The 72,089-nt window shown below is 36.9% G+C and overlaps 1 long non-coding RNA gene across 1 annotated transcript; it reads right to left on the bottom strand.

Moving 5' to 3' along the window:
* Positions 1-30,286: 30,286 nt before the first annotated feature.
* Positions 30,287-32,421, bottom strand: LOC108319564 (uncharacterized). The gene is made up of 3 exons (XR_008249172.1): positions 32,108-32,421; positions 31,923-32,021; positions 30,287-30,575 (listed from the first exon to the last, which is right to left on the bottom strand). It is a non-coding gene; the product is annotated as an uncharacterized LOC108319564 (long non-coding RNA).
* Between the last annotated feature and the right edge of the window lie 39,668 nt (positions 32,422-72,089).

Raw genomic sequence — 72,089 nt, 5'->3', positions numbered from 1 at the left:
TAATGTTAACCACTGAGCCAGATCTATTTCTTTGGAAGTGTCCTCCAGGTATACACAACACTCTCTCCACATCCTCAAAATCAGCACCTTCCTCCATGCAAAGAGCAAACTGACATTGCTCACCAGCCCACACAGTATCCAGGAAGTTGTTGATCGAATCAGGATCATACCTGATAGCATGGCCTCTGACATAGCCCAAATAATTCTCAGCTGGATAATCACCAATCTTCTTTGCATTGGTGTAAAATTCCTTCACCACAGCTATGTTGGCAGGTGCAGGATAAGTGGCTAGCTTTCCCCAATCATTCCCTAACACTTGCTCTCCAAATTGAGGAGCAAAGTTAGGTATCATTCCAACCTTTCTCTCCATCAGAAGTCTCCTGTCCTGAACCACCCTAAAGTGCTTCTCATGTTTCCTAGAGAGGAACCTGCCAGAATGGGGTTGCTCTGGTTCCTTTTCCTTTCTCTTGGTTGCCATGGTTTTCAATCTTTTTCCTGATGAAGATGCCATTCCTACATTCAAAACACAAACAAAACCACAGAACATGATGTTAATCATTAGTGAAACACAGAACACAACTCCTTTCGAAGCTAAACCACCGCTGAGGGCCAGAATTTCCCCTCAGCGCCACCAGTACCAAATTCCAACTCGCAAAATTTCATAAAAACCAAATCTGGCAGAGTGCCGCTCAGCGGCAGATTACCCCTCAGCGGTAACTCTGCAGATTTTTGAAAAACCTATTTTAAAGCTGTCCTAACTCCACCCAAATGCAATTTTTAGTTTTCCAGTTCATGATCATGCAGTTTAATCGGTTCAAAAATCAAATATATCATCAAATCATGCATAGAAATCAAAACCCCTAAATATTCATGCTTTGACAATCACATTCAAATTCAAGAACCCTAGAATGAACAAAATGCTTTTTACTTACTTGGGTGGAGATGCTAGATGCAATGAGAATGCTTCCAAGCTAGAATGCTCTCTTCCAACCCCAAACTTTGATGGCACACTAGTGAAAAAGTGAATGGAAGAGATTTTTTTCTTAAGAGGTAAGAGTGAAAAGATGTGGAAAACCTAAGAGAAGATGTGTGGAAGTGTTTGTGCAGAGAAAAGCCAGAAAGTATAAGACTTTGCGCAGCTTAGGGTTTAAAAATACCCTAATGGGCTCGGGTCCCGCTAAGGGGAACTAAAGCCCATCTGCGAGAGTACCGCTCAGCGGCACTTTCGTGATGTGCTCCTCTCCTTCTTTTCTTAACCTACGTGTCTTCCCTACATGCCCCTCATGGGTTCCCTGCAATTCAATGTTAAAAATGCTTATGCAAATCCTAACTAAAATAAACAAACAGAAACAATCAATCAACTGGGTTGCCTCCCAGGTAGCGCTTGTTTAACGTCACGAGCCTGACCCAAAATCCACCAACACCCATCAGTAGGTGTAACAAACTTACCAACACCCATCAGTAGGTGTTACAAACTGAGTATCCTTCAGTAGATACTTAACCACCTAGCATCCTTCAGTAGATGCTATATCCCACAAAATGTTTACAAAAATAATGTCTACAAAGTAAAAGTTACAAAATCAAAATCCAAATCAAAAGTTTGTAAATCACTGGGTTGCCTCCCAGCAAGCGCTCTTTTAACGTCATTAGCTTGACCCAATAAAGTTCAAGTTCCATCTTCTTTATAGTTGATGTAATCATTCCACCAACTTCTCAACTGCTTCCTTTGGACTGTCTTGGTTCTTCTAGAATATAGAGACTCTATCTCTATCATCTCCTTCTCTTTAAAGCCCTTCACAACCCACAACTTGTTCTTGATTTTTACTGGTGTGCCAAGTTGGAGTCTTCTTTTCTTCCAGTCTCTAGGAATTTCTTCTCCTCTTCCAATCTCCTCTTCCTTGGGTACCTGAAACAATAAACAATGGTTACCTGAAACCTCAAGATCTTCATCTTTATGTCTAGTTATGGGTGCATCTCGAAATGCAGCTTTATAACTAGCCTCTTCCTCCTTTGCTTGCGTCTCATCTTTGAAGACATCCACCACCACTCTCTCCTCTCTGTCCTGAAGCACTACTATACCTTCATGTTCATCTATGATGGCCCTGGCCGTTTTCATAAACGGTCTTCCAAGTATGATAGGTATCTTCTCGGTCTCCATTTTCATCACCACAAAGTCTGCTAAAAACTGAAGTTTGCCAACACAAACTATAATGTCCTCTGCAATCCCACATGGCTCCTTTGAAGATCCATCGGCCATTACTAGATTAACCTTTACAGGTTTCACTTTGACATTGCCAATTTGCTCCAGTAAAGAATAAGGTATCAAGTTAACACTTGACCCTAAATCATGGAGAGCTTTCTTTACCTTTTTCTTCCCTATAGTACAAGGGATAGAAAAACTACCTGGATCTGGTGCTTTAGGAGGGAATGACTCTTTCTTAACAGTTATACACTTTTCTTCCTCAACTTCTCTACGTCTCTTCTTTGTAGAGGTTCCTTCATCTGATTTTGTGTAAACTGCAATTTTCTGTAGAATTTGTTCCCAAGGTGCGTCATTATCCACCATTCTGAATAACTCTGTGAAGTCCATTTGTTTCTCTTGATTTGTTGGAAAAGGAAAAGTGTTTTTTCTTTCTACTTCTCTTCTTTCTTCTGTTTCTCCTTCTTCTAACTCAATTCTCTCTTCATTCACACTCCTTACCACTTTGCACTCTTCTCTGGGGTTAACCTCAGTATTAGCCCCAAAATTTCTGTTTGGCCTCTCTTCCAATTGCTTGGTAATCTGACCCATTTGAATCTCCCAATTCTTTATAGCAGCTTCAGTGCTCTTTTGAGAAGATTCTGTTTTCTGTATGAATTGCTGAAGAGTTTCTTCCAACCTTGTTTGTCTTTCATTAAGCATAGATAACTGTTGCCACAAGGTTGGTTGCTGCTGCTGCTTGTTATATTGATTAGCTTGCCCAGTTTGTCCTTGGCTAATGCTTGGATGTGGTTTCCACCCTTGATTATAATTCCCTTGACGGTATGGAAATTGATTAGCCATGAAATTAACATCCTCCACGGCTTCCACTGGAAAAGCACACTGACCATTGACATGATCACCTCCACATAATTCGCACAACTGGGTTTGTACCTGTGCAGCAGATTTCAGCTCTTTAGGTAATTGAGCCAAAGTTTTAGTCAGAGTCTCCAGCTGTTGAGTTAGAATTTTGTTCTGAGCTAGCAAGGCATCATGTGTTTGTAATTGAAGAACTCCTTTTTGTTGCATAGGAGCTCCTCTCTCACTGTGCAGCTCATTGTCACTAGTAGCCATGTTTTCTATAATTTCAGTTGCTTCCTCTGGAGTCTTCCATTTAATATTGCCTCCTGCTGAGGCGTCCAGCATCATCTTGGTTTGTGAACCAAGCCCTCCAAGGAAAGTTAAGACTACTTCTTGATCTTCAAAACCATGCGTGGGAGTTTTACGTAACAAGCTTTTATACCTGTCCCATGCATGCCCCAGTGATTCTTCCATGCCCTGCTTGAATGAAGAAATCTCTTGCTTGCCTTTAGTCACCTTAGATTGTGGGAAGTACTTGTTTAAAAATTTTGTGACCACTGCTTCCCACTCTGTGAAACTTTCTTCTGGAAAAGAATTCAACCAAAGCTTAGCGTTGCCTCCCAATGAGAAAGGAAACAAGCTAAGTTTGATAGCTTCGTCTGGCACCCCATTAATCTTGACCGTGTTGCAGATCTCATTAAAGGTAGTAAGGTGCTCATATGGGCTTTCGTGAGATAACCCATTAAATTGATTACTCTTCACCAGTTGAATTAATGCTGGCTTGACCTCCATGTTGGCTGCATTGACTCTAGGTCTAGCTATGCTGTTAAAGTGTTGAGGTCCAGCAATATTAGTGTAATCTGCAAGAGTTCTTCTAGCATTGTTATTCTCCATACTTCCTGTGCTATGAACAGAACCTTGTGGTGATGTTTGTAGGAGAGTTTCTGGAGAAGGGAAAAGTTCTCTGGACGTTCTGATTCTTCTCCTCCTTCTACTCTCTTCTAGACCTTCAAGAAGTGGTTCTGTTGTTTTCTTACTCCTAGTTCGAATTGCTTCCTGCATACACAAGAAAACAAAACCCTAGAAAAGATTTGTTAGCACAAAAAGATATAGAAGCAGATATATATTCAGAAGATAAAAAGATTTAGAAGATAGAATAAAATAAGATAGAATAAAATAAAACCTAATCTAAAAAAAATAAAATAAAACCTAATCTAAAAGATAAAATAAAATAAAATAAAAACAGAAAAATAAAAACAGAAATTCAAAAAGTCAAAGATAATCAATTATCACACAAATTAACCAGTTAAACCACGAGTCCCCGACAACGGCGCCAAAAACTTGATGGACAAATTTGTAAGCACCAAAATATGATGTCACAAACTTGTTTCACAATCGGCAAGTATGACCGAATCGTTCAAGTAATAAACTTGGTAAGACCAAGTATCGTTCTTCCCAAAGGACTCACGGCCTAGTTTAGTTGTGTGGTTTCTTGATTAACTAAGACTTACAAACGAAATATTTGGATTTTAATATGCAAGACAAAAAAATAAACATGTATGCATGAAGTTTGATCAATGGCAAAGACAAAAGATAAACACTTTCAATGAAATATATGAATAAATATGTTGTTGGGGGTCAATTTCATCTCATCCACTCTCATACATTTTAGGAATTCAACATTCAAATCATCATTGTTAATGCCACTCTCTAAAGTACCATTCTAGATGGCTTCTCCCTAATCACGAGTTCATACAATTCCTAGCATTCCTAATGATTAGTTCATAAGTGCAGGAGCTTAACGACAACCAATATAACATTGGGAGAAATTCCCCGGATCTAGACTTCCCCGTACGTGTCCGTATCGACAAAACCAATAATCATGCAATAGAATGAGTTAAACAATGCAAGCATTGAGCAAAGAGGAAAAACCCTAACTAATGATGAAAGAAAGCATAAGTCTTAGATTAAGATGCAAGCATAAATTCCATATATGAGAGCTTCAAGAGATTACATTGATTCCCCAACAAACATACAGAGTTTAGTTCACCATATTCATGGTGAACCTAGATGAATTACAATGAAAGTATGAAAGAATAAACCCAATAAAGGTGAAGAGGTAGCCTGAGCATCCAAGATCCTCCTTCAAAGGGGTGGAAGAGAGAGTGTTTGCCTCGTTTCTGCCAAAAGATACCTAACCCTAGGAAACCCTAAAGCTTAAATATCATTCGTAAATTACAAAAAGTCAAGCCCAAGCCCATTAAAATGCCGCTCAGCGGTAAAAGACCGCTCAGCGGTGATTGCGCGTCTCGTTTTCTCCCCTCAACGGCCATTTTGCCCCTCAGCGGACCTCCCGCAACCTCTTGAGTGCCGCTCAGCGGTAAAATGCCGCTGAGCGGTGACTTCGACTTCTTCTTTTTCACTCTTTGATTCCTTTTCTGATTCCCTCTATCTCATTCTTCACTTCTTTCACTAAATTCACCTTAAAACCTGCACAAAAACACTGAAATCAAGCATAAACCTGTCCAGCTCTCTTATTTCTGAAAATATGAATAAAAGTATGATTTCAAGCTAGTTTCTAAGTCTAAAGGTTGCTTTTAGTATCAATTTTAAGTATGAAAATAACAGTTTTTCAACTGTTATCAACCTCGGATTGAGTTTATTTGTTCCAAGCTTGGTACATACAATCTGTATGCTCCAGCTTGAGGGGGAGTGTTAGAATAATTATTAAGTCTACCTATGATTAGTATAGCAAGGCCTAAAGTAGGTAGTTGTGTGTTGGGTTATCTATAATGATTATTCCAAACAGTCTAGGAAAATCTCTTCATATTCCATCTATCTATTGTATCAGATTTTTATCTATATAAATAATAGAATTGAAACGGGTCTTCTAAGCCCTTTGGAACTATTTTTCTCTCTCTTAGATCTCAAGTCTAGCTAAGTTTGGTGGTGAAAGTTGGCTAAGTTGGTGCTTGGTGCCAAGTTTTGGGAAGTTTCAAAACTCTTGGTTTTTAGGGTTTGATGGCTTGAATTTACTCTTTATATAAAACAATTAGTTCTGGAAAAATCTTGGTGCAAGAAATTTTTCATTTTGGTTGGTTTTGAAGCTAGCCATGTTTGGTCGTGAAAATTGGCTAAGTTGGTGCATGGTGCCAACATTTGGGAAATTTTCAAAGTCTTGGTTTTTGGGATTTCATGGTTGGAATCCACTCTTTGTATCACCAAAAGGCTAATGTCAAAATCTTGGTGTAAGAAATTTTTCATTTTGATTGGTTTTGAAGCTAGCCATCTTTCGTGGTGAAAGTTAGCTAAGTTGGTGCATGGTTCCAAGATTTGAGAAATTTTCAAAGTCTTTTTTTTAGATGTCATGGTTGGAATGCACTCTTGATATCACCACATGGCTACTGTAAAATTGTTGGTGCAAGAAATTTTTCATATTGGTTGGTTTTGAAGCTAGCCAAGTTTGGTGGTGAAAGTTGGCTAAGTTGGTGTTTGGTGCCAAGTTTTGAGAAATTTTCAAAGTCTTGGTTTTTGGGGTTTGATGGTTGGAATTCACTCTTTATATCACCAAAAGGCTACTGTAAAAATCTCGGTGCAAGATATTTTTCATTTTGGTTGATTTTGAAGCTAGCCAATTTGCTGGTGAAAGTTGGCTAATTTAGTGCTTGGTGCCAAGTTTTGGGAAATTTTCAAAGTCTTGGTTTTGGGGTTTGATTGTTGGAATGCACTCTTTATATCAAAAAAAGGCTACTACAAAAACTGTGGTGCAAGAACTTTTTCATTTTGGTTGGTTTTGAAGCTTGCCAAGTTTGGTGGTGAAAGTTGGCTAAGTTGGTGCATGATGCAAAGATTTGGGAAATTTTTAGAGTCTTGGTTTTTGAGATGTAATGGTTGGAATGCACTCTTTATGTAACCAAATGGGTATTGTATAAATCTTGGTGCATGCAATTTTTCATTTTGATTGGATTTGAAGCTTGCTTTGGTGGTGAAAGCTGGCTAAGTTGGTGCATGGTGCCAAGTTTTGGGAAATTTTCAAAGTGCTGGTTTTTTGAGTTTGATTGTTGGAATGCCCTCTTTCTATTACCAAAAGGCTGCTGTAAAAATCTTAGTGCAAGAAATTTTTCATTTTTGTTGGTTTTGACGCTAGCCAAGTTTGGGTGTAAAAGTTGGCTAAGTTGGTGCTTGGTGCCAAGTTTTGGGAAATTTTCAAAGTCTTTGTTTTTTCAGTTTGATGCTTGGAATGCACTCTTTATATCACCAAAAGGCTACTATAAAAATCTTGGTTCAAGAAATTTTTCATTTTGGTTCTTTTTGAAGCTAGCCAAGTTTGGTGGTGAAAGTTGGCTAAGTTGGTGATTGGTACCAAGATTTGTGAAATTTTCATAGTCTTGGTTTTTGGGGTTTGATAGTTTGAATGAATTCTTTATATCATCAAAAGCCTACTTTCAAAATCTTGGTGCAAGAAATTTTTCATTTTGGTTCGTTTTGAAGCTAGCCAAGTTTGGTGGTGAAAGTTGGCTAACTTGGTGCATGGTGCTAAGATTTGGGAAATTTCAAAGTCTTTGTTTTTGAGATGTCATGGTTGGAATGCACTCTTGATATCACCAAATGGCTACTGTAAAAATGTTGGTGCAAAAAAAATTTTCATTTTGGTTGGTTTTGAAGCTAGCCAATTTTGGTGGTGAAAGTTGGCTATGTTGGTGCTTCGTGCCAAGTTTTGGGAAATTTTCAAAGTCTTGGTTTTTGGGGTTTGATGGTTGGAATGCACTCCTTATATCACCAAAAGGCTACTGTAAAAGTCTTGGTGCAAGAAATTTTTCATTCTTGCTCATTTTGAAGCTAGCCAAGTTTGGTGGTGAAAGTTGGCTAATTTTCAATGTGTTGGCTTTTGGGGTTTGATAGTTGAAATCACTAAAAGGGTACTGTCAAAATCTTGGTGCAATAAATTTTTCATTTTGGTTGGTTTTGAAGCTAGCCAAGTTTTGTGGTGAACGTTGGCTAAGTTTGTGAATGGTACCAAGATTTGGGAAATTTTCAAAGTCTTGGTTTTTTGGGATATATAGTTGGAATGAACTCGTTATATCCCCAAAAGGCTGCATTCAAAATCTGGGTGCAAGAAGTTTTTCATTTTGGTTTGTTTTGAAGCTAGCCATGTTTGGTGGTTAAACTTGGTTAAGTTGGTGCATAGTGCCAAGATTTGGGAAATTTTCAAAGTCTTTTTTTTTAGATGTCATGGTTGGAATGCACTCTTGATATCACAAAATGGCTACTAAAAAAATGTTGGTGCAATAAATTTTTCATTTTGGTTGGATTTGAAGCTAGCCAAGTTTGGTGGTGAAACTTGGCTAAGTTAGTGCTTGGTGCTATGTTTTGGGAAATTTTCAAAGTCTTGGTTTTTAGGGATTGATGGTTGGAATGCACTCTTTATATCACCAAAAGGCTACTGTAAAAATCTTGGTGCATGAAGGTTTTCATTATGGTTGGTATTAAAGCTATCAAAGTTTGGTGGTGAAAGTTGGCTAAGTTGGTGCTTGGTGCCAAGTTTTGGGAAATTTTCAAAGTCTTGGTTTTTTGGGTTCGATGGTTGGAATGCACTCTTTATATCACGAAAAGGCAACTGTGAAAATCTTGGTGCAAGAAATTTTTCATTTTGGTTGGTTTTGAAACTAGCCAAGTTTGGTGGTGAAAGTTGGCTAAGTTGATGCATGTTGCCAAGATTCTGGAAATTTGCAAAGTCTTTGTTTTTGAGATGTAATGGGTTGAATGCAGTCTTTATGTCACCAAATAGGTACTGTAAAGATCTTGGTGCAAGAAATTTTTCATTTTGATTTGTTTTGAAGCTTTCCAAGTTTTGTGGTGAAACTTGGCTAAGTTGATGCTTGGTGCTAAGTTTCGGGAAATTTTCAAAGTCTTGGTTTTTGGGGTATGATGGTTGGAATGCACTCTTTATATCTCCACAAGGCTACTGTAAAAATTGTGGTGCAAGAAATTTTTCATTTTGGTTGGCTTTGAAGCTAGCCAAGTTTGGTGGTGAAAGTTGGCTAAGTTGGTACTTGGGGCCAAGTTTTGGGAAATTTTGAAAGTCTTTGTTTTTGGGGTTTGATGGCTGGAATGTGCTCTTTATATCACCAAAAGGCTACTATAAAAATCTTGGTGCAAGAAATTTTTCATTTTGGTTGGTTTTCAAGCTAGCCTTGTTTGGTGGTGAAAAATGGCTAAGTTGGTCTTTGGTGCCATGTTTTGGGACATTTTCAAAGTCTTTGTTTTTTGGGTTTGATGGTTTGAATGCACTCTTTATATTACAAAGAGAGTACTGTCAAAATATTGATGCAAGAAAATTTTTCATTTTGGTTGGTTTTGAAGCTAGCCAAGTTTGGTGGTGGAAGTTGGATAAGCAGGTGCTTGATGCCTTGTTTTGGGAAATTTTCAAAGTCTTGGTTGTTGGGGTTTGGTGGTTGGTCTTTACTCTTTATATCACCAAATGGCTACTGTAAAAATATTGGTGGAAGAAATTTTTCGTTTTGGTTGGTTTTGAAGGTAGCCATGTTTGGTGGTGAAAGTTGGCTAGGTTGGTGCATGGTACCATGATTTGGGAAATTTTCAAAGTCTTGGTTTTTCAGATGTTATGGTTGGAACGCGCTCTTGATATCTCCAAATGGCTACTGTAAAAATTTTCAAAGTCTTTGTTTTCCTTCTTCGCATACACTCTTAAACACTTTCTCAAGAGTTCTCTTGACTTTTCCCTTCTTCCCCATTCATAAAACCTTTCTTTCATTCATTTTTGCATCAAGTTTCCATTCAAGTTTGGGGTTTGGTGAGAGCATTGCTATTAGGGTCCGAATTCTTCAAATTCATAGAGCATTCTTCACTATTATGCTTGCCGGTTTTGCTGCATAGGTTGCATTAAAGGGTTTTTGATTTCTCTCAGCGTGAGAGGAATGGTTTTAGGGTGTTGTTTGTGGTTTACTAATACTTAATGATGGGTCTTGTGGTTTTGTGAATTGAGTTTGATGTAGGGATGGCCTCCTCAACGGGCAAGAGATTCAAGACTACAATATTCAAAAGGAAGGAGAAGGAAGCAAATCAACCCTATTCCAGCAAGTTCCTTTCCTGTAAGCATGAGCAACCCTTCCTCATTGTCCAAGATAGCATGGCAACAGGAGCAGGCACAAGCTAGAAGAGCTGGAGCAATTGAAACTCCAGTTATAGAGGAAGATGATGAGGATGATGATTTGGAAGATGTTGAAGAAGGAGAGGAGGAAGACTCTGATGATAGCATGAGCTGATGAGGAGGTGAGATAACATCTACTGATGAATGCTATCAGCACTAGAGCAGGATTTTTCTTATCTTTTGAATTTATTTGCTTTTGTTTTTAGTATAGGATTTGATGTACTCTGCTTAAAACTTTATCTGCGTGCAATGGTTTGTTGATGCTATGATGTTTGTGATGAGTATTGCTTCGTGATGTTGATTATATTGATTAATGATGAGATTATGCATGATGCTGATACACAGGAGGTTGCTCAAAATATTTTGAAACAGATGCATGATGAATTGTGATTGTGATTATGATACTGAGCAAGATGTTTATCTAAATGTTGGAATTTGATTTAGCCTGTGTGAGGATTGAACTCCAGAGTTTTTGTGAGTAAGTGCTATTACGTTGAAAGCATGAATGACTTTGCCCAAGTTTTCTATGATTGAATCACTTGCTTGTATGTGTCATATGATCAAGGCCATTTGTTGTTAACCTTTTTTGGCCAAAATGCATGAATTTAGCCTACTAAAAGAAAGCACTATGTGTTCTATCCTTTGAACCTTTAGCCTTGAACATGATTTGAAAACCCTTTCTGAAAATCTTTACCTTGAGTTGAGTTGAGAATATTTTGTGGTATTGATAAAGGTTCAAGTTTGGGGTTGTTGGGAAGTCTAGAAAGGGAAAATAACAAGCATTGAGCTAAGAGCTAATCACGTGAAAAGCAAAATAAAAACGAAAGAAAAGAAAAGCTCAATGCAAGGGAAAGTTGGGAATAAGTAAGAATGGTTGTGTTTAAATGATGAAAGTATGAATGACTTTCTTAACTCAAGGATTTTGTGATCCAGAAAAACCAATTTTTCTTCTTAGCCCAGCCATATTACAAGGCATAGAAAAGCCCTTGTGATCATAATTGCTTGTGAGTATATTTTATGGTTAAATGAAAGGCAAAGTTATATCATGTGACATTATGATAGTGGAGTGAATGAGTAACCTCTTATACACTTGTGTGTTGGAGTGAAACGCTTTATCTGGTGAGCAAAGATTCATGATTACATCTTTGCTTGGTTAATTGATCATTCATGAGCATAACATTTGTTGAATATTCTATGATTATCTGAGCACCACAATGAGCTTAATTGAATCAAGGCATATATTCATCTTGACTGATATTCTTTATGATAAGCTGATTTGAGCAATTACTTCTCTTAAAAGAAAATGTTTTGAAATGTGTTGAACCATTGCATTGTTTGGTTGAGAGCTAAGTTACATCTTGTTTGCTTGAGGACAAGCAAAGTTCTAAGTTTGGGGTTGTGATAACGGTTGAAAAACCATTATTTTTATACTTAAGTTTGATAATCAATCCACTCTTTTTGACTTAGAAGCTTGCTTGAACTCATGTTTTTGCATTAGTTTTGTGAATACGAGAGATAAAGGTGAATTTAATGGTTTTGTGCTAGATTCCCTTGATTTTGTAGGCTAATTGGATGATTTGAAATAAGAGTTAAAGTACCAACTGATTGGAATGTAGAAAAGTCAACCAGAAACTAGAAAAAGTCAACCAGTCAACCAGAAAAGTCTACTAGTCAACCAGAATGCAGAAAAGTCAACCAGAGTGTAGAAAAAGTTGCGTTGAGCGGTAATTACCGCTGAGCGCCACTTTTCAAGTGCCGAAATCATCGCTGAGGGGCAAAAACAACAGCTGAGGGGAAAAATTGAAGTGTTGCACTTGCCGTTGAGCGGTAAAAACCACTAAGCGGCATTCTTATGGCCTTGGGCTCACTTTTCTATAATATGTAGAAGTGTATATAAGGCTTTAGTCTTCCTAGGCTTAGTATCTTTTGTTGGAACGAAGTAGAAACACAGTTTTCACCCCTTGGGGGTAAAATTGGAGATGGTGACTACTTTCCTCTTCTCTTTCTCGGGTTTTTCTATCTCTTCCATTCTTTCATTCCATTGTTCATCTAGTTCTTCCATGACGATGGAGAACTAAACTTTTATTGTTGTTGGGGAGTCAATGTAATCCTTTAGAAACTCTCATGTATTGAATTTGTTCTTTAAGATCTTTTATAAGATACATGCTTTCTTTCATTAATTGTTAGGGTTTTTCCTATTTGCTCAAAGCATGCATTGTTTAACTCATTCGTTGTCATGATTATTGGTTTTGTCGATATGGACACATACGGGGAAATCTAGATCTAAGGAATCTCTCCCAACAGTAGTATAAACCTAGACATAGGAGTATGATGGTTAGTTGCCTTTAAGCTTCTGTTCACTATAATGCATGATTAATTGCTAGGGAGACAAGACATCGTAAACTAGGGATTATGATTAGGCTTTCTTCGCCGAGACATCGGGTTTAAGGTAATTTAGAAGTGGCATTAACATTAATGAAAAGAATGATTAATTCCTTAATACATGAGAGTGGATAGGATGAAATTGATAAACCCCAACAACATATTCATCCATATAATTCAAATCGCGTGTTTTGTTTCTTCTTGCCCATTTATCAATACATGCATACATATTTACTTTCTAGTAGTTTGCATTGAAATCTCAAGTATCTGTTTGTACAAATCTTAGCTAATCAATAAATCACATAATTGTCTAGGTCATCAGTCCTTTGGGAGAACGATACTTGGTCTTACCAGGTTCATTACTTGGTACGATTCGGTTACACATGCCGAGGGTTTAACAGTAACCTGAAAGCTAACTCCAGAGAAGAATGCAACGCTATTGTTACTAGAAGTGGCAAATTTTTAAATGAGAGGTTGAGTGAAAAAGAAAAGAAAGAGAGTGAGAGAAAAGAAAAAGAAAGGTTGAGTGAAAAAGAAAGAGATAAAAATGAGAGGGAAAAAGAAGAGGGAGAGAAAAAAGAAAGAGAGAGAGAAGAAAAAAAAAAGTGGAAGAAGACGAGAGAAAGAAAAAAGAATCTTATGAAAAACCCCTTCCTTATCCAAAGAATTATTCCAGGAAGGATAAAGAAAAACATTTTGAGTGTTTCATGGAAATCTTCTAGAAATTGGAGATTAATATTCCCTTCTCTGAGGCTCTGTAACAAATGCCTTCATATGCTAAATTTTTGAAGGAGCTCCTCACAAAGAAAAGGAAGTACATTGAAGAAGAAACTATTGAAGTTCAAGGAAACTATAGTGCTATCATACAAAATCTCTTACCTCCCAAGTATAAAGATCCAGGAAGTTTCACTATTCCTTGTAGTATAGGGAATATCTCTGTTGGGAAAACACTTATTGATCTGGGAGCTAGTATTAACCTCATGTCGTTCTCCATGTTTGAAAAGATTGAGGGATTGGAACTCAAGCCTACTAGGATGACTCTTCAACTTGCACACAAATCCTTGAAATATCCTTATGGGGTAGCTGAAGATGTGCTTGTGAAAGTAGATAAATTTCTTTTTCTTGTGGACTTTGTCATCATGGCGATGGCAGAGGACGTGAATGTACCTCTTATTCTTGGGAGACCTTTTATGAAGATAGCAAGAGTTTTGATTGATGTGGAAAATGGCAAACTGAAGGTGAAAGTGTAAGATGAAGAAGTAAATTTTGATGTCTTTAAAGTCATGTCTCACCCAAAAGATGATAAGGAATGTTTCATCTTGATTCTCTTGATGAAATTTGCATGATACAAGAAAACAACGCAAGTGATACTCTTTCTTTGGAGGAGATACTAGTTGACACCTGTGAAAAGCTGAATGAAAAAGAAGAGGAACTAATTGATGAGTGCTTGACTAATTTGGAAGAATTAAAAAAAGTTCCTTTGCAAAATACAGAAGAAAAAGCCAAGGAAAGCAAAATAGAGTTGAAGATGTTACCGCCACACTTGAAATATGTGTTTCTAGAAGAAGGTGGAAACAGACCAGTTATCATCAACAAGTCTCTCTCTCTCCCCCAAAGAAGAAGAAAAGTTGGTAGAAATACTCAAAGCCAACAAAGGAGCTATTGGATGGTCAATCTCAGATCTCGAAGGTATAAGTCCAACATATTGCAAGCACAAGATATCCTATTTTTGACAGTGCATGGGTAAGCCCAATACAGGTGGTAACAAAGAAAGGTAGGATGACAGTTATTTATAATGAAAAAAAGAAGCTCATACGCACAAGGACTGTTATAAGATGCAGGATGTGTATTGACTATAGGAAGTTGAACAATGCTACTAGAAAGGATCACTTTCCCCTTCCTTTTATGGACCAGATGCTGGAGTGATTGTTAGGTCAGGCTTTTTATTGCTTTCTGGATGGATATTCAGGTTACAATCAAAATGTGGTGGATCCAAAAGACAAAGAGAATACGGCTTTCACATGCCCATTTGAAGTTTTTTCCTACAGAAAAATGTCGTTTGGGTTATGTAATGCTGCAATAACTTTTCAGAGATGCATGCAAGCCATCTTCGCAGATTTAATAGAAAAATACATTGAGGTCTTCATGGATGATTTTTCAGTGTTTGGCAGTTCCTTTCATGACTGTTTGTCTAACCTGGATGTTGTACTTAAAAGATGCACCCAATCCAACCTTGTTCTAAATTGGGAAAAATTTCATTTTATGGTCATAGAAGGTATTGTCTTGGGTCATAAAATTTCTTCTAGGGGACTTGAGGTTGACAAAGCTAAAGTGGAAGTTATTGAAAAACTTCTGCCACCAACGAATGTGAAGGGAATCATAAGCTTTTTGGGTCATGGTGGTTTCTACAGAAGATTTATCAAAGATTTTTCAAAGATTGCCAAACCACTAAGTAACCTCCTTGTCAAGGACGCATCATTTGTGATGAATGATGAATGCCTTTCAGACATTTGATATTTTGAAGAAAAAATTAATTTCTGCCCCAGTAATTGTAGCTCTTGATTGGAACCAAGATTTTGAGCTAATGTGTGGTGCCAGTAATTATGCTATAGGAGTTGTCCTTGGCTAGAGAAGAGAAAAAGTATTTCACACTATTTATTATGCAAGAAAAGTTCTAAAAGAAACCGAGTTTAATTACGCCACCATAGAAAAAGAATTTATTGCTATTGTATATGCCTATGAGAAATTTAGACCATACCTCATTGGGTCTAAAGTGATTATCTACACAGATCATGCAGCTATAAAGTATTTGCTAACTAAGCCGGATTCCAAGCCGTGATTGATTAGATGGGTGCTTCTACTACAAGAGTTTGATGTGGAAATCTGTGACAAGAAAGGAAGTGAAAATTTAATTGTTGATCACTTATCTCGATTGGTTAACAATGAAGTTACAAGCAAGGAAACAAAAATCTGGGAATCTTTCTCGAATGAAACACTCATGTATATCCAACAAAGGTCGTGGTTTGCTGAAATGGCTAATTTCAAAGCTACAAGAGTAATCCTAGATTATCTCAACTAGCAACAACAAAGAAATTTTTTTTTACATGATGCTAAACAGTTTATTTGGGATGATCCTTACTTGTTCAAAATTGGGGCAAATAACCTTCTAAGGCGTTGTGTGACTAAGGAAGAGGTGGAAGGAATTTTATGGCACTGTCATGGCTCACCTTATGGAGGGCATTTTAGTGGAGAGAGAACAACTGCAAAAGTGCTCCAGTCAGGATTTTATTGGCCTACTTTGTTTAAAGATGCTCACAATCATGCCAAAAACTATGATAATCCAAACGACATGAGGTGCCACTACAAAGCATATTAGAAGTGGAAGTTTTTTATTGTTGGGGCATAGATTTTGTTGGACCTTTTCAACCCTCTTTCAATAATGAATATATCCTAGTAGTTGTGGATTATGAAAGCAAATGGGTGGAGGCCCTAGCCTGTCCCAAGAATCATTCCAAAACTGTCATCAAATTTCTGAAAAGCCAAATTTTCTCCCAGTTTGGAACACCCATAGTACTCATTAGTGATGGAGGATCTCATTTTTGTAATTTTCAGCTAGCAAGGGTACTTAAGCATTATGGTATGAGACACAAGGTAGCTACACCGTATCATCCACAAATAAACGGGCAAGCTGAGGTTTCCAACAGGGAGATAAAAAGAATTTTAGAAAAGACAGTGGCTTCATCAAGTAAAGATTGGTCTCGAAAGTTGGATGATGCCCTTGGGGCATACAAAACTGCAATGAAGACATCTATTGGATTACCTCCTTTTCAAATGGTTTATGGAAAGGCATGCCACCTTCCGGTGGAGATGGAACATAGGGCTCAGTGGGCTTTAAAATTCTTGAATTATGATCCTTGTGACACTGTAGAAAAGAGGAGAAGGCAAATTATTGAGCTTCAGGAGATGTGACTACATGCCTATGATTGTTTAAAGAATTACAAAGAAAAAGTGAAATTTTATCATGACAAGAAGCTTGTAAAGAAAGTCTTAAATCCAAGATAGCGGGTACTGACTTAAACTTTTCCCTAGAAAGTTGAAGTCCAAGTGGTATGGTCCATTTATGATCAAGAATGTTCTTCCACATGGAGCAGTTGGGTTAACAGATCCAGCATCTGAAGATCCACAAAGAAGTTGGGTTGTTAATGGACAACGTCTCAAGCACTATTTAGGTGGTGAGGTGGAACGCCTTTCCATAGTCATGGAGTTGGTTGATCCAGATTGAGCTCTTTGGGTCAAGCTAGTGACATTAAAGAAGCGCTTACTGGGAGACAACCCAACTTTCTAAACTTTTCCTTTTGATTATTTGTCTTTTTTTGTACTCTGCTTGAATGAATTATTCTACTTTGACTCAACTGTGATTTTTTGTGTGATGAGTAGTGCTTGGTGATATTTTGGTGTATAGATTGATGTTGAGATGATGCATGATGTGATAATATACTAGTGAAGGCTCACAATGTATGAAACAGGTGTTTGAGGTAAAATTTGATTGAGATACTGAACAGGGTGTTTTTCTGAATTTTGGAACTTGAGAGTTTACCTGTGTGAGTTTTGGGCTTTAAAGTTGTTGTAAATAATTACTATTACTTTGGAAGCATGAATAATTTTGCCCAAATTTTCTGTGATTAAACTACTTGCTTGCAGGTTTCATATGATAAAGGCCATCTTTTGTTTTCCCTTATTCTTTTAGCCTTCATAGATTCTTCCACTGAAAAGAAAACCATTTGTTTTGCCCTTTGAACCTTGAGCTTTATGCATGTTTTAAAAGCCCTATTTTAAATTCTATACCTTGAGTTGAGTTGAGAATATTTGTGAGGTATTGAAAAAGGTTCAAGTTTGGGGTTTCTAGTAAGCAACCCCACTTTTCGAGGCAATGAGCAATTGAAGAGCAAAAGAAATTGAAAAGCAAAAGCTAAAAGAAAAGAAAAAAAAAGAAAGCTCACTACAAGGGAAAAAGGTTGGCAAAGATCTTCTTGAAAAGAGAAACTATGTGTAATTGTTAATATCATAAATATCTCTCTTAACTCAAGGAATTTTGCTGACCAGAAAAACCAATCTCCTTCTTAGCCCAGCCAAGTTACAAGCCATGAAAAGCCCTTGTGATGAAAACTTGCTTGTGAGTGTGTTTGATTATGATTAAATGAAAGGCAAAGTTAATTTGTGTGACATTGTGATAGCAGAGTGGAAAACACCAACACTTCACTATACACCTTTGAGCTAAGTGATACTCTTTTAAGTGCTTGAGTGATACACTTTTGAGTGCTTGAGTGAAACACTTTCATTGGTGATGAGTAGTTCTTTGAATTTCTGATTGTATCTCTGCTTGGTTGATTAATCATTCTTAAGGATAACATTTGTTGAAGTACATGAGCATCACACTGATTTTAATTGATAAAAGCATTTGTACATCTTAACGGACATTTGTACGCTCAGTTGGTCAAAGTAATTTCTTGTCTGGAAGAAAAAGTTTTTGAAAAATGTTGTGTCATTGTAGTGATTGTTCTGAAAAGCTGAGTTACATTCTATTTTCCTTGAGGATAAGCAAAGTTCTAAGTTTGGGGTTGTGATAACGATTGAAAATACTGTTATTTGTGATGTGATTTTGATATTAAAAGAACCCTTTTTCACTTAGAAACTTGTTTGGACTCATGCTTTTTCATTACGTTGTGTGAATGAGAGAGTTGAGGTTGAATTTGATGATTTTATGACTAATTCCCTTTGTTTTGATAGAAAATGAGTCAATATAGGAAGCAGAGATGAAGTGCTAAGGTAATAGAGCTCAGAAAGGCCAAGGAAAGCACCAGAAAGGGGAACCGCACGAAGCTTGGGCATCCTACAAGAGGCTTGAGCGCAGAAAAATCGACGACCGCCGCTCGTTATCACTCAGTAACTGTATCGAATCGTATCAAGTAATAATAAAATGGTAAGACCAGGTATCGTTTCCCAAAGGACTCACGGCCTAGACAATTATGTGATTAATTGATTAAATTAGACTTGTGAAGAAATACTGAAAACAGTTGAAAAACTGTTATTTTCATGCTTAAATTTGATACTAAAAGCAACCTTTAACACTTAGAAACTAGCTTGAAATCATGCTTTTGGTTATATTTTTGGAAATAAGAGAGCTGGACAGGTTTATGCTTGATTTCAGTGTTTTATGTAGGTTTTAAGGTGAATTTGGTGAAAGAAGTGAAGAAGGATAGAAATGGAATCAGAAAAGACATCAAAAAGTGCAAAAGGAGAAGCCGCAACCACCGCTCAGCGGCAGTTTATCGCTGAGCGGCACTCAGAAACCCACGTTGGCTCCGTTGAGGGGTGCAAAGGCCGCTGAGGGGAGGAAACCAACTCACGCACTTACCGCTGAGCGGCACTATTTTGGGCTTGGGCCTAATTTTCTGTATTATTACGAACAATATATAAGCTTTAGGTTTTCCAAGGGTTTGTATCTTTGGCTGGGACGAAGCAAACACTCTGTTTTCCACCCCTTGAAGGAAGATCTTGGATGCTCAGGCTACCTCTTCTCCTTTCTAGGGTTTTATCTTCCATTCTTTCATTATTGTTCATCTAGTTTCACCATGAATATGGTGAACTAAACCTTGTATTGTTGTTGGGGAATCAATGTAGCCTTTTGAAACTCTCATATATGGAATTAATGTTTTAACATCTTACTTTAAGATACATGCTTTCTTTCATCATTAGTTAGGGTTTTTCCTCTTTGCTTAATGCTTGCTTTGTTTAACTCATTCATTGCTATGATCATTGATTTTGTCGATATGGGAACGTACGGGGAAGTCTAGATCCGGGGAATTTGTCCCAATAGCATATTGGTTGCCTTTAAGCTCCTGCACTTCAGAACTAATTACTAGGAATGCTAGGAATTGTATGAACTCGTAATTAAGGATAGGCCTTCTTGACAAGGTGATTTAGAGAGTGGCATTAACATTGATGAATTCCTAAAGTATATGAGAGTGGATAAGATGAAATTGATAACCCCAACAACATACTCATCCATATCATTCATTACGTGTTTGTTTTACTCTTTTTGCCATTGATCAAATTCATGCATACATGTTTAATTATTGTCTTTTGCATTTAAAAACCTACAATCAATCGGTCACAAGTCTTAAATAATCAACAAATCAGATAAATAACTAGGCTGTGAGTCATTTGGGAAAACGATACTTGGTCTTACCTAGTTTTATTACTTGATACGATTCGGTCACACTTGCCGATTGTTAAACAAGTTTGTGGCGCCGTTTTTCGGTGTTCATAAATTTGTCATCAAGTTTTTGGCGCCGTTGCCGGGGAGTCGTGGTTTAACTAGTTTATTTGTTTGATTATTTATTATCTTTGACTTGTTTTTGAATTTTGAAATTTGAATTTCTGTTTTTTATTTTCTGTTTTTATTTTTCTGTTTTTATTTTATTTTATTTTATTTTATTTTATTTTTCTATTTTTGTTTTATTTTATTTTATTTTTATTTTATTTTATTTTTTCTATTTTTTTTTTCTGTTTTCTGCTTTTATTTTTTCTGTTTTTATTTTATCTTCTTATCTTTGATCTTATATCTTCTTTTATATCTTTTTGTGCTAACAAATTCTTTTAGGGATTTGTTTTCTTGTGTATGCAAGAAGCAATCCGAACTAGGAGCAAGAAAACTGCAGAACCTCTTCTTGAAGGGTTAGACGAGAGTAGACGGAGGAGAAGAATCCGTACATCTAGAGAACTCTTTCCTTCTCCGGAAACTCTGTTACAACCATCACCACAAAGTTCTGACCATAGCATTGAGGAGATGGAGAACAATAATAACAGACGAACTCTTGCTGACTATACTAATGTAGCTGGACCTCAGCATTTTAACAGCATAGCAAGACCAAGAGTCAATGCGGCTAATATGGAGGTAAAACCAGCACTAATCCAACTGGTTAAGAGTAACCAGTTTAATGGGTTGTCTCACGAAAGCCCATATGAGCACCTCACTACATTTAACGAGATTTGCAACACAGTAAAGATAAATGGGGTGCTGGACGAAGCGATCAAACTTAGCTTGTTTCCATTCTCACTAGGAGGCAACGCTAAGATTTGGTTGAACTCTTTTTCAGAAGGAAGCTTTATAGAGTGGGAAGAGGTGGTAACAAAGTTCCTAAACAAATACTTTCCACAATCAAATGTAAATAAAGGAAAGCAAGAGATTACATCTTTCAGGCAAGGTATGGAGGAATCACTAGGACATGCATGGGACAGATATAAAAGCTTACTTAGAAAAACTCCCACACATGGTTTTGACGAAGGGGAAGTAGTCTTGGCTTTCCTTACAGGTCTTGGTTCCCAAACCAAGATGATGCTTGACGCCATAGCTGGAGGAAACATCAAATGGAAAACTCCAAAGGAAGCTACAAAAATCATTGATAATATGGCAACTAGTGATAATGATCTGCATAGTGAAAGAGGAGCTCCTACTCAACAAAAAGGAGTTCTACAGCTGCAATCCCATGACGCCTTGCTAGCACAAAATAAGATACTAACTCAACAACTGGAAACTCTTACCAAAGAACTTGCACAGTTGCCGAAAGAGTTAAAGAATGTTGCAGAGGTTCAATCACAGTTGTGTGAATTGTGTGGAGGTGACCATATAAATGGTCAACGTGCCTTTCCAGCAGAAGCTTTGGAGGATGTTAATTTCATGGCCAATCAGTTTTCGTACCGGCAGGGGAACTTCAATCATGGGTGGAAACCACACCCAAGCATTGGTCAAGGACAGAGTGGGCAGACTGGACAAACTGGACAATTTAACAAGCAACAGCAACAACCAACTTTATGGCAACAGATTTCTGCACTTAATGAAAGGTCCATAAGGATGGAAGAAACTCTTAATCAATTTATACAGAAAACTGAATCTTCTTAAAAGAGTACTGATGCTGCTATTAAGAATTTGGAGATTCAAATGGGTCAGATTACCAAGCAAGTGGAAGAAAGGCCTAATAGAAATTTTGGGGCTAATACTGAGGTTAAGCCCAGGGAAGAATGTAAAGTGGTGGAGAGTACAAATGATGAAATAGTTGAGTTAGATAAAGAGAAGGAAAAAGGAGAGGAAGAAAAAGAAAAGAGAGAAAAAGAGAAAGAAGAGAGAAAAGAGAAGAGAGAGAGAAAAGAGATAAAGAGTAATGATATGTTTCCTTTTCCAATAAATCATGAGAATCAATTTGATTTCACAGAATTATTCAGGATGGTGGACAATGATGCACCTTGGGAGGAGATACTACAGCAAATTGCAGTTTATACTAAACCCGAGGAAGAAATCTCTACAAAGAAAAGACGTAGAGATCATGATACAAAGAAGTATAAAGCTGTTAAAAAGGAGTCATTCCCTCCAAAAGCCAAAGATCCAGGAGGTTTTTCCATTCCATGCACAATAGGGAAGAAAAGGGTTAAAAAAGCTTTGCTTGATTTAGGATCAAGTGTTAACTTGATACTTTATTCTTTATTGGAGCAAATCGGTGATGTTGATGTGAAACCTATAAAGGTTGACTTAGTAATGGCAGATGGATCATCAAAGAAACCTTTTGGAATAGCTGAGGATATTATAGTTTGTGTAGGCAAACTACAATTCTTGGTAGACTTTGTGGTGATGGAGATGGAGACCGAAAAGATACCCATTATTCTCGGAAGACCGTTTATGAAAACGGCCAAAGCCATCATTGATGTGAACGAAGGTATAGTGGCACTCCAAGACCGAGAAGAAAGGGTTGTTGTAGATGTCTTCAAAGAAGAGAGACAAATGCAGGAGGAAGAAGCTAGTCATAAAACTGCATTTCAAGATGCACTCATAACTAGTCCTAAAGATGAAAAGCTCAAGGTTAAAGGTAAAGATTGTTTGTTGTTTCAGGTACATAATAAAGAAAAGATTGGTAGAGGAAGAAAAGTTCCTGAAGACTGGATGAAAGAACAACTCCAATTTGGTACACCTGTGAGATTCAAAAGCAAGTTGTGGGTTGTGAAAGGTTATAAAGAAAAGGAGATGATAGAGATAGAGTCTCCATATTCTAGAAGAATCAAAACAGTACACCGGAAGCAGTTGAGGAGTTGGTGGGATACAGACATCAACATTGAAGAAGGAACTTGAACTTTATTTTGGGTCAAGCTAATGACGTTAAAAGAGCGCTTGCTGGGAGGCAACCCAGTGATTTAAGAACTTTTAATTTTTGTTTTGGTGATGTAATTTTGAACTTTTGGGTATTTTTGTTATAAGTTTGTTACAGGGTTTACATTTACTGATGGATGTTAGGCGGAAGAGTATCTACTGAAGGATACTATGTTTGTATACACCTACTGATGGGTGTTGGTAAGGAAAATTTGCACCTACTGAAGGGTACTGGAGGATTTTGGGTCAGGCTCGTGACGTTAAACAAGCGCTACCTGGGAGGCAACCCAGTTGATTTGATTTTTTTGTATTTTTTGTTTTGATCCTGCTTTAGTTGCATAATAGGGTTGTGCATGAGTGATCTGAGAATTTTATTGCAGGGAGCAAGTCAGGGGCATGAGTAGAAGGCACCTAGGGTAAGCTAGGAAGAAGAAAAGCACAACACGAAAGTGCCGCTGAGCGGTGGTATCGTAAAAGGGGCTTAGGTTGCCCCTTAGCGGAACCCGAGCCCATTAGGGTATTTTTATACCCTAAGTCACACTTTGGCCTCTATTTTTAGATTCTTCTCTGCACACACTCCTACATACTTTTCCAAGGTTTTTTACAACTTTTCCCTCATCCCTTTTGAGAAAATTTCTTTTCCACTCACTTTCTCACTTGTTGTCCATTTAAGTTTGGGGTTGGGAGAGAGCATCATTGATGGGGATGAGTTTTTCAAAACACTAGAGCAGGGTTTGTTTTATAATTCATTGTTACTAGAATAGGGTTTGATGTACTCAATGGAAACTTTGTCTATTATGATGGTTTGCTTATGATTGTGAATGTTTGATAAGTAATGCTTGAATGATGCTTTGATATGGATTGATGTTGAGATGTGCATATTACATGCTTATACAGGTGGTTCACAAGCTTTGTGAACAAATGCAAGTTATTATGATTGTGATTTTGAAATTAAGCAGGATGTGTATGTCAAATGTGAATGAGCTTTTATGTGAGATTTTGAGCTCCAGAGTTATTACTTTGAAGTTATTACTTTGGAAGCATGAATATCTTTGCCCAGGTTTTCTATGATTGGATTACTTGCTTGTGTGCATTAGATGATCAAGGTCATTTGTTGGTAACCCTTATATTAGCCAAATTGCATGAAATAAGCCACAAAAGAGAACACTATGTGTTCTATCATTTGAACCCTTAGCCTTGAACATAAATTTAAAACCCTTGTTGAAAGCTTTACCTTGAGTTAAGTAGAAAATGTTTTGTGGTATTGACAAATGTTCAAGTTTGGGGTTGTTGGAAAATAAAAAGGGAAATTGAAAGCATTGAGCTAAGAGCTAAGAATTAAGTATGTGAAAAGAGAAAGAAAAGAAAAGAAAAGAAAAAGCAAAGCTCAATGCAAAGGAAAGTTGGGAAAAGTAAGAATGATTGTGTTTATATGATTATCTTAACTTAAGGGTTTTGTGATCTAGAAAAACCAATTTTCTTGTTAGCCCAGCCACATTATAAGCCATTGAAAGTCCTTGTGATGATGCATGCTTGTGAATTTATTTGATTGTGGTTAAATGAAAGGCAAAGTCAATTCATGTGACACTGTGATAGTAGAGTGAATGAGTGATTACCTCTTATACACTTGTGTTTGAGAGAAACACTTTACCTAGTGAGAAAATATTCCATGAGCACATGAACATCCATGCTTAGTTGATTGATCATTCATGAAAAATAGCATTTGTTGGATATTAAGTGATTTAGTGAACACTTAAAGAATGTGCATGTCTTGATTGAAATCTTTGTCATGAGTTTAATTGAGGTTTTTACTTATCTTGAAAAGAGGATTTTTGAATGAGTGAACCATTGTACAGATTGGTAGAAGATTGAGTCACATTTTGTTTGCTTGAGGACAAGCAAAGTTCTAAGTTTGGGGTTGTGATAACAGTTGAAAAACTGTTATTTTCATGCTTAAATTTGATACTAAAAGCAACCTTTAACACTTAGAAACTAGCTTGAAATCATGCTTTTGGTTATATTTTTGGAAATAAGAGAGCTGGACAGGTTTATGCTTGATTTTAGTGTTTTATGCAGGTTTTAAGGTGAATTTGGTGAAAGAAGTGAAGAAGGATAGAAATGGAATCAGAAAAGACATCAAAAAGTGCAAAAGGAGAAGCCGCAACCACCACTCAGCGGCAGTTTACCGTTGAGCGACACTCAGAAACCCACGTTGGCTCTGCTGAGGGGTGCAAAGACCGCTGAGGGGAGGAAACCAACTCACGCACTTACCGCTGAGCGGCACTATTTTGGGCTTGGGCCTAATTTTCTGTATTATTACGAATAGTATATAAGCTTTAGGTGTTCCTAGGGTTTGTATCTTTGGCTGGGACGAAGCAAACACTCTCTTTTCCACCCCTTGAAGGAAGATCTTGGATGCTCAGGCTACCTCTTCTCCTTTCTAGGGTTTTATCTTCCATTCTTTCGTTATTGTTCATCTAGTTTCACCATGAATATGGTGAACTAAACCTTGTATTGTTGTTGGGGAATCAATGTAGTCTTGTGAAACTCTCATATATGGAATTAATGTTTTAACATCTTACTTTAAGATACATGCTTTCTTTCATCATTAGTTAGGGTTTTTCCTCTTTGCTTAATGCTTGCTTTGTTTAACTCATTCATTGATATGATCATTGATTTTTTCGATATGGGAACGTACGGGGAAGTCTAGATCCGGGGAATTTCTCCCAATAGCATATTGGTTGCCTTTAAGCTCCTGCACTTCAGAACTCATTACTAGGAATGCTAGGAATTGTATGAACTCGTAATTAAGGATAGGCCTTCTTGATAAGGTGATTTAGAGAGTGGCATTAACATTGATGAAAAGATTGATGAATTCCTAAAGTATATGAGAGTGGATAAGATGAAATTGATAACCCCAACAACATACTCATCCATATCATTCATTACGTGTTTGTTTTGTTCTTTTTGCCATTGATCAAATTCATGCATACATGTTTAATTATTGTCTTTTGCATTTAAAAACCTACAATCAATCGTTCACAAGTCTTAAATAATCAACAAATCAGATAACTAACTAGGCCGTGAGTCCTTTGGGAAAACGATACTTGCTCTTACCTAGTTTTATTACTTGATACGATTCGGTCACACTTGCCGATTGTTAAACAAGTTTGTGGCGCCGTTTTTCGGTGTTCATAAATTTGTCATCAAATACATTGTTGTTGAATTGCGAAAATTAAATATGAATGCAAGGTTTTGATCAATGGAATTGAAAGATGCAAAAATGGTTGATGTAAAATATGGATGATTATGTTGTTGGGGTTTGCAATTTCATTCTATCCACTCTTATGTATTCAAGAATTCATCTTTCTTCATTAATGTTAATGTTACTTTCTAATTTATCTTAAACCCGATGTCTCGGTGAAGAAAGCCTAATCCTAATCACTAGTTTGCAATGTCTTGTCTCCCTAGCAATTATTCATGCATTATATTCACACAGTTCTAGATTTACCTATATGTGTCAATATAGATAACATCAATGATCATGCGATTGAATGAGTTAAACAAAGCATGCATAGAGTAAAGAGGAGACACCTTAACAATTAATGAAAGAAAACATATAAATTAAAGAACCAATTCAATACGTGAGAGTTTCAAAGGATTACATTGGTTCGCCAACAACAATGAAAGTTTAGTTCACCATAGGCATGGTGAAACTAGATAAAAAACGATGAAAGAATGAAAGATAGATGATGAGTCACAATTCTTCATTATACACTTAGCTTTTCCCACCATATTTTGTTAGTGAATTGTGTTTAATTCTCCATTTTTATGTCATTTTCACTATTTGGGCTTAATTTCAAGACTAATTCTTATTTTAATTAATTTGAATTATTTGGGCTTAATTATTTCAATTATAAATTGCAGGACAATCACCTATGAAAAGTTGAGAAAATGTTTGAACGTAATGCACAGAGTCGTACGGTTTGACACTGCCAGAACCGAACGGTTAGGGTCTGAATGACCAAACGGTCTGACCATAGTCTTGACCGAACGGTCTGTCAAAGATGTGACCGAATGGCCTGTCAGTTTGCACCAAACGAGTTGAGAGCCTTGCTGGAAGCCTTCACCGAACAGTCAGCTACTAGTTGAGCACTATTGAACAAAATGGCTGAGCATCATAGAACCGAACGGTATGTGGACGCATATATCGAACGGTTTGTGAAAGCTTACACTGAATGGCCGAACACTAATGAACCGAATGATAAAAGCCTATTGTCTGAGAGAGGATGACCGAACGGTCATGTGAAGACTGCATAGTACAAAGCGAGCCTATAGAGCATTGTTGAATGACTGAGCGGTCTAAGCCTTAAGCACCAAACGGTCAGATGCAGTAACCAAAGGAACAACAGCAGTGTTGGATGCACATTCTGGGACTTCAAGAGGATGAGCACGTCCATAGTGTAGCGTCTTGGAAGGTCATTGGGTCAAACTTTAGGACTTTGGGCCCAATTGTAGGTCATTTTGTAGGACAAGCCCATTAGGAGGGCATTTTTGGTCTTTCGGTTATATAAAAAGCCTAAAAGCAGAATTCTCTAGGAGTCTAGCAGCCACCACTACGTACCTGTTCTGAAGAAGGGGTTGCTGCATCCATGGGTTAGGAGGAGAGCTCCAAGAGGTTCCTTTTCGTTGTTTTCTTACTTGAACTGATAAAACATTTATATTTTCTTCATATTGGAATGCACATAGTTACTCATTAATTTATTTTCACCGTTCATCGCTCGTTCATCTTGTTCACCGTGCATCGTCACCTTCCTACATTTCTGGTTTGCGATTCTACTGTTCACGTTGCATTTCCAATGTTGTTTGATTCTCAGTTTGTTTTGGATGATGCTTTTACTTTTGCGAATCATTTTAATCCCATTCGGTGTATTTTGATTAACGTTTAGAATAGTTTTCTGCTTATCTATGCATATCGAAGTTAAAGTTTAGTTTCTGTCGCACTGCGTTCAAAGTTTGATGAATTCTGCATTTTCTAGTTTTGCTGCATTTAATACCGATTGATTATCTGTTTAGACTGTTCCGTTATGTAAGTGTTTGTCCATTTACTACCGTTTGGCTGATTCTTTATTTTCTGGTTTAGTCTTGGTCTTGGTTCCTTTAGCTTGATGACTGAATGCTCTTGTACCGTTCGGTCAAAGTTCTTACTGTAGACCGTTCGGTTTGTTCTGGTCATTGTTGATGCATCTGTTCGGCTGCCCTCTTTGTTGCTCAGTTTCAATTGGTTGCGTATTTCCCGTTCGGTTATTCTTGAAGTTTTAACTTGTTTCCATTTTTCTGCTTAATTATCGTTTAGCTGTTTTCTGTATGTGTTCGTTTCTTTTGTTAATAGTACCGTTCAGCTTATGCGTGTTGGTTTTCCCACTTCATTTTATTAGCTTGCTTTGAACCATTCGGTCCTCACACTTTATTCTTATTACCATTCGGTCAAGAACGTTCACTTTACACTTTTCCTCTGCTTTTCCGCTCTTGCACTGTTCAGCTTTATTTACTGCATGTCGCTCGATTTTGCATTTACATTGTTCGGTCTCTAACATGTTTCATTGTTAGAGACCGTTCGGCTTTCTCTGCATTCAGTTTAGTTTTCAATCTCATTTTCCATTGCATGTTGTCTTCATACCGTTCGGTCACCTAATACCGTTCGGCCTTTTCCTTTGTTGTTTAAGTTGCTTTTACCGTTCGGTTTCCAAATTTCCTGCGTTTCCATTTCCTTTCTTTTGGGATCGTTCGGTCTCCACTTTACAACCATTCGGTCTCACTTTAAGACTGTTCGGTCTTCATGATTCCCACTTATCTTTTAGCGTTTTTAATTAAGTCTCTTGTGTTTAATTTCATGTTTTAATTTAGTTCATTCCTAGTCACAAAAACACTTTCACCAACCCCCCCCCCCACTACGTGTTTGACCTGATTCTCGAACAACATTTGGTCCTTGAGAGACGACCTAGGAGTCACTTCCTAGCACTGTACTGCATTTTTAATGCACAAAAAATTTGATGGGCCACGACATCCGCATCAATAGAACCCTAGAAGTTGAAGAATAGAGCTTGAGTACCCAAAATCCTACTCCAAGGGGTGAAGAAAGTGTGATTTTGCCTCTTTCTGTCCAAAGATACTAACCCTAATTCTACTAAAACCTTATATAGCTTCCCAAAAATTACAGATAATTGGCCCAAGGCCCAATAAAATGGCGCTCAAAAGTAATTACCGCTCAGCGGTAAGTGCGATTCTTTTATTTTGATGCTCAACAGCAATTTTTGGCCCTTAGCGGTGACTGCAAGACTTCAGATTGCCGCTCAGCGGTAAAAGTGGCGTTGAGCGGTACTTGCCGCTCTTCTTTTGTGCACTTTTTCTTCCTTTTCTAAGTCCACCTCCTGGGTATTTCACTTCTTTCATTCAATTCATCGTAAAACCTACAAAAACAAGGAAAACCAAGCATAAAACCTATCCAACTCTCTTATTTCAAAACTTAATCAAAAACATGATTCCACGCTAATTTTTAAGACATAAAGGTTGTCTTTAAGGTCAAAATGAAGTATAAAAGTAACAGTTTTTCAACTGTTATCACAACCCCAAACTTAGAACTTTGCTTGTCCTCAAGAAAATAAGATGTAACTCAATCTTCGACCAATCCATACAATGGTTCACCACATTCAAAAGTCCTTCTTTCAAGACAAGTAATTACTCAAATCATCTCAACACAAAGAATTCAGTCAAGATGCACAAATGCTTTAGTGTTCACATAACCACATAGTATCCAACAAATGTTATTCTCATGAATGATCAATTAACTAAGCATAGATGTAATTATGTGCTCTTGGAATCTTTCCTCACAAGATAAATGGTTTCACTCAAACACACAAGTGTGTAAGAGGTCACTCCTTCACTCTACTATTACAATGTCACATGAATTAACTTTGCCTTTCATTTAACCATAATCAAACATATTCACAAGCAAGTATCATCACAAGTAGGGCTGGAAAATGGAACTGAACTGCACTGCACTACTAAAAACTGTATTGAACTAAAAACTAATTTGTTTAAACTGAACTGAACTGTAAAACAGTTCAAACAAACTGAACTGAACTATTTTTTGTTTTATCAAACTATACTGAACTGTACTGTACTAAATTGTACTAAACTACAATATAAACTGAACTGAACTACTAACTATACTAATTTTAAACTGAACTGAACTACTAACTATACTAATTTTAAACTGAACTAAACTACTAACTATATTAATTTTAAACTGAACTAAACTACTAACTATACTAATTTTAAACTGAATTGTACTAATTTAAAACACCCATGGACTTTGCAAATGCCGGCAGAATATCAGACACTCCATCAATCATCACTTCATCATGTGCACTATCAACATCATCGATTTCACTGTCTGACTTTATTGACAAGCAGAATGCTCCCGAAGCAACAATGAAGTTGCATCAACAAGTTGTGCCAAGTCTGCAAGTATAGAAATCTCAACATTAGCATCAGTTCACCAGCAAAATGACTCTTACAAATTGGTAAAATAATTATATGCTTACAAGGCTCAAGAGTTGCAAAACCATAATCTATGATGATATCAGCCAAACTAGTGCATGCTTGAGCAACCACTTCCTTGTCATCATCTTCAACCATAGACTTAATGTAAATAATCATCACATTGTCTGAAGAATCAAGCAGACTTGATATGCTGTCACACAACAGACATCTCCATACAACTGAAAGAGAAAACCATCATTTTGGTCTTTGAATTATAACACCTTAACTTAGCCTGGAATTAACAGAACTCAAAAAAGGCACTAAAATATGGAATGAACAGACTGTAACATGTTAATATAACCTGATTAACCTCAATAAAAGAACACAAGACACTCCAAATGTTAATATCTCCCATTTATTTCCCTTTAAACAAGTTCAAGTAAGTCTACTATGGTCAAAAGTTGCTTCTAAATAGGAATGATTTAAGACCCTAAAAGAGTTGAACATTTAAAACAGGAACAAGTTGGAGAAAAGCAAAATGATTGGAACATGAGAAAACTAGGTTCTAAACGTTGAGGGTTATAAATCCAAAAACAAGAAAGGAAGAATTAAAGCTCAAAAGCAAAAACTGCACAAAACGAAAACCTTTAACATCAATAGCAATCGTATCTGATATATTCATATGCACAAGAAATACTTTCGTCGAATGCATATCCATCATATCTCTTAGGGTAAAGGGAAGTGATTTTCTAAAATGGAGAAATCCTTATTTGAATCTGGATTAGCCGACAATTGCATACTGATTAATGAGATTATTTATCTGTTAGCTGCATGTACTATGGTTAGTTATATCCTTTTGGCTCTTTGATGCTCTCTAGCCTCCAATTCACTATAAAAGTGAGTGCTTGCAAACTTTTCTTTTCCATTCTCTTACAGAGATTAACTTAACCACTGTAGGGCATTTTACATGAGTACTAATTTCATCGCTGAAATTAATGGAGAGTGAAAACTCTTGGAAGCAGCCTTATCAATTGTTCAAATAAAGATATTCGAATTCCCAATTTGGAAGTAAAGATGATGTGAAGAACCAAGGATAAAAAAGTTATAGCCAGCAATGTCCAGATTAAGAACTTGAAAAATTCGCATTTACAAGTAAATATGACGCATGCATATTGCTAGTGAATTCTGGAAATGATTAAAGCTTATTACTGGACATACAAATATATTTACTTGTAAATTAAATAACAACATTTGCAGAATAAATGAGTTTTGTAAATCAAATTCAATACAAGTCTCCAGATTTCTAGGACTTTCTTTTGGAACAAAAACATCAAATATGAAAACCAAACAGTGAAGGAATGTTAAATCCTATGAATTGTTAGTTATTACAGCAAACATAAACTGAGCAACAATCTGAAGTAACTCATTGAAAAATATATTTAGATATAAGTAATTTGAATCATCATGTAGCACAACATTGAAATTAACATTACAAATAGTAATTTGAAAAGCTAGTATTGAGCATTTGTGTACCGTCTCCAAGACAAAACAACATGAAAAACAAAGCATTAAGGTTATAGTCTCACCCACATGTACTTTAGATAACTAACAAATTGTGGCAAAGCTTCAATCATCCAAATTAATAGCAGCACTTGAAGGTCCCACTTCATCTTGAGAGGTTATCTCTACAAAAATAAAATAAAATATTTCATAATTTTTGAACACTTAAAATATAAATTAAAAAATATATAAGTTTGTCATATAATCTCACCTTGCTCAAATTTATCAAGTTCTTTAGGATCCTCATCAAAAAGTATAGAGAAAGGTGTTCCTTTTAACCAATCTTGTGTACAAACAAGCACTTCCACTATTTTAGGCGTTAGGCAACTACGATAAGGACTAACCACTCTTCCTCCTGTACTGAATGCACACTCTGATGCTACGGTAGAGATAGGAATGGCTAACACCTCTCGAGCCATGTTCGCAAGGATAGGAAATCTAGTTGAGTTGACTTTCCACCAATGTAAAATATCAAACTCAACTGACTTTATATAAGGTTCAGGATCCTCTCGCAAATATTTATCAAGCTCTGATATGTAATCAAATTTACGTCCTGTAGCTCTTAGGTAGAAACTCATGCCATGAGGATCATCATCATCATCATCTAGTTGAGATTCTTGTTGGCTACTTTGAGAACCTTCCTCAATACCTTGATATTGTTCATAAAGTGATTTTAAGGATGACAATAATTTTAATTTCAATCCACTAGCCATACTAGATTCAAATAGGTAGTGAATGAAGTAATTAACAAAATTCAACTTACTCCTAGGGTCAAGCACAACAACAATCAATAATAAAATATTAATTCCATTAGGATTTCCCCAATATTTTTCATACTTGCTCTTCATCCTCATTGCCATCAATTTTATGCTCACATCACTACTATCAGAATATTGTCGAATTCTTTTACCAATTCCAAACACCTCCTTCATATACATATGACTGGTGACATAAGAAGAACCAGAAATGCGTAGGGTAGAGTCATAAAACATCTTTAAAAATGGTAGAATAGACCTCGCATATTCCCAATCCTCTTCTAATGGCACACCACCATTACTTTTGGCCATTTCAATACCAAATTTCTTATGTTGCATATCTAGCAAGGCAAAGGCATCTTTGTACTTCAAGCTTGCCTCTAACATTAAGTAAGTTGAATTCCACCTGGTTTCAACATCAAGACAAACAATACCTTTATAAGAAATTCTCTCTTGTTCAACACTTGCCTTGAATCTAGCAAATCTAGCGGGAGAAGATTTTACATATTTAACTGCACTTCGGATTTTTGAAATCGAATCTTTGATCTCTTTTAAGCCCTCCTTCACAATCAAACTCAATATATGACCACAGCAACACATATGAACATATTCTCCCTTTAATACAAGACAATTCCATGATAACATCCTTCTTTTGAGGTATTGGACCCCAACATCATTTGTCGTAGCATTATCCACGGTGATACTAAGGACTCGCTTCAACTCCCAATTATTCAAACAAGCCTCAACATGTTTAGCAATGAGCTCCCCTGAATGTCCCGTTGTTTGAGAAAAGTTCAAAATTTTCTTTTGAAGTTTCCAATCATTATCAATAAAGTGAGCTGTTAAACTCATGTAATTTAGGTTTTGGATTGAAGTCCATGTGTCTGTAGTTAAACAAACCCTCTCACACTGCTTTGACAGAAACATTTTCAACTTTGCTTTTTCCTCTTCATAAAGTTCCCACATTTCACGCCTCAATGTAGTGCGGGATGGGACTTCAAATCGTGGTTGCAAGGACCATACAAAGTCACGGAAGTCCTCATTTTCCACAAATCGAAAAGGAAGCTCGGACTTCACAAACATCTTCACAAACTTCATTCGAGATGCATTTTGGTCAAATTTAGAAATAGTTGGTGAAAGGATAAGACTAACTTCTGTAGTTGATGGTAAAAGCTTTTGCCTTTTGAATGCTTCTCTATTAGGATTTTCTTTGCATCTCTTCAAATGATTCCTCATCCCGCTTGTTCCACCCGAATATTTAATCAAATCACCACAATAATTGCATTTAGCCTTCTTCTCAGAATAAGGTTCTTGTTTAGTAAAATGTCCCCACACATCTGATCGACCTTTACTATTCTCAATTGACGATGAATCGATACAAGGAGGTAAATGATCCATTCTAGAAGTATTTGGTGTGAGGGTTTCTACCGTTTCTGACATTCACGTCACTACATTAATTAAGAGTTCAAATTACTATCTATGATTTAATGGTCTAATCTTTTAAAACTAAAAATATATGAAGAAGTACAGGTTATCAACTATCAGAATCATCTAAGAAATTCAAGCATAAAATCTAAAAGCACATCTTAAAACCTATATTATCAATTGTCAAAATCATCTATCTAAACTAACCCAGCTTCCAAGTATTGAAACCTATAAAATGAAATTAAAACCTTAACTAAGAATTTGATCAAGTATCTAAGGTGAAACGAAAGTAAATCACATGAGAGATAACTAGAAAAATCAGCTAGAAGAATAAAATTATGAATGCAAATAAGGCCTTAAACTCTGATTCCAATGGAGGTAATTGGAATCATCAAGTTTTTCTGCTATGGAATTCATAAAAAACTGGGAAACAGATGGGTGTGAGCTTGAATTGACCATTGTAGATCAAATTCTAGCCCATGATACCATATCAGAAAACGATATGAAGAGAAGATAAGAAGATAAACAAAGACTGATCTTGTATATTATTTCACTTGACTAGAAACAGAGAATACAAGCCTAGTACATATAGGCACTAAACTGTACAAGATACAAAAGACAGAAAACTAACATCCAGTTGAATAATGGTTTTGCATCAATATCTTTAATAGACAGCAATGAAGCATAACAGGCAAAAGAAAACAAACCATTTAGTACATATGCTTATAACCGATCAACTGAAGAAAAAGTCAGATTTCATTGCACCTGTATGTTACGAAATGTGGCTTCCTCAGTAGTTAATTTGGATGATAAATCTCCTACTTGCCTATATTTATATTCATATTTCTTTGCTAGAACCTCAACCTGAAATTAATATTTTGAACAAATAATAAATGTTATGATTACTGAGGTAATAAATAACACATTCAATTTTAAAGAAAGATACCTCATGTTTATCAGTTGATATTCTTTCTATGACCTCATTAAGTCGATTGTCACATCTGCTTTTGTATACAACCTTTTATAGCATAAGAGCAACAAATTTGTTGAAAAAGGGTAAAAAAAAATTACATAACAGTAGTAACCATAAGAAGAAGAAGAATAAAGCCTGTTTTAATATACTTCACTCCTTTCTATCACTTATTAACCATAGAAAAGGTGAAAATAAGCAGAAAAGTTAATAATAATATGACCCTATTAACCATAAGAACATTACAGGTGAAAAAAAATGCCTTATAAAAAATTCTCACGTTTGGCTTCATAAAAAACATTTATACACAAAGAAATAACAATTTCGTTAAGAAAGCAAAGAGAAAAAATAAATATGATACTCATAGTTAACATTCCTGCGTAGAAAATGTAGAAAATAAGGCTTAAAGTAGAAAAATCAAATAATGGAGCAATGTGACTCACAGTTTTCAACCCAGTTGACTGTTATGCTGTATGAAATTGATATCCCTTCTTGGCAACTCAGAAAACACTTGGATCATATCTGAAAGATTAAAATGGTTCACACACCAATCAACCCTAGTTTAAGAGAATCATATAAGAAACAAAATCATAACATGGAACTGAATATTAACAAAAATTCATAAAAGATTGGTTTAAGGAAAGTACAACAGCACAGGCAGAGACACAACACAAAGAGGTAGAGGCCGCGATGGAACTTTCCTTTGTCGACAGGGTCACGGTGGCGCTGGCCGCGCGTTATCTTTGGAGCTCTCTTTCGACGACAACGTTGAAACACAAGCTAGGGCAGAGTCACGATAGGATCACTGTGAGATTTCGTTGAAGCTCTCCTCCGTTAACAGCGTCACAGTGAACAATGCGAGATTTTGCTGAAGCTCTCTCACGGTGGAACACGCGAGCTAGGGCACGTTTTAAGAATAATTGAAAATTTAAAAATGAAAGAGGGATGGATAACAGTTCTAGCAGTTAACTGAACTGAAAATCTTATAAGTTTAGTTTTTAAAAACTGAACCATAAAATAGTATATTTAAGTTTTAGTAAAAATGGATCAGTTATTTTTAGTATAATATAGTATAATTAACTACAGTACAGGATAGATCAGTTATTTTTGCCCAGCCCTAATCACAAGGACTTTTCTATGGCTTATAATGTGGCTGGGCTAACAAGAACATTGGTTTTTTTGGATCACAAAATCCTTGAGATAAGTGAATCATCTAAACACAACCATTCTTCCTTTTTCCCAACTTTCTTTTGCATTGAGCCTTTCTTTTTATTTTACTTTTCACATGCTTAGCTCAATGCTTTTCATATTCCCTTTTTATACCTCCTAACAACCCCAAACTTGAACATTTATTAACACCACACAATATTTTCAACTCAACTCAAGGTAAAGCTTTTCAAAAAGGGTTTTCTATCATGTTCAAGGCTAAGGGTTCAAAGGATAGAACACATTGTGCTCTCTTTTATTGGGCTAAGATCATGCATTAGGCTAATAAAGAGTTACAATCAAACGACCTTGATCATATGATACATACAAGCAAGTGATTCAATCATAGAAATCTGGGCAAAGTCATTCATGATTTCAATAAAATAGTACTTAATCACAAAAACTCTAGAGTTCAAAACCGCACATATAGGCTCATTCAATCATTCCACATACACATCCTGCTTAGCATCATAATCACAATCACAACATCATTCATTTGTTCACAAAGCTTGTGAACCACCTCCTGTATATCAACATATAGTGCACAATCTCAACATCAATCAATATCCAAGCATCATAGATAACAGTTGAAAAACCGTTATTTTTATACTTAATTTTGATATTAAAAACACCCTTTTTGACTTAGAAGCTTGCTTGAACTAATGTTTTTGCTTTAATTTTGTGAACAAGAGAGTTGAAGGTGAATTTAATGATTTTGTGCTAGATTCCCTTGATGTTATAGGTTATTTGAATGATTTGAAAGAAGAGTTAAAGTATCGAATGGTTGGAATGCAGAAAAGTCAACCAGAAACCAGAAAAGTCAACCAATCAACCAGAAAAGTCAATCAGTCAACCAGTCAACCAGAATGCAGAAAAGTCAACCAGAGTACAGAAAAAGTTGTGCCAAGTGGCTTTGAGCGATAATTTCCGCTGAGCGCCAGTTTTCGGGTGCAAAATTCACCGTTGAGGGGCAAAAACAGCAACTAAGGGGTAAAATTGAAGACCCGCACTTACCGCTAAGCGGTAAATACCGTTGAGCGGCGCTTTTTTTTGGGCCTTGGGCCATTTTTCTAGAATGTTTATGGGATTGGACCTGGTTCCTGTTATTTTTATGTTCTATTTAAGGACTTGCACGTCCTAGGGATTGTATGTTTTGATGACTTAAGCTCAGAAACACATTTTTCACCCCTTGGGGGTAGATTTGGGGATGATGACGACTCTCCTCTTCTCTTTCTCGGGTTTTTCTATCTCTTTCATTCTTTCATTCCATTATTCATCTAGTTCTTCCATGACAATGGAGGGCTAAACCTTATTGTTGTTGGGAAAGATGTAACCTTCTTAAACTCTCATGTATTGAATTTGTTCTTCAAGATCTTTTATAAGATACATGCTTTCTTTCATTAATTGTTAGGGTTTTTCCTCTTTGCTCAAGGCATGCATTGTTTAACTCATTCGATGTCATGATTATTGAATTTGTCGATATGGACACATACGGGGAAATCTAAAACTTGGGAAATTCTCCCAAAAGCAGTATTTCCTTGACATAGGGATATGAGGGTTGGTTGCCTTTAAGCTTCTATGCTTCAAAATTAATTATTTGGAATGATAGGAATTGTATGAACTCATAATTAAGGATATGCTTTCTTCACCGAGACATCGAGTTTAAGGTAATTTAAAGAGTGGCATTAACATTAATGAAAAGAAAGACGAATTCATAAATGCATGAGAGTAAATTAGGTGAAATCTAAACCCAACAACAATATCATCAACTTCATCCATTCTTTCTTGTGTTTAACCTCAATTGATCAAATTGCATTCATGTTTATTTTATTGCATTTACATTCCAAAACCCCAAAATATTTCCTTTAGAGTCTTAATTAGTTGGGTAATCACATAACTGTTTAGTGCCTGATAACAGTTGAAAAACTGTTATTTTCATGCTTAAAATTGATACTAAAAGCAACCTTTAGACTTAGAAACTAGCTTGAAATCATACTTTTATTCATATTTTCAGAAATAAGAGAGCTGGACAGGTTTATGCTTGATTTCAGTGTTTTTGTGCAGGTTTTAAGGTGAATTTAGTGAAAGAAGTGAAGAATGAGAGAGAGGGAATCAGAAAAGGAATCAAACAGTGAAAAAGAAGAAGTCGAAGTCACCGCTCAGCGGCATTTTACCGTTGAGCGGCACTCAAGAGGTTGCGGGAGGTCCGCTGAGGGGCAAAATGGCCGTTGAGGGGAGAAAACGAGACGCGCAATCACCGCTGAGCGGTCTTTTACCGCTGAGCAGCATTTTAATGGGCTTGGGCTTGACTTTTTGTAATTTACGAATGATATTTAAGCTTTAGGGTTTCCTAGGGTTAGGTATCTTTGGCAGAAACGAAGCAAACACTCTCTCTTCCACCCCTTTGAAGGAGGATCTTGGATGCTCAGGCTACCTCTTCACCTTTCTAAGGTTTTATCCTTCATTCTTTCATTATTGTTCATCTAGGTTCACCATGAATATGGTGAACTAAACTCTGTATGTTTGTTGGGGAATCAATGTAATCTCTTGAAGCTCTCATATATGGAATTTATGCTTGCATCTTAATCTAAGACTTATGCTTTCTTTCATCATTAGTTAGGGTTTTTCCTCTTTGCTCAATGCTTGCATTGTTTAACTCATTCTATTGCATGATTATTGGTTTTGTCGATACGGACACGTACGGGGAAGTCTAGATCCGGGGAATTTCTCCCAATGTTATATTGGTTGTCGTTAAGCTCCTGCACTTATGAACTAATCATTAGGAATGCTAGGAATTGTATGAACTCATGATTAGGGAGAAGCCATCTAGAATGGTACTTTAGAGAGTGGCATTAACAATGATGATTTGAATGTTGAATTCCTAAAATGTATGAGAGTGGATGAGATGAAATTGACCCCCAACAACATATTCATTCATATATTTCATTGAAAGTGTTTATCTTTTGTCTTTGCCATTGATCAAATTTCATGCATACATGTTTATTTTCGTCTTTTGCATAATCTAAACCAAATATTTCGTTTGTAAGTCTTAGTTAATCAAGAAACCACACAACTAAACTAGGCCGTGAGTCCTTTGGGAAGAACGATACTTGGTCTTACCAAGTTTATTACTTGAACGATTCGGTCATACTTGCCGATTGAAAAACAAGTTTGTGACATCATATTTTGGTGCTTACAAATTTGTCCATCAAGTTTTTGGCGCCGTTGCCGGGGACTCGTGGTTTAACTGGTTAATTTGTGTGATAATTGATTATCTTTGACTTTTTGAATTTTTGTTTTTATTTTTCTGTTTTTATTTCATTTTATTTTATTTTATTTTATTTTCCGTTTTTATTTTATTCTCTGAATCTTATATCTTCTCCTATATCTTTTTGTGCTAACAATTGTTTTTAGGGTTTTGTGCCTAATGTCTGCAGAATGCAATTTGGTCAAGAATTTAACTATATGGGCACTCAATTCTACCAAAGTAATCTCAACCACTGGTGGGAACCTCACTCAAGCATGGATCAAAGCCAATTTTGGCAAGCTGCTGGACACTTTGAGAACCAACCACAACAACAATGGCAGCGAAAACCCTCTCTATCAGAAAGTTTGGAGGACACCCTTCAACGATTTTTGAAAAATTCCGACTCTACTCAGAAAAGCATTGAAGAATCATGTAAAAGGATGGAGATGCACTTTCGTTACATTAGTCAGAGATTGAATGATGAGGTTAATACTGAAGTTAACCTTAAGGAGGAAGGGCAAACCAATGTCACTGAAAGTGACAAGATTCTTGATGAGAAAAAAATAGAGGGAGATGAGGAAAAGATAGAGAGAAAAGAAAAAGAAGAGTTGAGTGAGAAAAATAAAGATGAAGAAAAAGAGAAAGAAGTGGTTGAGAGAGAAGAGAGAAAGAAAATTTGTGTGAAAATAAAGAAGTTGAGGAGAAAAAGAAGAGGGAAGAAAAAAATAAAAGAAAAGAAAAAGAGAAAATTTGGGAAGAGGAAGCGTAAGAAAAAGAAGATGAGAGGAAAGAAGAAGGAATCATATGAAAAATCCCATCCTCATCTAAAGAAGAATCATAGGAAGGAAAAGAAATTTAAGTGCTTAATGGAAATCTTCAAGAAATTGGAGATTAAAGTTCCTATGATTGAGACACTGCAACAGGTTCCTGGTTTTATCAAATTTCTAAAGAAGTTCAGTAGAAAGAAGAAGAAAAAGAAGAAGGAACATGAGCTTTATTGGGTCAAGCTAATGACGTTAAAAGAGCGCTTGCTGGGAGGCAACCCAGTGATTTAAAAACTTTTGATTTTGATTTTTGGTTTTGTAACTTTTAGTTTGTGGACATTATTTTTGTAAATATTTTGTTGGATATAGCATCTACTGAAGGATGCTAGGTGGTTAAGTATCTACTGAAGGATACTCAGTTTGTAACACCTACTGATGGGTGTTGGTAAGTTTGTAACACCTACTGATGGGTGTTGGTGGATTTTGGGTCAGGCTCGTGACGTTAAACAAGCGCTACCTGGGAGGCAACCCAGTTGATTGATTGTTGATTTGCATAAGCATTTTTAACATTGAATTGCAGGGAACCCATGAGGGGCATGTAGGGAAGACACGTAGGTTAAGAAAAGAAGGAGAGGAACACATCACGAAAGTGCCGCTGAGCGGTATGTTACCGCTGAGCGGTACTCTCGCAGATTGGGCTTTAGTTCCCCTTAGCGGGACCCGAGCCCATTAGGGTATTTTTAAACCCTAAGCTGCGCAAAGTCTTATACTTTCTGGCTTTTCTCTGCACAAACACTTCCATACATCTTCTCTTAGGTTTTCCACATCTTTTCACTCTTACCTCTTAAGAAAAAAAATTCTCTTCCATTCACTTTTTCACTAGTGTGCCATCAAAGTTTGGGGTTGGAAGAGAGCATTCTAGCTTGGAAGCATTCTCATCTAGCATCTCCACCCAAGTAAGTAAAAAGCATTTTGTTCATTCTAGGGTTCTTGAATTTGAATGTGATTGTCAAAGCATGAATATTTAGGGGTTTTGATTTCTATGCATGATTTGATGATATATTTGATGTTTGAACCGATTAAACTGCATGATTATGAACTGGAAAACTGGAAATTGCATTTGGGTGGAGTTAGGAAAGCTTTAAAACAGGTTTTTCAAAAAATCTGCAGAGTTACCGCTGAGGGGTAAACTGCCGCTGAGCGGTACTCTGCCAGATTTGATTTTTCTGAAATTTTGCGTGTTGGAATGTGGTACTGGTGGCGCTGAGGGGAAATTCTGGCCCTCAGCGGTGGTTTAGCTTCGAAAGGAGTTGTGTTTTGTGTTTTACTAATGATTAACATGTTCTGCGGTTTTGTTTGTGTTTTGAATGTAGGAATGGCATCTTCATCAGGAAAAAGATTGAAAACCATGGCAACCAAGAGAAAGGAAAAGGAACCAGAGCAACCCCAATCTAGCAGGTTCCTCTCTAGGAAACATGAGAAGCACTTTAGGGTGGTTCAGGACAGGAGACTTCTGATGGAGAGAAAGGTTGGACTGATACCTAACTTTGCTCCTCAATTTGGAGAGCAAGTGTTAGGGAATGATTGGGGAAAGCTAGCCACTTATCCTGCACCTGCCAACATAGCTGTGGTGAAGGAATTTTACACCAATGCAAAGAAGATTGGTGATTATCCAGCTGAGAATTATTTGGGCTATGTCAGAGGCCATGCTATCAGGTATGATCCTGATTCTATCAACAACTTCCTGGATACTGTGTGGGCTGGTGAGCAATGTCAGTTTGCTCTTTGCATGGAGGAAGGTGCTGATTTTGAGGATGTGGAGAGAGTGTTGTGTATACCTGGAGGACACTTCCAAAGGAATAGATCTGGCTCAGTGGTTAACATTAGGAGGACGGATTTGACTCCTCTTGCAAAGTATTGGATGGCATTTTCTCATGCCAACATTCAGCCATGTTCACATGTGTCAGATATTACTCTCAGCAGGGCACTATTCATCTACTGTGCTATCAGAAATTTAAATGTTAATATTGGGCAGGTGATAGCTGATGAAATTAGTGTATGTGCTAACACCTCAAACAACAAAGCACCACTAGGACATCCTTCTTTGATCACTCACCTTTGCAAGCTAGCTGGGGTGGACACTTCTGTTCCACCATTTGAGAAGCCAAGAAAAGCTATTGATGAGGCCTATTATAGACAGTACTGTGGAGGTGAGGATGTAGCTCAGCCAGTTCCACCACGCCGTGCTCGTAGAGAGAGAGGGCCAGCACAGAGCCAGACATATGCTGATACACATGAAGCAGAACCATTCCAGATGAGGGACATGTATATGTCTCTTATAGGTGCTCAGTTGCAGTCCATTCACAGAGGGCAGGTGGCCACTGCTGAGATGATAGTGGGGATGTATGATACACCCCCAGCCCACAGGTGGACTATGGATGAATTCCACAATGAAGTAGCTTGGCCAGAAGAACCAGTACATGGAGGAGGAGCTGGAGCAGCTGAAGCTTCAGCTAGAGATATGGAAGAAGATGAAGCTGAGGAAGAGGATGCATTTGATGATGATGAAGATGAGGAGGAAGAGGAAGATACAGAGGACAGCTCAGACTGATGAGGAGCTGAGATAGCATTTACTGATGAATGCTATCATATGATTATGCTTTTGTGGTTTAAGTTTTCTGAACTTATTTGTTTTTGTTTTTAGATTAGGGTTTGATGTACTCTATTGAACACCTGGTTTGTTATGATGGTTTGCGATTAACTGTGATTGTGTGATAAGTACTGCTTGATGATGCTTATTGATTGATTGATGTTGAGATAGATGTGCACATTAAAATGCTTATACAGGTGATTCACAAGCTTTGTGAACAAATGCATGATATTATGATTGTGATTGTGAGATTAAGCAGGATGTGTATGTCAAATGTGAATGAGCTTATTGGTGAGGTTTTGAGCTCCAGAGTTTTTGGTATGATTGAATGCTATTACTTTGAAAGCATGAATGATGTTGCCCAGGTTTTCTATGATTGAATCAATTGCTTGTTTTGCATCATGTGATCAAGGCCATTTGTTGGAACCCTTTTTATTGGCCAAATTCATAAAGTTAGTCTACTAAAAGAGAACACGTTGTGTTCTATCCTTTGAACCCTTAGCCTTGAACATACACTGAAAACCTTTGATTGAAAATCTTTACCTTGAGTTAAGTAGAAGATCTTGTGTGGTATTGTTAAATGTTCAAGTTTGGGGTTGTTGGGAAAACATAAAAAGAAAAGCATTGAGCTAAGAGCTAAAAAGTAAGAATATGCAAAGAGAAAAGAAAAAGAAGTAAAGCTCAATGCAAATGCAAAGGTAAAAGAAAGTTGGGAATGAATAAGATGATTGTGTTGTTATGATTCTCTTAACTCAAGGATTTTGTGATCCAGAAAAACCAATTTTCTTGTTAGCCCAGCCACATTATAAGCCATTGAAAAGTCTTTGTGATGATGCATGCTTGTGAATGTTTTTGATTGTGGTAAAATGAAAGGCAAAATTGATTCATGTGACATTGTGATAGTAGAGTGAAGGAGTGAAACACTTTACCTCTTATACACTTGTGTGTGAGTGAAACACTTTACCTAGTGAGGAAATATTCCATAGGCACATGAACATCCATGCTTAATTGATTGATCATTCATGAAAAATAGCATTTGTTGGAATTTAAATGACTTTGTGAACACTAAAGCATGTGCACATCTTGAATGAACTCTTGGTCATAAGTTTGAGTGAAGTTGTTACTTATCTTGAAAAAGAGGATTTTTGAATGAGTGAACCATCATATGAATTGGTTGGAGATGGAGTTACATTTTGTTTGCTTGAGGACAAGCAAAGTTCTAAGTTTGGGGTTGTGATAACAGTTGAAAAACTGTTATTTTCATGCTTAAAATTGATACTAAAAGCAACCTTTAGACTTAGAAACTAGCTTGAAATCATACTTTTATTCATATTTTCAGAAATAAGAGAGCTGGACAGGTTTATGCTTGATTTCAGTGTTTTTGTGCAGGTTTTAAGGTGAATTTAGTGAAAGAAGTGAAGAATGAGAGAGAGGGAATCAGAAAAGGAATCAAAGAGTGAAAAAGAAGAAGTCGAAGTCACCGCTCAGCGGCACTTTACCGCTGAGCGGCACTCAAGAGGTTGCGGGAGGTCCGCTGAGGGGCAAAATGGCCGTTGAGGGGAGAAAACGAGACGCGCAATCACCGCTGAGCGGTCTTTTACCGCTGAGCGGCATTTTAATGGGCTTGGGCTTGACTTTTTGTAATTTACGAATGATATTTAAGCTTTAGGGTTTCCTAGGGTTAGGTATCTTTGGCAGAAACGAAGCAAACACTCTCTCTTCCACCCCTTTGAAGGAGGATCTTGGATGCTCAGGCTACCTCTTCACCTTTCTAGGGTTTTATCCTTCATTCTTTCATTATTGTTCATCTAGGTTCACCATGAATATGGTGAACTAAACTCTGTATGTTTGTTGGGGAATCAATGTAATCTCTTGAAGCTCTCATATATGGAATTTATGCTTGCATCTTAATCTAAGACTTATGCTTTCTTTCATCATTAGTTAGGGTTTTTCCTCTTTGCTCAATGCTTGCATTGTTTAACTCATTCTATTGCATGATTATTGGTTTTGTCGATACGGACACGTACGGGGAAGTCTAGATCCGGGGAATTTCTCCCAATGTTATATTGGTTGTCGTTAAGCTCCTGCACTTATGAACTAATCATTAGGAATGCTAGGAATTGTATGAACTCGTGATTAGGGAGAAGCCATCTAGAATGGTACTTTAGAGAGTGGCATTAACAATGATGATTTGAATGTTGAATTCCTAAAATGTATGAGAGTGGATGAGATGAAATTGACCCCCAACAACATATTCATTCATATATTTCATTGAAAGTGTTTATCTTTTGTCTTTGCCATTGATCAAATTTCATGCATACATGTTTATTTTCGTCTTTTGCATAATCTAAACCAAATATTTCGTTTGTAAGTCTTAGTTAATCAAGAAACCACACAACGAAACTAGGCTGTGAGTCCTTTGGGAAGAACGATACTTGGTCTTACCAAGTTTATTACTTGAACGATTCGGTCATACTTGCCGATTGAAAAACAAGTTTGTGACATCATATTTTGGTGCTTACAAATTTGTCCATCAGTGCCATAAGTCTCTTGGGAAACGATACTTTGTCTTACCATTTTTTTATTACTTGATACGATTCGGTTACACTTACCGAGGGTTAACAAGTTTTTGACTCCGTTTTCGGGGATTGAAAATTTGTTCATCAATCATCAAGCAATACTCATCACGCATAAGTCACAAGCAAATTGTCGTAGTAGATAAAGTTTCACCCTGAGTACATCAAACCCTAATATAAAAACAGAAGCAAATAAGTTCCATAGTACAAAACAAAAGATAAGAAAAATCCTGCTCTAGTGCTGATAGCATTCATCAGTAAATGCTATCTCAATTCCTCGCCAACCCATGCTGTCATCTGAATCTTCCTCCTCTTTATCATCCTCAACATCTTCAAAAGCATCCTCATCATCATCATCATCATCCTCATCATCATCATCATCATCTCCAAGTGCTCCAACTCCATCTCTGGCCATGCCACCACATTATGAAACTCATCCATGGTCCACCTATGTGCTGGGGGTGTATCATACATCCCAATAATCATCTCAGCTATGGCCACCTACCCTCTGTGAATGGACTGCATCCTGGCATCCATAAGAGACATATACATGTCCCTCATCTGAAATGGATTTGCCTCATCAGGCTCTGTAGATGCCTGGCCCTATCGTGGAACAATCCCTCTGCGAGTGTTAGATAATCTATAAATCACATAACTGTATAGGCTGTGAGTCCTTTGGGAGAACGATACTTGGTACGATTCGGTTACACTTGCCGAGGGCAAAAACAAGTTTTTGGCGACGTTGCTGGGGATCAAAAAAAATTTTTCATCAAGTTTTTGGTGCTATTGTCGGGAACTCATGGTTTAACTAGTCTATTTGTGTGATTTTTGATTAACTTTGACTTGATTTGTATTTTTTTTTATATATTTTGATTTATCCTTTTTATTTTTGTATCTTTAAGTTTATCTTTTTGTTTTTGTTTTTATCTTTTTGTATTTCTAATTTTATTTAATTTATCTTTCTATCTTATATCTTTTTATTTATCTTCTCTATCTTTTTGTGCTAACAATTGTTTCTAGGAACTTGTCTTCTTGTGTATGCAGGAAGCAATTTGGACAAGAAGCAAGAAAAATTCAGAACCTCCTCTTGAAGGCTTGGACAAGAGTAGACAGAGGAGAAGAATCCGTACATCTAGAGAACTATTCCCTCCTCCAGAAACACTCTTACAACCTTCACCACAAAGGTCTAACCAAAGCACTGAAAATATGGCAGAGGAGAATAATGGTAGACGCACTCTTGCAGATTACACCACTATGGTTGGCCCTCAACACTTTAACAGTATAGCAAGGCCGAGGGTCAATGCTGCAAACATGGAGGTGAAACCGACGTTGATATAGTTGGTCAAGAGTAATCAATTTAATGGGCTATCGCATGAAAGTCCATATGAGCATCTCACTACCTTCAATGAAATTTGTAACACTGTAAAGATTAATGGGGTGTCGGATGAAGCAATCAAGCTAAGTTTGTTTCCTTTCTCATTGGGAGGAAATGTTAAGCTATGGTTGAACTCTTTTCCAAAGGATAGTTTCACTGAATGAGAAGTTGTGGTTGCAAAGTTTTTAAACAAGTACTTCCCACAATCTAAAGTCAACAAGGGGAAGCAAGAGATATCTTCTTTCAGAGAAGGCATGGAGGAGACACTAGGTCAAGCATGGGATCGGTATAAAAGTTTGTTGAGAAAGACTCCCACGCATGGCTTTGATGAAGCAGCAGTAGTCCTACTTTTCCTTGGAGGTCATGGTTTACAAACCAAGTTGATGTTAGATGCCTCAGCTGGAGGTAATATTAAATGGAAGACTCTAGAGGAAGCAACTGAGTTGATAGAGAATATGGCTACTAATGACAATGAGTTGCACAATGAAAGAGGAACTCCAATTCAATAGAAAGGGGTTCTACAATTGCAATCCAGTGATACCTTGCTCGCTCAGAATAAAATCATAACTCAACAGTTGGAGAATTTAACAAAGACACTTGCACAATTGCCAAAGGAGCTAAAGGGAGTTGCACAGGTTCAACAGATGGGTGAATTATGTGGTAGTGACCATATCAAAGGTTAATGCGCTTTTCTAGTAGAGGTTTTGGAAGATGTAAATTTCATGGCTAATCAATTTCCATACCGCCAAGGTAAAATTACAACCAAGGGTAGAAACCTCACCCAAGCATGGGTCAACGTCAAGGATAAACTGGACAAGCTGGGCAATCAGGGATATCCAATAGGCCACAGCAACAACCATCATTATGGCAACAAGTGTCTATACTTAATGAAAGATCAACAAAGCTGGAAGAAACTCTTCAACAATTTATGCAGATAATTATTTCCATCCACAAGAGCACTGAAGCAACCATTAGAAACTTAGAGATGCAAGTCGGCCAAATAACTAAGAAGTTGGAAGATATGCCTAATAAGAATTTTGGGGCTAATACTGAGGTTAACCCTAAGGAAGAGTGTAAAGTTTTATTGAGTGTGAATCTTGAAATAGTTGAGTTAGAGCGAAAAGAGAGAAAAGGAGAGGATGAGAGAAAAGAGAAAAGAGAGAAGAGAAAAAAATTGAAAAAATTCTTCCTTATCCAAAAGATTGTGAGAGAATAGAGAAAGAGAGACAATATGGGCAGTGTAAAGATATCTTCAATCAAATGGATGTTGATCTACTTCTGAATGAAGCATGGCCACAATTTTCAACTCAAGTAAATCGTATGAATCAAATCTCCTAAAGAAAAAAGATATATAGAGGAGGAGATTAATGAGTGCAAAGCTATTAAGAAGAGATCACTTCCTCCAAAATTAAAAGATCCAAGAAGTCTTACCATTCCTTACGTCATAGGGAAGGAAAAGATAAGGAAAGCCCTACTTGATTTAGGGTCAAGTGTCAATTTGATGCCTTTATCTATACTTAAGCGTATTGGGGATCTTGAAGTCGAGCCAATAGAGATGACTTTGCTAATAACAGATGGATCTTCAAAGAAGCCTTATGGTGTAGTGGAAGATGTTATGGTTTGTGTAGGCAAACTACAATTATTGGTGGACTTTGTGGTGATGGAGATGAAGGATGAAAGAGTTCCTTTGATTCTTGGAAGACCGTTTATGAAAACGGCCAAGGTCATCATTGATGTAGATGAAGGAATGATAGTGCTTCAAGACCAAGAAGAAAGGGTAATCATTGATGTCTTCAAAGAAGAGCAGCAGGTGCAAAAGGAAGAGACTAGTCATAAAGCTACATGTCAAGATGTACCCATGACTAGTTTTAAAGGTGCAAAGCCGGACTTCACAGGTAAAAAGTGTTTCTTGTCACAGGTTAGGGAAGAAGAAAAGATGGCAAAAGAAGGACGGTTCATGATGACTTGATGCAAGCACAACACAAACTTGGAAAACATGTAAGATTCAAGAACAAGTTGTGGGTTGTGAAAGACTATAAAGAGAATGGAGTGATAGAGATAGATCTCCATAGCCAAGAAGAGTCAAAGAGGTGGACCGGAAGCAGTTGATGAGTTGGTGTGATGATAAAAAGATGAACACCAACATGGAAGATGGAACTTAAACTTTACTAGGTCAAGCTAGTGACATTAAAAGAGCGCTTGCTGGGAGGCATCCTAGCGATTCAAAAACATTGATTTCTTTAGTTTTTATTTGGTTAATGTAATCTTTTAAACTATGGACATTTTTGTATGTTGAGATTATTGGTTACAACATCTACTAATGGAAGCTAGGAGGTTAAGTATCTACTGAAGGATACTAGGTTTGTTACACTTACTAATGGGTGTTGGTAAGAAAGGTTTGCACCTACTGATGGGTGTTTGTTAAACCCTCGGCAAGTGTAACCGAATCGTATCAAGTAATAAACCTGGTAAGACCAAGTATCATTCTCCCAAAGGACTCACGACCTAGACAATTATGTGATTTATTGATTAGCTAAGATTTGTACAAACAGTTACTTGAGATTTCAATGCAAACTACTGAAAAGTAAATATGTATGCATGTATTGATCAATGGGCAAGAAGAAACAAAACACGTAATTTGAATTATATGGATGAATACGCTGTTGGGGTTTATCAATTTCATCCTATCCACACTCATGTATTAAGGAATTCATCATTCTTTTCATTAATGTTAATGCCACTCTCTAAATTACCTTGAACCCGATGTCTCATTGAAGAAAGCCTAATCATAATTACTAGTTTACAATGTCTTGTCTCCCTAGCAATTAATCATGCATTATAGTGAACAGAAGCTTAAAGGCAAGAAACCATCATACTCCTATGTCTAGGTTTATACTATTGTTGGGAGAGATTCCCTAGATCTAGATTTCCCCGTATGTGTCCATATCAACGAAATCAATGATCATGACATCGAATGAGTTAAACAATGAATGCTATGAGTAAAGAGGAAAAACCATAACAATTAACGGAAGAAAGCTTGTATCTTATAAAAGATCTTGAAGAACAAATTCCATTACATGAGAGTTTTTAAGGATTTACATTGATTCCCCAATAACAAAATAAGTGTAGTTCACCATATTCATGGTGAAACTAGATGAAACACAATGAAAGATTGAAAGATAGAACCCTAGAAAGTTGAGAAAGGAGCCTTAGCATCCAGAATCCTCCTCCAAGGGGTGAAAGAGTGTGTTTCTGCTTCGTCCTAGCCAAAGATGAATGACCTAGGCTAACTAAAACCTTATATAGTATTCTATAAATTACAGAAAAGTAGGCCCAAGCCCAGAAAAGTGGTGCTCAGCGGTAAATACCGCTCAATGGCAATAGCATGTAATCAATTCTTCCCCTTAGCGGCATTTTTCCCCTCAGGGGTGCCAACGGATCTTTGAGAGTGCCGCTAAGCGGTAATTGGCGCTGAGCGGTACTTGGAGTTTCTCTTCATTTGCACCCTTTTCTGATTCCATCTATGTTCCACTTCACTTCTTTCATCAAATTCATCTCAAAACCTGCAAAAATAAGGAAATCAAGCATAAAACATGTCCAACTCTCTTATTTCCAAAAACATAAGCAAAAACTTGGTTTCAAGCTAGTTTTTAAGTCTTAAAGCTTGCTTTTCATATAAATTTTAAGTGTAAAAATAACAGTTTTTCAACTGTTATCAGTGGATTTCGAGTCAGGCTCGTGACGTTAAACAAGCGCTACCTGGGAGGTAACCTAGTTGATTTACTTCATTTTATTTGTTTATTTTGATTTGACTTTAGTTGTATGATAGGGATTAAATGTTTGAGTGATGGGAGAACTTAAATGCTTGGAGTGAGTAAGAGGCATGGGTATAGGGCACCTAGGGTGAGCTAGGAACAAGGAGAAGAAGTCACGTAGATGCCGCTCAGCGGCAATTTTCGCTGAGCGGTAATACTACAGACTTGGGTTTTTACTGTTTGATGCATTTGGGCTCAACGAGAGTAGGGCCCATTAGGGTATTTTTATGTCCTAGGGTGCGGTTTTACTTCTATTTTCAGATATACCTCTTCACACACACTCTCAAGCATTTTTCTAAGTGTTCTCTCCACTTTTCCCTCTTCCCTCTTTACAAAACCTCACTTCGTCTCACTTTCTCACTAGGGTTCCATCCAAGTTCGGGGTTTAGTGAGAGCACTGCAATTGGGGGTTGTTTTCTTCAAATTCCTAAAGCATTTTCCATTCATCTAGCATCTCCACCCAAGTAAGTTCAAACAATTTTAATTTTAGGGTTCTTGAAAGCATGAATTGATTTGAACATACTAGTTTAAGCATGATTCTTTAGGGATTTTAATTTTTATGCATGATGTGATGAATTAATTGTTGTTTGAACCGATTAAAATGCTTGATTTGGGTCTGGAACTAAGAAGATTGCATAAGGGTGGAGATTAGGAAGTGTTCAAAGCAAAATTTACAAATTCTGTAGAATCGTCGCTCAGCAGAAATTTCCCCTGAGCGCAATTCTGGAAGAAGTGATTTTCTTGGCTCTTTGCTTGCTGGTTTGCTTGCTAGATGCACTGAGGGACTCTGTTTGCCCTCAGCGGTGGTTTGGCATAGTTGTGGGGTGTTGCTTGTGGTTTGCTAATGATTAACATGTCTTTTTGTTTTATGAATTGTGTTTGATGTAGGGATGACCTCCTCTTCAAGCAAGAGATTCAAGACTACTGCTTCCATGAGGAAGGATACGGAACCAGAACACACCCATTCGAGCAAGTTCCTTTCTCGCAAGCATGAGAAGTGTCAATACCAAATTTCTTCCGGATTTGTTTTTGGCTTTACCATAGTCTGTTCTCCTATGTTTTATTATTTACTTATTTTTATTTTCATTTTATTTTATTTTTTTTTTCATTGCCATTTTTTTTATTTTATTTTATTCTATCTTTTTTTATATATATATATATATATATATATTATTTTATTATATTTTTTTTCACTTTATATTTTTAATTTTTGTATTTTTAGTTTTACCTCTTTATATTTTATTTTGTTTTAATATAATTAATAAAGCTAAAAAGAAAAGAAAATAGAAAATAAAGAGAAACAAAAAGGGTGTTTGTCTTTAGTAAAAAATATATGAGAAAAGATAAGAAGAAAAAGTGTTTTGGTTGGGGGTACACCGTACGTGTGTTGGAGGGGGAGGGGTGATAACAGTTGAAAAACTGTTATTTTCATGCTTAAAATTGATACTAAAAGCAACCTTTATCCTTAGAAACTAGCTTGAAATCATGATTTTATTTATATTTTCAGAAATAAGAGAGCTGGACAGGTTTATGCTTGATTTCAGTGTTTTTGTGCAGGTTTTAGGTTGAATTTAGTGAAAGAAGTGAAGAAGGAGAAAGATGAAATCAGAAAAGACACCAAAAAGTGCAAAAAAGAGAAGCCGCAAGTACCGCTCAGCGGCAGTTTACTGCTGAGCGGCACTCAGGAGCTCACGGGAGGACCGCTGAGGGGCAAAATGGCCGCTGAGGGGAAGAACCGAGCTGACGCACTTACCGCTGAGCGGTAGTTTACCGCTGACCGGCACTATTTTTGGGCTTGGGCCTAATTTTATGTAATTTACGAATAATATATAAGCTTTAGGGTTTCCTAGGGTTAGTATCTTTGGCTGGGACGAAGCAAATACTCTCTCTTCCACCCCTTTGAAGGAGGATCGTGGATGCTCAGGCTACCTCTTCACCTTTTTAGGGTTTTATCTTTTCTTATTTCATTATTGTTCATCTAGGTTCACCATGAATATGGTGAACTAAACCTTGTATGTTTGTTGGGGAATCAATGTAATCTTTTGAAGCTCTCATATATGGAATTTGTGCTTGCGTCTTAATCTAAGATTTATGCTTTCTTTCATCATTAGTTAGGGTTTTTCCTCTTTGCTTAATGCTTGCTTTGTTTAACTCATTCAATGCATGATTATTGGTTTTGTTGATACGGACACGTACGGGGAAGTCTAGATCTGGGGAATTTCTCCCAATAGGTATATTGGTTGCCTTAAGCTCCTATGCTAAATAAACTAATTATTAGGGATGCTAGGAATCGAATGAACTCGTAATTAGGGAGAAGCCTTCTTTGAAAGGTAATTTAAAGAGTGGCATTAACAATGATGAATTGACTGTTGAATTCCTAAAATATATGAGAGTGAATAAGATGAAATTGATAACCCCTACAACATACTCATCCATATATTCCATTGAAAGTATTTGTATTTTGCTTTAGCCATTGATCACATTCATGCATACATGTTTATTTTCTGTTTTGCATATTAAATTCAACTTATTTCGTCCTTAAGTCTTAGCTAATCAACAAATCACATAACTAAACTAGGCCGTGAGTCCTTTGGAAAAACGATACTTGGTCTTACCGAGTTTTATTACTTGAAACGATTCGGTCATACTTGCCGATTGTAAAACAAGTTTGTGACATCATATTTTGGTGTTCATAAATTTGTTCATCAAGGGGGCAGAAAATCGTTTTCAGCAGGTAAGGACTACGAGAGCAGGGTGGTGGCAGAGGCGATTTGCGGCATATGGAATTGGTACAGGGATTTCTGCACAAAAAGCACAGAGGGAATGGTTGATGGACAAATTTGTAAGCACCAAAATATGATGTCACAAACTTGTTTCACAATCGGCAAGTATGACCGAATCGTTCAAGTAATAAACTTGGTAAGACCAAGTATCGTTCTTCCCAAAGGACTCACGGCCTAGTTTAGTTGTGTGGTTTCTTGATTAACTAAGACTTACAAACGAAATATTTGGTTTAGATTATGCAAAAGACGAAAATAAACATGTATGCATGAAATTTGATCAATGGCAAAGACAAAAGATAAACACTTTCAATGAAATATATGAATGAATATGTTGTTGGGGGTCAATTTCATCTCATCCACTCTCATACATTTTAGGAATTCAACATTCAAATCATCATTGTTAATGCCACTCTCTAAAGTACCATTCTAGATGGCTTCTCCCTAATCACGAGTTCATACAATTCCTAGCATTCCTAATGATTAGTTCATAAGTGTAGGAGCTTAACGACAACCAATATAACATTGGGAGAAATTCCCCGGATCTAGACTTCCCCGTACGTGTCCGTATCGACAAAACCAATAATCATGCAATAGAATGAGTTAAACAATGCAAGCATTGAGCAAAGAGGAAAAACCCTAACTAATGATGAAAGAAAGCATAAGTCTTAGATTAAGATGCAAGCATAAATTCCATATATGAGAGCTTCAAGAGATTACATTGATTCCCCAACAAACATACAGAGTTTAGTTCACCATATTCATGGTGAACCTAGATGAATTACAATGAAAGTATGAAAGAATAAACCCTAAAAAGGTGAAGAGGTAGCTTGAGCATCCAAGATCCTCCTTGAAAGGGGTGGAAGAGAGAGTGTTTGCCTCGTTTCTGCCAAAGATGTCTAACCCTAGGACGTGCAAGTCCTTATATACTATTCTAGAGTTACAAAAGATTACAAAAGCCCAAGCCCAAAAAGTGCCGCTCAGCGGTAAATACCGCTCAGCGGTGACCTCGCTTCACTTTTCTTCCCCTCAGCGGCCAGTTTGCCCCTCAGCGGACCTCCCGTGACCTCCTGAGTGCCGCTCAGCGGTGCCTTCGACTTCTCTTTTTGCACTCTTTGCTTCCTTTTATGATTCCACTTCTCTCCTTCTTTACTTCTTTCACTAAATTCACCTCAAAACCTGCACAAAAACACTCAAATCAAGCATAAACCTGTCCAGCTCTCTTATTTCTGAAAATATAGATAAAAGCATTGATTTCAAGCTAGTTTCTAAGTCTAAAGGTTGCTTTTAATATCAATTTTAAGCATGAAAATAACAGTTTTTCAACTGTTATCACAACCCCAAACTTAGAACTTTGCTTGTCCTCAAGCAAACAAAATGTAACTCCATCTCCCACCAATTCATATGATGGTTCACTCATTCAAAATCCTTTTCTCAAGATAAGTAACAACTTCACTCAACTTATGCCTAAGAGTTCAATCATGATGTGCACATGCTTTAGTATTCACAAAATCATTTAATTCCAACAAATGCTATTTTTCATGAATGATCAATCAATTAAGCATGGATGTTCATGTGTTTATGAAATATTTCCTCACTAGGTAAAGTGTTTCACTCAACACACAAGTGTATAAGAGGTACAGTGTTTCGCTCATTCACTCTACTATCACAATGTCACATGAATCAACTTTGCCTTTCATTTTACCACAATCAAAAACATTCACAAGCATGCATCATCACAAGGACTTTTCAATGGCTTATAATGTGGTTGGGCTAACAAGAAAATTGGTTTTTCTGGATCACAAAATCCTTGAGTTAAGAGAATCATAACAACACAATTTTTCTTATTCATTCCCAACTTTCTTTTGCCTTTGCTTTTGCATTGAGCTTTACTTCTTTTTCTTTGCATATTCTTAAGAGAATCATAACAACACAATTTTTCTTATTCATTCCCAACTTTCTTTTGCCTTTGCTTTTGCATTGAGCTTTACTTCTTTTTCTTTGCATATTCTTACTTTTTAGCTCTTAGCTCAATGCTTTTCCTTTTTCATGTTTCCCCAACAACCCCAAACTTGAACATTTAACAATACCATACAAAATCTTCTACTTAACTCAAGGTAAAGATTTTCAATCAAGGCTTTTCAGTGTATGTTCAAGGCTAAGGGTTCAAAGGATAGAACACAAAGTGTTCTCTTTTAGTGGGCTAATTTTATGTATTTGGCCAATAAAAAAGGGTTTCAACAACACGGCCTTGATCATATGATGGAAAACAAGCAATTGATTCAATCATAGAAAACCTGGGCAAAGTCATTCATGCTTTCAAAGTAATAACATTCAATCATACCAAAAACTCTGGAGCTCAAAACCTCACATATAAGCTCATTCACATTTGACATACACATCCTGCTTAATCTCACAACCACAATCATGATATCATGCATTTGTTCACAAAGCTTGTGAATCACCTGTATAAGCATTTAATGTGCACATCATCTCAACATCAATCAATCAATAAGCATCATCAAGCATTACTTATCAAACAATCACAGTTAATAGCAAACCATCACACAAAACCAGGTTTTCAAGAGAGTACATCAAACCCTAATCTAAAAACAAAACAAATAAGTTCAGAAAACTTAAACCACAAAAGCATAATCATTTGATAGCATTCATCAGTAAATGCTATCTCAGCTCCTCATCAGTCTGAGCTGTCCTCTGTATCTTCCTCTTCCTCCTCATCTTCATCTTCATCAAATGCATCTTCCTCCTCAGCTTCATCTTCTTCCATATCTCTTGCTGAAGCTTCAGCTGCTCCAGCTCCTCCTCCATGTACTGGTTCTTCTGGCCAAGCTACGACATTATGGAATTCATCCATAGTCCACCTGTGGGCTGGAGGATTATCATACATCCCCACTATCATCTCAGCAGTGGCCACCTGCCCTCTGTGAATGGACTGCAACTGAGCACCTATAAGAGACATATACATGTCCCTCATCTGGAATGGTTCTGCTTCATGTGCATCAGCAGATGTCCGGCTCTGTGCTGGCCCTCTCTCTCTACGAGCATGGCGTGGTGGAACTGGCTGAGCTGCATCCTCACCTCCACAGTACTGTCTATAATAAGCCTCATCAATAGCTTTTCTTGGCCTCTCAAATGGTGGAACAGAAGTGTCCACCCCAGCTTGCTTGCAAAGGTGAGTGATCAAAGAAGGATGTCCTAGTGGTGCTTTGTTGTTTGAGGTGTTAGCACACACACTAATCTCATCAGCTATCACCTGCCCAATATTAACATTCAAATTTCTGATAGCACAGTAGATGAATAATGCCCTGCTGAGAGTGATATCTGACACATGTGAACATGGCTGAATGTTGGCATGAGAAAATGCCATCCAATACTTTGCAAGAGGAGTCAAATCTGTCCTCCTAATGTTAACCACTGCGCCAGATCTATTCCTTTGGAAGTGTCCTCCAGGTATACACAGTATTCTCTCAACATCCTCAAAGTCAGCACCTTCCTCCATGCTAAGAGCAAACTGACATTGCTCACCAGCCCACACAGTATCCAGGAAGTTGTTGATAGAATCAGGATCAAACCTGATAGCATGGCCTCTGACATAGCCCAAATAATTCTCAGCTGGATGATCACCAATCTTCTTTGCATTGGTGTAGAATTCCTTGACCACAGCTATGTTGGCAGGTGCTGGATAAGTGGCTAGCTTTCCCCAATCATTCCCTAACACTTGCTCTCCAAATTGAGGAGCAAAGTTAGGTATCATTCCAACCTTTCTCTCCATTAGAAGTCTCCTGTCGTGAACCACCCTAAAGTGCTTCTCATGTTTCCTAGAGAGGAACCTGCTAGAGTGGGGTTGCTCTGGTTCCTTTTCTTTCCTCTTAGTTGCCATGGTTTTCAATCTCTTTCCTGAAGAGGATGCCATTCCTGCATTCAAAATACAAACCAAAACCACAGAACATGATGTTAATCATTAGTAAAACACAGAACACAACTCCTTTTGAAGCTTAAACCACCGCTGAGGGCCAGAATTTCCCCTCAGCGCCACCAGTGCCACGCAACAAACCAGAAAAATCAAATCTGGCAAAGTGCCGCTCAGCGGTAAATGCCGCTCAGCGGTGGATTTTTAAAAATCTTGTTTAAAGCTTTCCTAACTCCACCCAAATGCAATTTTCATATTTCCAGTTCATAATCATGCAGTTTATTCGATTCAAACATCAAATATATCCTCAAATCATGCATAGAAATCAAAACCCCTAAATATTCATGTTTTGACAATCACATTCAAATTCAAGAACCCAAATGCATTTTACTTACTTGGGTGGAGATGCTAGATGCAATGAGAATGCTTCCAAACTAGAATGCTCTCTTCCAACCCCAAACTTTGATGGCACACTAGTGAAAAAGTGAGTGAAAGAGAGATTTTCTAAAGAGGGAAGAGTGAAAAGATGTGGAAAACCTAAGAGAATGTGTGTGGAAGTGTTTGTGCAGAGAGAGGCCAGAAAATAAACCCTAAAACGCAGCTTGGGGTATAAAAATACCCTAATGGGCTCGGGTCCCGCTAAGGGGAACTTAAGCCCATCTGCGATAGTACCGCTCAGCGGTAATTGCCGCTCAGCGGCACTTTCATGAAGTGCTCCTCTCCTTCTTTTCTTGACCTACGTGCCTTCCCTACATGTCCCTCATAGGTTCCCTGCAATTCAATGTTTAAAAATGCTTATGCAAATCCTAACTAAAAATAAACAAACAGAAACAAACAATCAACTGGGTTGCCTCCCAGGTAGCGCTTGTTTAACGTCACGAGCCTGACCCAAAATCCACCAACACCCATCAGTAGGTGTTTCAAACTTACCAGCACCCATCAGTAGGTGCAAAATTTCTTACCAACACCCATCAGTAGGTGTTACAACATAGTATCCTTCAGTAGATACTTAACCACCTAGCATCCTTCAGTAGATGCTATCTCCAACAAAATAATTACAAAATAAAGTCCACAACTTAAAAATTACAAAACCAAAATAAAATCAAAAGTTCTTAAATCACTGGGTTTCCTTCTTCTTTTTCTTCTTTCTACTGAACCTTTTCAGAAATTTGATCAAACCAGGAACCTGTTGCAGTGTCTCAATCATAGGAACTTTAATCTCCAATTTCTTGAAGATTTCCATAAAGCACTTGAATTTCTTTTCCTTCCCATGATTCTTCTTTAGATGAGGATGGGATTTTTCATATGATTTCTTCTTCTTTCCTCTCATCTTCTTTTTCTTCCTTTTTCTCTCCCTAAAATTTCTCTTTTTCTTTTCTTTTATTTTTTTCTTCCCTTTTCTTTTTCTTTTCAACTTCTTTATTTTCACACAAATCTTCTTTCTCTCTTCTCTCTCAACCACTTCTTTCTCTTTTTCTTCATCTTTATTTTTCTCACTCAACTCTTCTTTCTCTTTTCTCTCTATCTTTTCCGCATCTCCCTCTATTTTTTTCTCATCAAGAATCTTGTCACTTTCAGTGACATTGGTTTGCCCTTCCTCCTTAAGGTTAACTTCAGTATTAACCTCATCATTCAATCTCTGACTAATGTAACGAAAGTGCATCTCCATCCTTTTACATGATTCTTCAATGCTTTTCTGAGTAGAGTCGGAACTTTTCAAAAATCGTTGAAGGGTGTCATTCAAACTTTCTGTTAGAGAAGGTTGTTGCTGCCATTGTTGTGGTGGCGGACTATCAAATTCTTCGGCAGCTTGAATGTTTTTGTGATGACAATCAGGTATCTGTATGTACTGTTGAACTGCCTCCTCCAACGTTCTCCTTTTTCCCGATAGAGAGGGTTGTTGCTGCCATTGTTGTGGTGGTCGATTCTTAAATTGTTTGACAGCTTGCCAAAATTGATCATCATCCATGCTTGAGTGAGATCCCACCAGTGGTTGAAATTACCTTAGTAGAATTGAGTGCCCATATAGTTAAATTCTTGACCAAATTGCATCCTGCAAACATTAGGCACAAAACTCTAGGAAATATTTGTTAGCACCAAAAAGATAGAGAACAAAATCAAAGGATATAATTGAAAAGATAAGAAGATAGGAAACAGAAAATAAAATAAAAACAGAAAAAAAAATAAAATAAAATAAAAACAGAAAAATAAAATAAAATAAAATAAAAACAGAAAAAATAAAAACAGAAATTCAAATTTTAAAGTCAAAGATAATCAATAATCACACAAATTAACTAGTTAAACCACGAGTCCCCGGCAACGGCGCCAAAAACTTGATGGACAAATTTGTAAGCACCAAAATATGATGTCACAAACTTGTTTCACAATCGGCAAGTATGATCGAATCGTTCAAGTAATAAACTTGGTAAGACCAAGTATCGTTCTTCCCAAAGGACTCACGGCCTAGTTTAGTTGTGTGGTTTCTTGATTAACTAAGACTTACAAACGAAATATTTGGTTTAGATTATGCAAAAGACGAAAATAAACATGTATGCATGAAATTTGATCAATGGCAAAGACAAAAGATAAACACTTTCAATGAAATATATGAATGAATATGTTGTTGGGGGTCAATTTCATCTCATCCACTCTCATACATTTTAGGAATTCAACATTCAAATCATCATTGTTAATGCCACTCTCTAAAGTACCATTCTAGATGGCTTCTCCCTAATCACGAGTTCATACAATTCCTAGCATTCCTAATGATTAGTTCATAAGTGCAGGAGCTTAACGACAACCAATATAAGATTGGGAGAAATTCCCCGGATCTAGACTTCCCCGTACGTGTCCGTATCGACAAAACCAATAATCATGCAATAGAATGAGTTAAACAATGCAAGCATTGAGCAAAGAGGAAAAACCCTAACTAATGATGAAAGAAAGCATAAGTCTTAGATTAAGATGCAAGCATAAATTCCATATATGAGAGCTTCAAGAGATTACATTGATTCCCCAACAAACATACAGAGTTTAGTTCACCATATTCATGGTGAACCTAGATGAATTACAATGAAAGTATGAAAGAATAAACCCTAAAAAGGTGAAGAGGTAGCCTGAGCATCCAAGATCCTCCTTCAAAGGGGTGGAAGAGAGAGTGTTTGCCTCGTTTCTGCCAAAGATGTCTAACCCTAGGACGTGCAAGTCCTTATATACTATTCTAGAGTTACAAAAGATTACAAAAGCCCAAGCCCAAAAAGTGCCGCTCAACGGTAAATACCGCTCAGCGGTGACCTCGCTTCACTTTTCTTCCCCTCAGCGGCCAGTTTGCCCCTCAGCGGACCTCCCGTGACCTCCTGAGTGCCGCTCAGCGGTAAAATGCCGCTCAGCGGTGCCTTCGACTTCTCTTTTTGCACTCTTTGCTTCCTTTTATGATTCCACTTCTCTCCTTCTTTACTTCTTTCACTAAATTCACCTCAAAACCTGCACAAAAACACTCAAATCAAGCATAAACCTGTCCAGCTCTCTTATTTCTGAAAATATAGATAAAAGCATTGATTTCAAGCTAGTTTCTAAGTCTAAAGGTTGCTTTTAATATCAATTTTAAGCATGAAAATAACAGTTTTTCAACTGTTATCAATGGTCAGTGCATCAACACTAAAAAACACAAATTAAGAGGAAGGAGATTTTTTTCGAGGGACGATCATCAGAAAGCAAAAAAAAAAAACTTGGCTTCATAGGGGCATCATCAGGAGCTAAGGCGTGGATTCAAGAGACATCTTCACTACCAGCACCAACTTCACTCCCCCTGTTGCAGCAACCACTGGAAACACCAAGCAATAGCACAGGAGCTCCATGAGGTAAGCAACTCTTTCACTCGTTCATATTGTCATGTATAATGGAATAAGCATTGGAGCTTGTATGCTTGCTATTGCATTTTTATACTTGTTATTGCACTTTTACGCTTGTTATTGCTCTGTTTAAGAATGATCCTGTGTATGAACCTTCACCATCGTCTCCGGCTACTATAGTAACCTACACCCTTACCCAATATCACTATTAGCCTCCAATATTCACTCCGTGATATCCCATATATTATTTTGCTACTAATATCATCAGTTTCATCCTTCTTGTTACCCTTGTTCCTAGTTCTCCTTGTATATAGAAAAAAAAACAAACAGAAGAGACCAAATCAATATCCCAGCCAAACCCCTCATCCTTCCTAGTGATTTCGGCATAGAGTCATTCAAGTTCATTTTCAAATTCCACCATCGGCCAACAACATGGTGGAAGGTGGTGGCGCGGTGGCTAGTTCAAAGAAGTAGTAGCGCATGTGTTCAAGGGAGGCAAGCCCCTCCCTAGGCTAGTTCGATCAGAGAAAGACACTCTAGGTTTCTAATGTGTTGATTGTGAATGGTGGAATAAGTTGAAGTTATTTGAACCCCTACAGGTTTATAGGTTAGAAGGAGTCTTGGGACTAGCTGGTGGGCTGAATCTTCTTCCGGACGCGCTGCACTCCTGTTCGCACCCCTTCGCATTTTCTTTCAGTTGGGCTTCGAGCCTTTTGTTCTTCCTTGCAGCCTCCTGTTTTCCTTTTCACACCCCTTTCCGCTTGGGGTTAGGTGGAAATAAACTTGGTTTAGACACCCCTGTTCTCACTTCCACACCCCTTTTCAGCTTAGGTTTAGGCCCAGTTTGTTTATAAAAGGAAAAATGGTTTGGACACCCCATTTTCTCATTTAGGCACCCCCATATTTTTTATTTTATTTATTTCATTTGTTTTGTTTCCTATTTATCTTATTTCATTTGTTTTTTTTAATTTAAATATCTACCTATTTTAAAATATATATATATAATAATACATCAAAATAAAATATATATATATATATATATAAATAATAACAAAAATATGTTTTAAAGGTTAAGCACACGTATGCCTGATTGCATCGTCCTTGTGCTAAAAACCTTTTCTTCTTTCTTAAATAAAAATTACAAAAATATGTTCTAAAGGTTAAGCACACGTGCGACCACTCGCGCCGTCTTCATTCTAAACACCTTTTCTTCTTTCTTAAATAAAAATTACAAATTTTTTTTTTAAAGGTTAAGCACACATGTGACCACTCACGTCATCCTTGTGCTAAAAACATTTTCTTCTTTCTTAAATAAAAATTACAAAAAATATGTTTTGAAGGTTAAGCACACGTGTGACCGCTCGCGTCGTCCTTGTGCTAGAAACCTTTTCTTGTTTCTTAAATAACAATTATAAAAAATATGTTTTAAAGGTTAAGCACACGTGTGACCGCTTGCGTTGTCTTTGTGCTAGAAACCTTTTCTTCTTTCTTAAATAAAAATTACAAAATTATGTTTTAAAGGTTAAGCTCACGTGTGACTGCTCGCGTCGTCCTTGTGTTAGAAACCTTTTCTTCTTTCTTAAATAAAAATTACAAAAATATTTTTTAAAGGTTAAGCACACGTGTGACCGCTCGCGTCGTCCTTGAGCTAAAAAACTTTTCTATTTCTTTTAATAAAAATAACAAAATATGTTTTAAAGGTTGAACACTCGTGTGATCATCTGCATCTCATCGTCCTAGTGTTCAATACCTTTCTCTCTTATTTAAATAATTAAATGAGGATATGGGTACTCGTTTGATCGTCCGCATCAGCCTAGTACTTAATATCCTCAATATTAAAAAATTTAAATAATGGTATGAGTGCTCGTGTCACTGTCTGCGTTGGCCTAGTACTCATTACTTTCTTTTTCTCGAAAATATTTAAAAACATAAAATCTTCAAAAATTAAAATCATCTACTTTTTCAAACAACAAACAATCTCTCATCCAGGACTACATGATCCTTGATTCTCCATAAAAAGTGGAGATACGTACGAGCAAGGTTAGCCCTTGTCAGGTTCACTTCCCAAAAATAAAAAATTATCCAAAATCATGTCAAAACAAATTTCCCAAACAGTTCTCCAAACAAACTTTCCAAATAATTTCCAAAAGAACTATGTAATCTTGATTTCTCATTTTAATGAGAATACGTAGGAGCAAGGTCAATCCTTATCGGGCCCAAAAAATTAAAAAATATATTTGTTTATTTAGTTTGTTGTTTTTTGTGGATAGTTAAACATTTTGTAAACCACATCATTTCGCGCATCTAAGTAAAGGTACTGCCTTCAGGTAGGCGCGATACGGTGCGTTACGGTGCTAATACCTTCCCTACGCATAACCGACTCTCGATCGAGAATCCGTTTTTCAGACCATGCCTTATCATTTTATGGTTTTTCCGTATTTTTCCAGAATAAACTATGATGGCGACTCCAAATCTCTTTTTCAAAGTCGTCTTTTTTTGGATCGTCGTCCCGTCGCGATTCCTGTTCCGACAGATGGCGACTCCACTAGGAACGACAGAGAGTCAAGCCATTTAATTAGATGCACGATTTCGATGTGGTTTTGCTTTATGTTTTCCTTCCCTTTTTCTTTGTCTATATTTGATATTTGGAATAATTGCATGTGAGTTGTTTGGATTGTTCTATATTGAAACCTAAGGTAGAAAACATGTTTATATCTGCTTGGGAAATTTTCTGGTTGTTTTGTAGGTGAGAGTTAAGACACATTGCATTCTCCCTTCACACACACACATTATGCATATCATGAGTGGGACTCTATGTCCGGGTCTAAGTGCAACTTAGAAATAGAGGGGTTGTGTAGCGGTGCCACTTGGGACATACTTCTTGTTTGGCTATCGTGAGAACCTCAGCTAGAGTCTATTATCTCGACTGTTGTGGAGATGCTATGAAGGGGGTCATAGCTCTGGTGACCATTGATCTTTAGGTTCAGGTTACCATCCTTGTGACATTGCATATACTTGACCTTGAATTCGAAGCATTGAACCTCTATTAGGGCACAAAAGGAGAAATGTATGTTCCTGTAACTCTCACACTATTTGTTCTTTTTCAAAAATAATGACTTTGCATTCTCATACCATGCATGCATTTTTTTTGTTAGTCATGTTGTTTTACTTCGCTATATTTTCATGCATCATGTTCATTCATCATTTGGTAACATGCTGGTTTTAGGGGAAATTACAGGTATTCACTTGATCTCGTACAAGATGGAAGTTGATGCAAGATCTGGTGCTACACAACAAACCGATTCTGCCATGTTAAGAAACAAACCTCGCCTGAGGACTGAGGACTCATGGTGGAAACAAACTTGACAGGGCTGATAAACTTAGGCAAAAGGCTAAAGACCATAAAGAGAGAAACCTTCAAGAAGAAGTAAGGAAATATGTTGAGTCTAATGGAGGTGGAAGTACAGTTGCCTGCTATCATAACCCTTACACAGTATTATGACTCGCCGCTAAGATGCTTCACCTTTCAAGACTTTCAGTTGGCGCCAACTATAGAGGAGTTTGAGCACATCTTGGGATTGCCACTAGAGGGTTGATAACAGTTGAAAAACTGTTATTTTCATGCCTAAATTTGATACTAAAAGCAACCTTTAACACTTAGAAACTAGCTTGGAATCATGCTTTTGTTCATATTTTTGGAAATAAGAGAGCTGGACAGGTTTATGCTTGATTTCAGTGTTTTATGCAGGTTTTAAGGTGAATTTGGTGAAAGAAGTGAAGAAGGATAGAAATGGAATCAGAAAAGACATCAAAAAGTGCAAAAGGAGAAGCCGCAACTACCGCTCAGCGGCAGTTTACCGCTGAGCGACACTCAGGAACCCACATTGGCTCCGTTGAGGGGTGAAAAGGTTGTTGAGGGGAGGAAACCAACTCACGCACTTACCACTGAGCGGTAGTTTACCGCTGAGTGGCATTATTTTGGGCTTGGGCCTAATTTTCTATGTTATTACAAACAATATATAAGCTTTAGGTGTTCCTAGGGTTTGTATCTTTGGCTGAGACGAAGCAAACACTCACTTTTCCACCCCTTGAAGGAAGATCTTGGATGCTCAGGCTACCTCTTCATCTTTCTAGGGTTCTATCTTCCATTCTTTCATTATTGTTCATCTAGTTTCACCATGAATATGGTGAACTAAACCTTGTATTGTTGTTGGGGAATCAATGTAGTCTTGTGAAACTCTCATATATGGAACTTGTGTTATAACATCTTATTTTAAGATACATGCTTTCTTTCATCATTAGTTAGGGTTTTTCCTCTTTGCTTAATGCTTGCTTTGTTTAACTCATTCATTGCTATGATTATTGATTTTGTCGATTTGGAACGTATGGGGAGATCTAGATCCGGGGAATTTCTCCCAATAGCATATTGGTTGCCTTTAAGCTCCTGCACTTTAGAATTAATTATTAGGGATGCTAGGAATTGTATGAACTCGTAATTAAGGATAGGCCTTCTTGACAAGGTAATTTAGAGAGTGGCATTAACATTGATAAAAGATTGATGAATTCCTAAAATATATGAGAGTGGACAAGATGAAATTGATAACCCCAACAACATACTCATCCATATAACTCATTACGTGTTTGTTTTACTCTTCTTGCCATTGATCAACCTCAGGCATACATGTTTAATTACTGTCTTTTGCATTAAAAACCTACAATCAAACGTTCACAAGTCTTAAATAATCAACAAATCAGATAACTAACTAGGCCGTGAGTCCTCTGGGAAAACGATACTTGGTCTTACCTAGTTTTATTACTTGATACGATTCGGTCACACTTGCCGATTGTTAAACAAGTTTGTGGTGCCGTTTTTGGTGTTCATAAATTTGTCATCATGTTTTTGGCGCCGTTGCCGGGGACTCGTGGTTTAACTAGTTCATTTGTTTGATTATTGATTATCTTTGACTTATTTTTTAATTTTAAAATTTCGAATTTTTTTTTTCTGTTTTTATTTTATTTTATTTTATTTTATTTTCTATTTTTATTTCCTATTTTCTTATCTTTTCAATTATATCCTTTGATTTTCTTATCTATCTTCTCTATTCTTTTTGTGCTGACAATTGTTTTCAGGGTTTTGTGCCTAATGTCTGTAGAATGCAATTTGGTCAAGAATTTAACTATATGGGCACTCAATTCTACCAAAGTAATCTCAACCACTGGTGGGAACCTCACTCAAGCATGGATCAAAGCGAATTTTGACAAGCTGCCGGACAATTTGAGAACCAACCAACACAACAATGGCAGCAACAAAGCTTTAAAATCAACAAAGGGAAGCAAGAGATCTCTTCATTTAGACAAGGCATGGAGGAATCACTAGGTCATGCATGGGACAAATATAAAAGCTTACTGAGAAAAACTCCCACACATGGTTTTGACGAAGTGGAAGTAGTCTTGTCCTTCATTACAGGTCTTGGTTCCCAAACCAAGATAATGCTTGATGCCATAGTTGGAGGAAATATCAAATGGAAAACTCCAGAGGAAGCTACAGAAATAATTGAAAACATGGCTACTAGTGATAATGAGCTGAACAGTGAAAGAGGAGCTCCTATTCAACAAAAAGGAGTTCTACAGTTGCAATCCCATGACGCCTTGCTAGCACAGAATAAGATACTAACTCAACAACTGGAGACTCTCACAAAAACACTTGCACAATTGCCTATCTTTGACTTATTTTTTAATTTTAAAATTTTGAATTTGTTTTTTCTGTTTTTATTTTATTTTATTTTATTTTATTTTCTGTTTTTCTATTTTTATTTCCTATTTTCTTATCTTTTCAATTATATCCTTTGATTTTTTTATCTATCTTCTCTATTCTTTTTGTGCTGACAATTGTTTTTAGGGTTTTGTGCCTAATGTCTGTAGAATTCAATTTGGTCAAGAATTTAACTATATGGGCACTCAATTCTACCAAAGTAATCTCAACCACTGGTGGGAACCTCACTCAAGCATGGATCAAAGCGAATTTTGACAAGCTGCCGGACAATTTGAGAACCAACCAACACAACAATGGCAGCAACAAAGCTTTAAAATCAACAAAGGGAAGCAAGAGATCTCTTCATTTAGACAAGGCATGGAGGAATCACTAGGTCATGCATGGGACAGATATAAAAGCTTACTGAGAAAAACTCCCACACATGGTTTTGACGAAGTGGAAGTAGTCTTGTCCTTCATTACAGGTCTTGGTTCCCAAACCAAGATAATGCTTGATGCCATAGCTAGAGGAAATATCAAATGGAAAACTCCAGAGGAAGCTACAGAAATAATTGAAAACATGGCTACTAGTGATAATGAGCTGAACAGTGAAAGAGGAGCTCCTATTCAACAAAAAGGAGTTCTACAGTTGCAATCCCATGACGCCTTGCTAGCACAGAATAAGATACTAACTCAACAACTAGAGACTCTCACAAAAACACTTGCACAATTGCCTATCTTTGACTTATTTTTTAATTTTAAAATTTTGATTTTTTTTTTCTGTTTTTATATTATTTTATTTTATTTTATTTTCTATTTTTCTGTTTTTATTTCCTATTTTCTGATCTTTTCAATTATATCCTTTGATTTTTTTATCTATCTTCTCTATTCTTTTTGTGCTAACAATTGTTTTTAGGGTTTTGTGCCTAATGTCTGCAGAATGCAATTTGGTCAAGAATTTAACTATATGGGCACTCAATTCTACCAAAGTAATCTCAACCACTGGTGGGAACCTCACTCAAGCATGGATCAAAGCGAATTTTGACAAGCTGCCGGACAATTTGAGAACCAACCAACACAACAATGGCAGCAACAAAGCTTTAAAATCAACAAAGGGAAGCAAGAGATCTCTTCATTTAGACAAGGCATGGAGGAATCACTAGGTCATGCATGGGACAGATATAAAAGCTTACTAAGAAAAACTCCCACACATGGTTTTGACGAAGTGGAAGTAGTCTTGTCCTTCATTACAGGTCTTGGTTCCCAAACCAAGATAATGCTTGATGCCATAGCTGGAGGAAATATCAAATGGAAAACTCCAGAGGAAGCTACAGAAATAATTGAAAACATGGCTACTAGTGATAATGAGCTGAACAGTGAAAGAGGAGCTCCTATTCAATAAAAAGGAGTTCTACAGTTGCAATCCCATGACGCCTTGCTAGCACAGAATAAGATACTAACTCAACAACTGGAGACTCTCACAAAAACACTTGCACAATTGCCTATCTTTGACTTATTTTTGAATTTTAAAATTTTGAATTTTTTTTTCTGTTTTTATTTTATTTTATTTTATTTTATTTTCTGTTTTTCTATTTTTATTTCCTATTTTCTTATCTTTTCAATTATATCCTTTGATTTTTTTATCTATCTTCTCTATTCTTTTTGTGCTAACAATTGTTTTTAGGGTTTTGTGCCTAATGTCTGCAGAATGCAATTTGGTCAAGAATTTAACTATATGGGCACTCAATTCTACCAAAGTAATCTCAACCACTGGTGGGAACCTCACTCAAGCATGGATCAAAGCGAATTTTGACAAGCTGCCGGACAATTTGAGAACCAACCAACACAACAATGGCAGCAACAAAGCTTTAAAATCAACAAAGGGAAGCAAGAGATCTCTTCATTTAGACAAGGAATGGAGGAATCACTAGGTCATGCATGGGACAGATATAAAAGCTTACTAAGAAAATCTCCCACACATGGTTTTGACGAAGTGGAAGTAGTCTTGTCCTTCATTACAGGTCTTGGTTCCCAAACCAAGATAATGCTTGATGCCATAGCTGGAGGAAATATCAAATGGAAAACTCCAGAGGAAGCTACAGAAATAATTGAAAACATGGCTACTAGTGATAATGAGCTGAACAGTGAAAGAGGAGCTCCTATTCAATAAAAAGGAGTTCTACAGTTGCAATCCCATGACGCCTTGCTAGCACAGAATAAGATACTAACTCAACAACTAGAGACTCTCACAAAAACACTTGCACAATTGCCTATCTTTGACTTATTTTTTAATTTTAAAATTTTGATTTTTTTTTTCTGTTTTTATATTATTTTATTTTATTTTATTTTCTATTTTTCTGTTTTTATTTCCTATTTTCTTATCTTTTCAATTATATCCTTTGATTTTTTTATCTATCTTCTCTATTCTTTTTGTGCTGACAATTGTTTTTAGGGTTTTGTGCCTAATGTCTGTAGAATGCAATTTGGTCAAGAATTTAACTATATGGGCACTCAATTCTACCAAAGTAATCTCAACCACTGGTGGGAACCTCACTCAAGCATGGATCAAAGCGAATTTTGACAAGCTGCCGGACAATTTGAGAACCAACCAACACAACAATGGCAGCAACAAAGCTTTAAAATCAACAAAGGGAAGCAAGAGATCTCTTCATTTAGACAAGGCATGGAGGAATCACTAGGTCATGCATGGGACAGATATAAAAGCTTACTGAGAAAAACTCCCACACATGGTTTTGACGAAGTGGAAGTAGTCTTGTCCTTCATTACAGGTCTTGGTTCCCAAACCAAGATAATGCTTGATGCCATAGCTAGAGGAAATATCAAATGGAAAACTCCAGAGGAAGCTACAGAAATAATTGAAAACATGGCTACTAGTGATAATGAGCTGAACAGTGAAAGAGGAGCTCCTATTCAACAAAAAGGAGTTCTACAGTTGCAATCCCATGACGCCTTGCTAGCACAGAATAAGATACTAACTCAACAACTAGAGACTCTCACAAAAACACTTGCACAATTGCCTATCTTTGACTTATTTTTTAATTTTAAAATTTTGATTTTTTTTTTCTGTTTTTATATTATTTTATTTTATTTTATTTTCTATTTTTCTGTTTTTATTTCCTATTTTCTTATCTTTTCAATTATATCCTTTGATTTTTTTATCTATCTTCTCTATTCTTTTTGTGCTAACAATTGTTTTTAGGGTTTTGTGCCTAATGTCTGCAGAATGCAATTTGGTCAAGAATTTAACTATATGGGCACTCAATTCTACCAAAGTAATCTCAACCACTGGTGGGAACCTCACTCAAGCATGGATCAAAGCGAATTTTGACAAGCTGCCGGACAATTTGAGAACCAACCAACACAACAATGGCAGCAACAAAGCTTTAAAATCAACAAAGGGAAGCAAGAGATCTCTTCATTTAGACAAGGCATGGAGGAATCACTAGGTCATGCATGGGACAGATATAAAAGCTTACTAAGAAAAACTCCCACACATGGTTTTGACGAAGTGGAAGTAGTCTTGTCCTTCATTACAGGTCTTGGTTCCCAAACCAAGATAATGCTTGATGCCATAGCTGGAGGAAATATCAAATGGAAAACTCCAGAGGAAGCTACAGAAATAATTGAAAACATGGCTACTAGTGATAATGAGCTGAACAGTGAAAGAGGAGCTCCTATTCAATAAAAAGGAGTTCTACAGTTGCAATCCCATGACGCCTTGCTAGCACAGAATAAGATACTAACTCAACAACTGGAGACTCTCACAAAAACACTTGCACAATTGCCTATCTTTGACTTATTTTTGAATTTTAAAATTTTGAATTTTTTTTTCTGTTTTTATTTTATTTTATTTTATTTTATTTTCTGTTTTTCTATTTTTATTTCCTATTTTCTTATCTTTTCAATTATATCCTTTGATTTTTTTATCTATCTTCTCTATTCTTTTTGTGCTAACAATTGTTTTTAGGGTTTTGTGCCTAATGTCTGCAGAATGCAATTTGGTCAAGAATTTAACTATATGGGCACTCAATTCTACCAAAGTAATCTCAACCACTGGTGGGAACCTCACTCAAGCATGGATCAAAGCGAATTTTGACAAGCTGCCGGACAATTTGAGAACCAACCAACACAACAATGGCAGCAACAAAGCTTTAAAATCAACAAAGGGAAGCAAGAGATCTCTTCATTTAGACAAGGAATGGAGGAATCACTAGGTCATGCATGGGACAGATATAAAAGCTTACTAAGAAAATCTCCCACACATGGTTTTGACGAAGTGGAAGTAGTCTTGTCCTTCATTACAGGTCTTGGTTCCCAAACCAAGATAATGCTTGATGCCATAGCTGGAGGAAATATCAAATGGAAAACTCCAGAGGAAGCTACAGAAATAATTGAAAACATGGCTACTAGTGATAATGAGCTGAACAGTGAAAGAGGAGCTCCTATTCAATAAAAAGGAGTTCTACAGTTGCAATCCCATGACGCCTTGCTAGCACAGAATAAGATACTAACTCAACAACTAGAGACTCTCACAAAAACACTTGCACAATTGCCTATCTTTGACTTATTTTTTAATTTTAAAATTTTGATTTTTTTTTTCTGTTTTTATATTATTTTATTTTATTTTATTTTCTATTTTTCTGTTTTTATTTCCTATTTTCTTATCTTTTCAATTATATCCTTTGATTTTTTTATCTATCTTCTCTATTCTTTTTGTGCTGACAATTGTTTTTAGGGTTTTGTGCCTAATGTCTGTAGAATGCAATTTGGTCAAGAATTTAACTATATGGGCACTCAATTCTACCAAAGTAATCTCAACCACTGGTGGGAACCTCACTCAAGCATGGATCAAAGCGAATTTTGACAAGCTGCCGGACAATTTGAGAACCAACCAACACAACAATGGCAGCAACAAAGCTTTAAAATCAACAAAGGGAAGCAAGAGATCTCTTCATTTAGACAAGGCATGGAGGAATCACTAGGTCATGCATGGGACAGATATAAAAGCTTACTGAGAAAAACTCCCACACATGGTTTTGACGAAGTGGAAGTAGTCTTGTCCTTCATTACAGGTCT

Source organism: Vigna angularis, chromosome 5 (assembly GCF_016808095.1).
Source record: "Vigna angularis cultivar LongXiaoDou No.4 chromosome 5, ASM1680809v1, whole genome shotgun sequence".
Taxonomy (NCBI): Eukaryota; Viridiplantae; Streptophyta; class Magnoliopsida; order Fabales; family Fabaceae; genus Vigna; species Vigna angularis.
Note: the sequence above shows the minus strand (reverse complement) of the source record. Positions and strands in the feature narration are given on the sequence as shown.